The following is a 72,089-nucleotide window of genomic DNA, read 5'->3' as shown; positions in this document are numbered from 1 at the left end:
TTTGTTGAGGATGGAAATCCTCAAATATCCCATTGAAGTACACCTGTCTTGATCATGCCACACAGAGGAAGCCATGTGTAGAGGCACCTGGCTATACAACTTCAGTGTTACAAAGAGATTTGGCAGTAATTTTTCATCTCTGCCAATACAAGCTGCAAATGAGAGCTTCAGATCTTAGAGACCTGAAGAGAGTTTTCCTCATCCTTCCCCCTGCAAAGATTAGCAATACCTGTGAAGAGGACTAGGTGTGGTGGGACATGAGGAAGCTTCCTTATGGTACAGCTTGCTCAGGTAGCTCCTTCACCAGCTGGTTCAGTCATTTCACATTGTACCTGTGCAGAGACCTCTGCATTTCAGGCTTTGCTTGTCCCTGATGGGGACTGGGGGAGCAATTCTGAGGCTTGATGCAGCACTAACACCAAAGTGGGTTGCTCGGGACTATTTAGGAAACCAAAAGATAGTCTGTAGATAAAAACCATCAGTTTAGTCACCAGAACCACCTCTTTTGTTCACAATAGCTGCCACAAATTCCTCCTTCATTGCTGTCTACATGGTGTTTAAAATAGATTTAAGTATCCTTTCATAGAGCTCTCATTGCCTTTCCAGACAACTCACCTTGTTTCCTACCTTTGTTCCTAGGTGTTGAGAACATACATGTCAGTTGCCAATTTCTCTTTTTGCTCATTCACTGCCATTCTTCCTCATAGCAAAAATGTTCTTTATACCACTTTCTCGAACAGCTTTCTCTATCAAAGAACATGTTTGCTGATTCCTCTAGAATGCTCTCTTGTGGGCAATGCTATTCTTATGCTTATATTCTTAATTTCTTGCTCTATGTGCTGCTGTACTCTTAGACTGTCCTGGTGACAATGTCACTTGGGACTTCTAAAACTCAGCTCCAGCTGTAACTGCTTTCTGAGAAATCAAGTTCCAAGCACATTCATAAGCATATCCTAACTGTACATCCGAATTATGGGGTTATTTTCCCTATTGACCAACAATTCACATTTTAAGTACCTTGCTGAAGACTTTAGTTCTCATTTCACTTTCTGGCAGCAGCACTGCACGTGAGTGGCTGCCAGGTGAAATCTACACTGATAAAGAGGGGGTGCACACAGGCAGTATCAGAAGCCCGAGTCCTCTGAGCTTTCATAGGATCACAGTTCCATACAGGTGAGTTAAAGGTGCTAGTCCAATGAGACTCTCAACCCTGACATGAAATTTATCCATGGTGATAAGGGAAACTCTGTCATTTGGACTATGTTGGCACATTAAGCACTTTCTAAAGCTAAATGAATCCCTTTTCCCGTGTAGCTCCACTACGTCTGTGATTCTGTTCTGGCCAGCTGCTTGTGCTTATTGTCATGCAGTCTGTCCTATTTATGCTTCACTGTGCTCTGTTCTGTGTAGGAGATTATTTCTCTTCCATGTTAAAGAGTTTTTGACTCTTGAGTTCTCAGTAATATGTTGGTTCCTGACACACACACACACACACACACACACACACACACACACACACACACACACACACAAAATCCCAATAAAAATGCAAACCCAATTCCTTCTATGACAAATACCAAAATTAATATGAAAGGAGCTTTATTTTTGTTGGAAAATGTAGAGGGATGTAATACAGCAGATTAGGTGGTGACATGTGAAACAAATGGCTTAATTAATGGCTCATCATTCCAGGGATTTTGTCAGCAGACATAGTTATTTTCTGAGGCATTTATTAAGGAATTTGCTGGTGTCATCCACAGGAACATCTTGAACAACAAACTTTCTATTTTTGGACTGAATTCTCATAGAGATACCAAATGGAGATATCTAGACTTATCAGAAATAACTTTCAGAGGAGTGTAAATGCAGCACTAAAAATCAGGCAATTTCTTTGTGGACCACAAGATGAAATAAGGCCCTTAAGGTACATGAAATCTGGAGAAGAGAGTTCCCATTTTGCCTTTCCCTGCAGAAGGAACTGTGGTCATGCTCAAGTGTTCTTCAGCATGTGAGGATTTTAGGGCATATTCTCTCTATTCCTGTTCTATTAACAAGAACCTCCTGCCTCTGAGCACTGTCCAGTCTTGGTGAAAGAATTTGAGAATGTATAGGGTTCTTAATGAAGAGGAGCTTAATACAGAGTTAACAGGCCATTTCTTGGATTTCCAGTAATACCCAGCTTCAACTATATTTTAAGGATAAATGTTACTGAATCCTTTTAGCCTTGTTTAATAACCCAGACAAAACCAATGAAGTCTGAGTATTTCCTACCACAAAAACTTCCTATTCCTACTCCTTATAAGGACAGAGGATGCAAAGGAGTGAAGAGGGATAGAGTTTCTTCAGTTTGCTGGAGCTTAAACATGCAATTCAATTTCTCTTGTGAAATTAAAGGCAACTAGGTGCATCAGCATTTTTAAAAACCTTTCTGTGGCCCTGAATATCAAGATCACGCAGGTATGTAATTCCATCTGAAGTCAATGGGAGCTGAGCATCAGTCTGAAGACCTAAACCTTAAGGGGAATTTTCAAAGGTGCCTAAGGTAGCAATTTCCTGCATATAACCTAACTGATTTCCACAGAAGAGAACACAGGGTTTGCCATTTAGTGTTATGAAACATGGTGGTTGATTCATGTGTTACAGACTGAAGACATCTATTAAACCTCTGTTCTCAGACTGTTTCTCCACCTGGTTATCAAAGTGCCTAATTCAGTGCTCAAAATTCTTCCCTGCAGTTACCAAACATGCTTGTATCTGTGTGTGAAAGTAGGAAATAGGAGGGACCTATCAAAAGTTATTCCAGGCATTGCCATTCCAACTACAAAAAGCTGGTAGCAATGTCGGTCATGAGGTTATTCAGCATCTGGATTTTTTTTCAAGCACTGGGATTCTAAAAGTCTTTAATCAACAGTGAACTCAGAAAACCTATTTCTGACATGAATTCTAACACAGAGAGATGAAAACTGGTTCAACAGCAACCTTAAATAAAGAAACATGACTAAACAGGAGTACATTCTTACTAGCAACTAGTTGTCTGTCCTACAGAAAGCAGAACATGCTAATATATGTAACCATAAAGACAGACTCCAAAATATTTAAGTTCATGAGCAGAGGTGTTGACAGTTAAATTGAACTTCTGGCAGGCAGTTGCAGCTTGTGAGGGAGCAAACAGCAACTCTCCAGCTTTCAAAACATTTACCAAAGATAATAATTACAAAGCCACATAGTTTCAGAATGACTTTCATTTGTCAGGACAGTTAACAGCAGTGAGAAGCAAAGCCAAGAGAAAAGCCAAATGCTAGCAGGAAAATACTGACAAATCACTTGATGTAAAATTGAGCCTTCTAGTATGAGAGGAGAGCACAGGACCTGCCATCTAGTCCCAGCAGGCCCACACTGAATCTGTTGCAGTTGTCTGACCTGGGAAGGAAGCAGGCTGCACTGGGATTTTACCCAAGAGTGTGGTGCAGCCCTGAGGCAGGACATCCAGTCTGACAGTGTTTCTTACCCTCCTCATCCCCTTCCAAACCCGAGTGGGTATGGGTGGGATTGCATCATGACCCAGCCAACAGACTGAGAACTCGTGCTTCATGATGACAGGGAAGAGTGGAGAGAGGAAGGAGGTTTCTAGGAGTAGACACCAGGGATAACCACCCCTGTGGGAAGGAAAGCACCTTGGATATAATGCTCCTCTGCTTGACAGGAGCAGGAAGTGTACCACTCAGTGGATTTGTTCTACCTCATGCTTTGGCATCTATTTCCAACTTCCTTCTCCGGATGCCTTCCCTCTGCCCTCTCCGGCCATCCCTCTAGTCTTATTTCTTCTATTTTGTGGCAAAAGTGGCTGCTGGGAGCCATCTATCCAGAGCAAGTGCACCTCTTAACTAGCCTTTTGTCTGGTTCTCCTTACAGCCACTGCAGCCTGCTGAATTCAACATAGGCTCAACAAGCCACCCAGCCCTGCAGGCATGTTCGCAACAACAGAACTTGTGATACCAGCTCTGGGCGATGCAAATTTGGGATGTTGGTTCATTTGTAAGTGTTTTGCAAAAAGTGATGCCTACCATCCCTATTAATTTCTGTGCAAAATAAACATTAGAACTAAATGGTGGAGGAGACAGGTAAACTGACTTAGGTAAATAACCTCTGGCAACCTAAACTGGTTTCAGATACAATTTAGGTTGCCTGAGTTCTGTTTTTTAGGTTTTTTTCTTTTAAAATCAACTAACCCTGAGCAGTGTTAATGCTCTTCTGCTTTCTATCTTGGAACAGATCCAGAAACAGGAAAATACATTGCAGAAGGGCTGTTCACAGAGGAGATCTGAGAGTACAGAAAAAGGAGAAAGAAATTTTGTGAGTGAATCTGTTCCTATCAATTTTCTGTCCTGATTATGCAGATTAAGAATGTTCCAGTAAGCCTGTATTATTTGCAGTCCAGAAAGAAGTCAGCCAGGATGCAGACACCCTTGAGCTCTGTCTATCCACATATAAACAGCACAGGCTACCCATAAGATATTACTCTTGGGAGCAACTCACAGCTATGGCAGCTGCCACCAACTACAGTAGCTGCTCAGCTGGAGAGACTGTGATAACATTGACCACTCTAATAGCAAAGGATATCATGCATTTGTTGCCTAATATGCAACTCAGAAAAGAGAAAAATCTGGTCTTGCAGTGAAGTGACTTTGGTGCATCTCAGCAGAGAGAGTGAAGACAAAACTCCCACCAGGTGATCTAGTCCAATGCTTCCCACATAGATGAGCTTCAAACAGAGATTTCTGAGCATTGACAAATTGTAGTAACTTGTATAACAACACAGTGTTACCATGATTTGGCAATAACAGCAGAAAGATGCTGAGGTGTTATCATAGTACTTTCCTTTTCACACCTCAGTAAGTAGATGAAAGGAATATTTAACCATCCAATCTCCATATTGTTATTCCTTTCTAATGCTTCTGGAAGTGATTCTGCAGATAGATTATACCAGTATTGTGCGGGAGTGAGGTAGAAACTCTTCTTGTAATTGTCTGTCCTTACAAAAAAAAAAACGCAAACCAAACCCAACAAAACCCAAACCCCAAAAATGTTTTAGCTTGCAGGGAGTACCTACCTTCAGAGCAAGTATGAATAAAGTTGGAAGCTTGGTTAATTGAACAAATGTTAAGAACATAAAGCAATTACAAATCTTTTAACTCAGCCTTTTTGTGTTGAAAGCATTGTGGCATCTACAGAATTGTTAATTATGGACTTCTGTGAGTACAATGCAATATGTGCTGCTTCTGCTGTGTCTCCTGTGAAATGCCATCCTGAGTGCCTGTAGGCACATGGAACGACACACCGAATACATTTAGATCAACTCTCCTAGCGTAGTTCTTAAACTTGAGATATTTTCTAAGGCAACACTTAGGAGTCCTGTAGATCTCATGTTATCCACAGAAGGCCACAGTTATGAACACTGAAATCTATCTTTAAGAAAGAAAAAGAGGAAATTCCATTTCTTCCCCAGTCATGGATTCCTGAATGTGTACTGAGGCCCCTGATGGTTCTGGGGTTTGTCAAGGGTGATGGTGACAATGATGACAATTCTCTGGAAAATAAATCATTCACTCATAATGGAGGCTGTTCTTTCAGACTCATATTTTTTATGGCAGAAGAGTGGATAAAATTCATCAACATCCCTCGCCCATATCAGCAAAATGAGTATTTTTTTTTTACCTATCATTGACCAGATGAGTTTGGATCAAAGTACAAAGACCTCCACTGAAAAACACTTTTTCAGAGTTTACTGCATTTAACAATTACTTCAGTTTTACTTTGTGTAGACCTTTAGCAAACAGACGGGAACATATCTGCACAAAAAATATGGGGAATCAAACTCTACACACCAAGAAATCTATGCTTAGCACAGCATGGAAAGATGCATTTTAAATACTTACTCAGGCACATCTTCCACATATTCATATAATTTTCTGTATCATTCTATCTGTTCCCACAGCAACTGCTCTCCCTCCTTAACCAACCTTTCCAAACTCTTGTCTTTGGGGCTAATCCCACTGTCTTCACTCATCCAGACAATAATAACCCAGCACTGCATGATCAACCATCTCCAGTCTCACTCACAAGACCCTGTGGCTTTCTCCCCCACACTAGGAAACTACAGGGTTTAGGGCAGTCAAGTGGCCATTCAGGCAACTTCCATGCAGGCAGTAGCCAGGAAGCCAAGCCTCCTTCTGTTCCTGTGCTGGGAAAACCAATGTCAGATGAGTTCCACAGGGCACATTTGAGTTTCATCTGAGCTTCCCTTCATGGGTTTGTTGTCTGCGTGACTGATGCGCCTGGTATCAGGGCAGCTTTGGAGCTGCCCCTAGCACACAGTGGGGATCCACCCTCAGGGCTTGGTGATCCTTCTCTTCTAATTATTTCTAGAGAATTACACAGATGAATTGTACAGGCGTGATAAGACTGACCATGGATATAAGGAGTACTTACAAGTGTCATGGGGAAGCTGTGGGAAACTACATTCTGCTCAAAATATATGCTGCAGGAATGGATCCTTTCCTTGAAGCGATCTGAAAATACTCCCTGTCACTATAATCTGGTTGTGTAAACCCTCTGCATATGTGATTAGAGGACTGTGTAGATGGAAGGCTCAGGACTGGGGTTGCCAAGGTCATAGGGTGATTAGAATATATGAACTATGAGTTCTATTTTTGTACCACATCACTGTAACAATCATTAAAAATTATTTGCTCCTTTCTTTCCTTTTCTCCCTTAATTCTCACATCATCCTGGTGTCTTCATACGTGAAGGCTGCAATAGTTTTTCTTTTCAACTTCATGTCATGATGACATCAGGATTGGGACTCCAGGCTCACATTGAAATAATTGATGCTATTTGCATTTATTATTGTAACAGCTTCATAACAAGATCTCTGTAGACTTGCACTGAAATTGTTTTCCCACTGAAGTCTTACAACACAGCAGCAATATAATGACATTTTAATGGGATCCCTATAGACTTGCCGTGAAATTGTCAAGAGAAAATAGTGGTGATGTTAATTGAATTGGGAACTAACATTGTTTAAATCAAATACGAGAAGTAATTGCTTCGTTAGAAGAATCACATAAATTTAGGTGCTGATCCTGTGAAGATATATGCATGTGCATAATTTTGCTCACTGAACCAATCCCCTTGAAATCTACTTCTCCTGAGAATAAAGTTAGGACCTAGAAGAGACCAATTTATTATATCTTATGTCTTCATAAACAAAATGGTTAATCCAAAGGCAACAATCAAAGTGCCTTAACTGTGACATTTCCTATGCATGTCTGTGCAGATGCTAAGCAGAAGTTACCTGAAAAGCTTGGCACTTGACATCATGTGTCCTCTAAATGTGCATAAATAGAGTAACAGTTGCTTAGCTGGTAAAGCCCTTGGGTAAAACCATATTTATAATGAAGCTACTAGGAATTGTGTCTCTGACTGTAGCAGAGCTGGCTTACCATTCCCAGTATCATTTTCCTGTGGATCCTAAAACTTAAACACACACCTGCTTTGGAGGCTAAAGTCACTGAGAGGAAGACTGTTCTTTTGAATCCATGAGTTTTTCTGAGATATAAGAATGCGTTTGAGTGAAGATTTTCTCTTTTATTTCTGGTGTAATGAGAAAGAGAAAATGGCTTAAAAAATGAACTCTGCAATTCTTATGTCATCATCTGAGTGTCAGGCTTTGGACTGCAGGTACTTCAAATTTCAAGAGACTGCTGCAGTGGGCAATGCCACCTGACTGTGGAAGACAGGATGAATGTTCTGGGCTTGTCCCTTACTTACAGCAATATACATAAGAATTATGTTAACATCTACTGACAGTTTTTCAGTTGGTCATATAGTAGTCATGGCATAGGCAAAAATAAGCCCACCTGATTAGGACAACCTAAAACTGTTATGTCCAACATACTGAGTTCTATCTAGAAATAAAGTGATTTTTATAGCAGATCTTTCTGAGTGCAGTTCCTCATAAGCAGAGCCATGTGCCAGGAGGAGGTAAGAAGAGCAATATACAAACCATTAGCAATGATAAATTATTCCCCTTCTCTCAAGAGAAGCCTAGAATCATTGATCTGTCATGGAATCCATGCAGATCTACTTCTCAGATGAACAAAAGGCTGAACAATAGAGTCCTGATAGGTGGCCTGATAACTCAGGAAATTAGTGCAGGGCTGCTGGATGAGCTCTGAGCTAGGGGTTCAACCTGCCTTCATGGCATGAAATCAGATCAGAACTTTCATTATCAATTTCAGCAGAAGCAGGAGAAGTTCTTGCATCTGGTAAAACCAAAACTAGGGACTGAGTTTTTCAGGAAACAAAACAGGGAGGACAAAACATAAAATATAATTATATCTGTGTTTGAATTCACCTCAAATATTGCATGCATTTCTGGTGTTTCATACAAAAAAAAAAAGATAGAGAGGGTAAAAAGTTTGATAAAAAGTAGGAAATAATTTCTGTTTAAGGAGAAATTAAAAATACCATTAGTTTACACTAAGGACTGTAAAAGGATGGAGGGCATAAAGAAGGTAGAAGGTACATAAATATAAGACCAAGTGAAGGAAGCCCTTTTTTTCTCACAACATGAAACTAAGTTGAGGAACTCATTGATGCAGGATATGGTAGATGGCAAAACCCTAAAGAGTCTGAATAGGATGATATGCCCTCATGTAGGATATGCCCTCCTACACTGGTAGGTTTTAAAAATTATGCAACTCTGAGCTCATAAATTCCCCCATCCTGAGCTGGGTAGATAAACAAGGCAGAGGGGCAATATGTGCTTGCTCTTATTACTACCCTCTGAAGTATTGATTGGAGTTCCTGTCATGGGATCTAACTAGATGCACTTGGCTGTGGTGGGACTAAGTGCAGCTGAAGTACTCCAGTGTTGTGATATAAATCAGCAGTCTCTCAGCATTGGACAAGTTGTCTCCTTGTCAAACCACTCCTGCATCCAGTGCCTCTCTGCCTGTCAATTCTGCCTGAATAATGAGGATTTCAGAAAGCAGAAAGTGTGACTGACATCAGGCTGACACCTATGTACTCTTCCCATGGTCTGGGTACACCCTGATGTGGTAGAGAGGTGCTCCCTATGATGTTTGCTTTGTGCCCAAAGAGAGAGGTTCAAGCAGAAGATTTGTCAGTCTATTATTACTCTTTCCCAGTCACTATGTCTTTTGCAGACTAGATGTTTAAGTACCCAGTGCCAGAGCTTACCTAACAGATTCTGAATTGTCATTTTAATTTTCAGAAATCATATAATATTATTTAGAAGAACTATTTGCTTTTTGGCTTTGTTTTACCACTAGGAACAAAACCAGACAGTAAAGCCAGCCATGGCTCCCCACAGACCACTCCTGAAATGTCTAATGATGAGCACATCTGACTAGCTCAGCTGTGCTGGAACTCCTGGCCAAAGAGCTCTATTTATTATAGGGTGTGATTGTCAAGTTACTTAGTCCAGTGGCTCCACTGCTGCAGTGTGGAAAAACTGGGTGGTCCTTGAGGCCATTGTGAGTGCTCTGCACCTGGGGCTGCAGAAAGTATTAAGAAGTAAAGCATACACAGGGCTGGCTTGATAGACTGTGACCAGTTGGTCCAAAGTTGTGGGAACCACTGAATGAGCTGTAATCCTTAAGGGGCCAGAGTCCATTCTCATGTATTCAGAAAGAGACCCATAATTATAACAGCTGAAACCAGATCAGGCACCAGAGCTGGACAAGGGACAAAACATTAAGTTGTTTCATTTCATTCTGACCTCTTTTTATGGCAATAACTGCTAAAAGGAAAACAAGTGTTTGTAGAGATCTGCTTTGTTCTGCCTTTACGTGTGGAGCACACAAGGGGCCTTTTCATGCAGAAAAACGCATAAATCACTCCCCTAGTTTTACGTATGGGAATGCGGCATTTTCATATTAGAGAAATACAGCCAGTAACGAGATGCACAGACATCTGACAAAGAAGAATAAGGATTTTAGAAAAATAAAGAAGATGTGATTTAGACATTAGCCAAAATGAAGCAGGAAGCTCATGAGGAAATGTGATTACAGGAATTATGTAGAGAAATCATTGTGTGTATGTATACAGGGCCAGATTCTCAGCTGCTCTAAGTAGATATACCTTACTCACTTTCAGAGAAAAGACTACAAGAAGTCAGTTCTGTAATTGTCTTGGGATCATTTAATTACTGGCTGTTTCTATGCCTCTATTTCCCCTTTTCTTGTGTGCAGCTTTACTCATCATAAAATTTTTGTATTGCTTTTTACAGTTTCAATTGGATCAGCTGACCATCAGACACCCCTGGGTGATGCAGAAACACTGATGCTGATGCAGAAAGATAGGGGGAACACCTGGAAACAGTGAGAGAGAAGGTGGAAGCAGACCACAGCTAAGCCAATAATATAAGAGCCTTCCAAGATTCAACAGTTGGAGAAACAGTGCTTTGCATATAACAGTTCAAGCAAGAATACAACCACAGGAAAAGATCAAAACAAATTATCTTAAGGTACAACCAAAGTAGTATGATAAGGTCACATCATATTTGTATCACCCTAATTAGGAGAACTAGATGTTTGGTTGTAATCAGACATCAGCTACGTCAGATATTGTAGGACTTCAGTGAATGACAGCAGAGCAAATCTTCATGTATATGAATTTTATTCCAAATACTTTGAAAGCAGTTTTGTTATAGTTGATCAAAACAAAAAACTTAAATTAACAGAAGTAAGCTGTGCTTGATTCAAAGGGGGATTAAAGGTTTTTTTCGGGATCAGTGAAATACCAGTATGTTAGAAAGAAAAATATTTGTAATAAGCTTTCAGTTTGTTGAAACAAATACTATAAACTGTGATTGTATAGTAAGAAAGTATATATAATGTGATGTTGTAGAAAAATGGCTTTAAACCCAGCTCATGTTTCACTAAACAATTGCTAGAAATGCTAGGCTTGCTGGAAATCATTTCAGCTTAACTAATCAATGAGGAAGCTAAGAAATTGCAAATTTTTGGTAGATTACAGCCACTGTGACTCTTTCACAGCACTCTTGTCTAGAGCCTGTAATCTTTGAATATTTCTTGGAAATGTTTTAGGAAGGAATTATAGTTTTATATAATATTTGTTGCTGACCTGAGTGCTTCAGTCTAGATCTGTGATAAAGTTGCTTAAAAACTACTGTACAACAAAACTGCCACTGTGACATCTTAGCTGAGGATTTATAAATAAGCATGCTACAAAATAATCACGTATCTTTTGTTAACAGGGTGTTGTTTTCCCTCACTAAGGCTCATACAACACCTTGGGCATAGAAATAAGAGAGAAGCATTTTCAAAAAAGGGTGGTAGATTCATCCTATATAGTGAACTCTTTACGAGTGCCAAATTTTCATATGGACATTTTCATCACAGAATCTGTTTGGAAAAACTCTTCAGTAGCATTTGTGAATGCCCTTTCTCCAAAGGGCTAAGCCTCTAGATCCTGTCTTGCTACACTTTTTTTACTAGCTGATAGCATGTCTGAGTTGCAATATGTTATCTGCTCATATCTACACAGTTAAGACTCATGAAGTAACTACATTAGACAGTTACGGTTTGCCTCTGCCAAAGACCTGAAGTGGTACTTTGATTATTTCCTTTAGGTAGGCTATAGCCCTTATTTCCTCAAGTAGAACAATCTACTCACTGTGTCTATCCTGTAAACATTTTGGCTGGTCCTTCAGTGTTCTAGCTCTCCCAGATGTGTAAAACACCCCAGAAGAAAAATTTTTGTGTAAATAATGTGTAGGCACCCTTTGAAGAGGAGTACAAAGGGAGCTTCCAGATTTCTCTGGAAGGCTCTGATACTAACATGGTGAGGGAGCAGAGCAGTGTAGACTCATCTCCTGGTAGTTTATTTTGTTGTGCTGCAAAAAGAGACCAGTGTATGAGAACATAGATCATGTAACTGTCCATGTCACTGAACCTCTAAGTGAACTGCATAGCTGCAGCGGCTATGTGTGTGTGCTCTGTGTGTCAGCTGTGCAGTCCTGCAAATATCTCAAAGATCATATTGCTCCCAAAACCTAACTTCCTATCTGTATACTTGCTCTATGGACACAGATGCTTTTAAATTCTTTCTGCCCTCTGGAGAAGTACCAGGTACTCTTTGGGGAATGCTAACTATCTTTGTCTCTCCAGTGTCTATCACTTAATATTTTCCAAAGGCCTTGGAGGTGATCAGACCGATCACCACTCAGTCTGCAGGATGAACTGTGCTGCAAATTAGGCCATATTTAACTATTCCTCAGGGAAGAACAGGCTATCACTTCCAAGAGAAAGGATTTGAGTTTTATATGAATTGCTCATCAACCTTACCTGCTCCTGAGAATAAGCTGTGTAAATGGGATGCTTATCTGATTGGAAGTCCTGTAGGGACACCACTTGGAAGGCTGTTTAAAGATACTCAGAATGGTTGTTGTGTAAAATGAAGAAAGTGAGGAAGAAAGCCATGGTCTGGCCTTAATACTTTTGGAAGAGGGTCATACTTGACTGTAAAGAGTTGAATAGAAAATCTTGTAGCCTGAGTGAGCCCTAAAATAAAACAGGCATATTCCACATGCACAGAGGAGAAGCGAAAAGCATTGTTCTATAAAGGATGATTTGCATTCAGATTCAATTACTATTCCAACCAGTATGTGGCATCCCACCTCATAATGGCAGTCCTAAAGATTTAAAAGAAGTTTACCATCAAGTAATCCACCAAAGCTTTCATGCAAACCTGTATTTGATTCAGATTACTCATGCTGTGGTAGTTTGAACATGCATCCTTCTGTATATGGGCTTGACCAAAACTGGCAGGCAAAACACAAAGAGCAGTGTCAATTAAACTCTATGGGTGAAGAGAAATGTATGAAACATAAATGAAAAGTATGTCAAAGATTCTTGCCATCTATTGTTTGATGTGGTGGTTGATGTGTAGTTCAGATGGATGCTTCACCCATGAAATGATCCTGTAATCAGATGCAGGAAATGCATCATTTTCAGACCTTGTGTCTGCTCTCCCTCAGGATAAAGCACTGTGGGAAAGCATGGTTTAAATAACAATGGATGACACTTGCTGAAGCCAAACCTTGCTATTTGTAGCCTTCTCCATTCATAGGAAAGGAAAATCTCTGCAGGTGCCACAGGCTGATACTTCGGTGAAGTAAACGCTGTGATTTTAATGCAATCTACAGAAATGTTTACTCACCATACCCACAGCTCGGTTTGGCTAAAAGCTGTTACTCAGTTTTTTCTTACAGTTACCTGGTGTGATGGAAAAAAGTTGACATCTGAGCACTTTTAAATGTGTTTTCAAATCATCTTTCAGCATGTAAGTAGGGAGCTACTGATTCACTGGGCTTGAAACCAAGTGCATAGTACTACACTTGTTGTAGAGGTAAATCACTGTTCTCCAACAGATATCAGGGGGCTGTGACACTCTAGGGACACTCACTCTGGCATTTCATACAACAAAAAATAACACTCATGCATTTTCCTGAGTAGGGGAGTAAGTGTTGCAGACTTTAATACATGGAAAAGATCTGTGCATAAATACACATTTGCATGTTTATATATATGTGTGCATACAGATACATTTTCCTACTATGAAAACAACTGACTGCTTTAATAAACTGTTTCATTCTGAGATCATAATCACTCTTGCATGCACATGTGCACACACACAAAGGGATGGAGACAACTGGATCTCTAAATAGAAACGTACACATTCTGGCTGTTTTTGGCTTTGCTTTTCTCTCCAAGCCTCCCAGGCAAATGGCAGCAAGGCTCTGACTCTTTCCAAGTGATCCTCCTGAGGCTTGTTTGCCTGAGTTCAGGCCTCTCGCAGGGAGCACACTGAGCTGAGCTACCTAAAAATCTACCCTGCATCCCTTCTGGCATCTGTGCTGGGTATATGAGCAAGATTGTGTTACCTCCTTGAGGTAGACTTAAGAGTTATGTCATGTATTTAAGGCATATCAATAGTGCATGTGAGGTGTGCACACTCCTGCAAGCAAAAGGATTGCATTGTGACATGAAAAGTGATAGGAAGCACCAGCCTCAGGTTTCCTCAGCCCCAGTGAGCAGTTTAACAAGGCTTCATGATGCTTGTCTCCTCTCCTGCCATGCCCGTAGGACATGCTGTGTGTCTTTATTCCTTGTGCATACTATATCGCCTCATCTGTAATTATAAATATATGTTTAGTGTCACTTCAAAGCCTCCCCTTGACAGGGGTGTTCCCTTTCCAGGGATTTTGAATCTCTGACATTCTTTCTTCAGAAAGTCTGGAGCAGGGTGTGATAGCCTCCTGCTGACAGTTACCTGTGTTCAAAAGGACTGTCAGAGAAAGCCCATTGCAACGCAGGGAGAAAATTGACTTTGTGTCACCCATTGAACACGGATTGGCTTCTATAAAAAGAAGCCATTTTCTATGCTTGGCTGTTTTTAACCTGAAAGGTATTTGTTGATGGGTATGGAGAGTGGATTTGTAAGACATGAAAAGGTTAGCCCAAGTTTAGACTTTCCATCAGGTATATTTGATGAACAAAAAACCCTCCTCCTGGCTGTGCTTGTTCATTACATATATTTTATACAGTACAGACATGGAAGTTGGAACTTGGCTAACCCATTTATTCCTTTTGTGGCATTTTCCTATAAACTGGTCCCTTTTTTTTCCCAGAAGTATCCATCTGTCAGTTTATTACATTATTATATTACAGTACCATCTAGAGGTCCCAAATGGGATCAGGGCTTTGCATGATAGGTGTAGCATGCAGTTGTCATCTGGGAGAAAAAGTATACAACCTGATTAGAGAAAAAAAATTACTGTTCCTATTTTGTAAATGATGTAACTAACCCTATTGTACAAGTTTTGCATACAGTAAGATACATACAGGAAGTCAACAAATATAGACCTGCCAGGTCTCTCATTTTGAATTTGACTGTATTGTTTTTAAAAACAACCCACTGCATGGGAATCTACTAGATTTCTGTCTGTCTGGCAGCTATTGAGAACTCCCAGACAAAAACACTGTGGTGCAGATCAGCACCTCTCAGACACATCCAGTTACTTCCTTTGGACTGGCCAAGAGGTACAGAAACCAGAGACAGAGCTGGGACATGAAGAAGGTCTGCTGGGTGTTAATCACAAGGCTCTCCTGATGCCTTACTGTTCATTGGTCATGAAAATGAGAAAAACATTGACTGGTAAAATTTCATCCTCTTTTAAAGGGGTTCATATTTCTGAAAGACTTTTCATCACATAGGATTTATGTAGATATTTCTGAGAGGGTAAGTTCCCAGACCTTTAGCCCCTGACTTAAAGAGAGTCTTTTTATAGACTTCCTATGAAAATCTCACAGAGTAGTGTCATTGAAGGCAATAGTATTACAAACCAAAATTCATGACAAATTTGGACCATGATTTTGAATTACTGTATGGAGCTAGAATCCATAAGCAATTTGAAATATCTTTACTCAGACTAGTTGAGCATTATCCTCCCAGAAGGCAGCAAGGCAGTAGTTGATCCTGGTGAATGTAAATGAATAGAATAATTTTGTAGAAATTAACAGATCTAAATGACCTAATTTGGGTACAACATTTAACTACAAGCCTCTTTAGCTATAGGAAGAAGACCTGGTGCATCTAAATGAGTCAGATAGACCAAATATTTAGTTAATAAATGAAGGCAGGGGTCTCTGAATGGCAATCCAGAAAGCTGGTGTGTGGTGGGGGAACTGTGAAGAGCCAAATTACAAAATATGCTAGATGAATGACATCAGACTATCTGAAAACTTTTCCTGCTTTAGGACAGCAGATGCTTTCTTTCACCTGGAAATTAGCATGCCTTGCTGAGAGTATGGGGGAAGAGTGATGTCAGCACAAAAATACCAAAAATAGTTAAAAGAAGTAGAGAAATAATTAAATCTTATTGTTAGGGCATGTGATAGAAAGCAAAACATCCCTAGGATATTACCAATTTGAAGAGTCAAGACTGTACACCCCAGAATCTACCTCCAGTCTGGCAGGCATTCATACCAATGCCACATTCCTCCCTTTTGCTTCTGAGAGGTTAGCATGCTGCATGGCTGGGAATGCAAAGTCACATAGCCAGGAAGGATGGCAAGAGCAAGGACAGTCCTGTACTAAAGGCAGAATGCTCTGCTGGGACGGCAGAGCACCAGCCTACCCTTCACTCCTTCCTATCCCTTTCTTGCTTGCTTTTCTTTCTTTCTGTTAGCATATACAGAGTCTGACAGGATGCTTTGATGCACAGCATGCAAGTGACCTGAAGGTAACATTGCAACACTTTGTCTTACCCGGTATTACCTGAATTGAGCAAGAACTGTGAATATTCAGCTCTTCTGCTACCAGATGTTTGCACAGTCAAACTTCCTGAACAATATCTTGACCAAGGTAAAGTATTTTCTGGAGTCCTTTTGTAAATGAGAGTGTCTGGTAACCTGGAATTTACTAAATTGGTTACATTTAATTTCATTTCTGTATATCTACTAATAAGGTGCCCAAGACCTCTTATGTATTTTTGATCAGCTGCCATTTGTCTCTTAAGGATGCTAAGTCAAACTTTGAACAGGAAGAGGAAATCTGTTCCTTCTGCTATTGCACATCAGGGTATTTGGGGCCATCTGCTAAGAGTCATTATATTGACATATATTTAAGGAATGTTGCATAGCTACATGGCTACTCTTTCCTCTGGACTGGAGCGAGCTCAGAGAGCATGGAATGAGGAGCACAGGGAATGCCAGCATGAGAGATGAGAAAGGACAACAGGTCCTCCATGCTGGACCCAGTTCTGATCTCATAAGATATGTGCAAAACTTCTGTGAGCTTTGTTGCTAAAAGGTTGTTTTTCTAAAGAAGTCTGGGGAGAAAGAGTGCTGAGGTGAAATCTCATAGTACTCTGATAATAAAGGCTTCAGAAATGAAACTATGAACCAAAAAGTATTAGATGCTATGATTAAATTTTTATAGGAAATGAGACTGATCTGGAGGAAAGTAATCCCTTACAGTTCCTATGGCTCAACACCACAGATCCTGTATTTTGATATATCTATCTTTAATGAAAGAAGAGTGGCACTGAGCACCCATGACCTTGGTGATTCTGGAGCTAAGGTCCTAAGAGCTCTGGATAACTTGGCTACAGTGCAGTCAGCTCTATTCAAATTGCCTGTAAGAGCAAATTCTGGTAGCTGGCTCTGTGCCATTGTACCTGTCCCAGCGGAGGCTAAATATTGTGTTGTATGACTGACCTACATATCATTACAGAAGAGAAATGTTCCCTGCTGCAGTTTCTGCCAAGTGCTATAGAGCTCTGATTGGACAGATGAATGATGGCAAATGCGCTCCTAATAAAGCCAGTGCCATTAAGTTAGAAAATGAGGCTGCTGTCATGTGTGAGTGGTGGCAGAAGCATTTCTAGCTTAACAAGGTCTGACAAGACCTCCTCAACATGCTCAAATGAAATCAGTGTCAACACCTAATCAGTTAAGCAGGTAATGGATTATTTAAAAAAATTTAAACTGCAGCTGCATTAGCTCATTTAGAAAGAAGGAACACATGACTCCTACAGATAATGTAACATATTTTAACAGTTGTCACATTTTCCAGGTTCAAGGAGAAGCTGCTTTTATTGGAAGAGCTGAGATGTGTACAGCAGCATGGTGGCAGAATGTAGGGCACGTCATGAATCTATGGACAAAGGAATTTACAAGCTTTATCAGTCACTGTCTGGGTTTGCATAACAGGTCAACTCAATGAAATATACATGAACAGCATCTGTTTCTGCTTTTAAGATCGCAGTATGCAATGTGAACCACCACCCACTGGATAGAAACTGGGTGATAGAAAGAGAATCCAGCCCTTTAATGCGCAACCAAGAAAGTATTTGCTGTTACTGCTGGGAAGCTGGGGAAAGAAGCTGAAAAGAGTGTGGACAAATGGCCTGAACTTAAGTGTCTTTGGACTCTTAATGAGTTAACTAGAGAAGGTAGAATCATGGCTAACAATCTCAGAAAGACACTGGATAGTACTCCTACACATGTGTGGTTCCTACAACAGATTAGAATAAATCCCTTGCCTTGGGGTCTAGTCATTGCTTAGCCCCCAGAAGTGAGACAAGTATTTGCAAGGCACTGACACATGAGGGTTCTCACGCCTCTCTCTGCAGCACCTGCAATGTGTCAGTGTCTAGACCAGACCAGCGGACTTGGTGACTTAGACTAATACAGTGTGCCTAAGAAAAAAGTGCTTCAGAAAACAGACCTGGCAGTCACCAGCCAGATGAGCTGCTGATGCTTCTCACCTGAGAGAACTAGCAATGTTCTGCACAGAACTGCATTTGGTTCCTGATCCTCCCTTCACTCCATGTCCCAAGGCTGCCCCCGTCTTCCCTCTGCAGTTCCCATCACTGCAGTGCTGGCAACAGGTCTTTTTCCCCAGTGGTCCCCACCACCTCTGTCCCAACTATCTCATGTCTCATCACTGGATTAGAAAACTCTTGGCTGCACTCACACTCTGGTTTAAATGAGGAGCAGCTCCAAGGTAATTCAGTAGAAAACCACAAAACTGGAGGAGTTGAAATGAGAACAACTGAGGCCCTTTCATCTTTTTTTCTCGCTGCTGCTGCTGAGAGTTGGGAGTGTGAAATGTGCAAGCCTGAGGCCATCACAGGCAAGCTCCCCCACAGTTATTAATCTGATGTGTCTAAGTCATACAGTGTTCAGAACTTCCAAGTGTCATAAAATACCATTAAATATATAAAAGTTGGGGGTTATTAATAGAGTGGGAGAATGGGAATCACAACGTTTTTCTTCTCTAAAGTACCAGTAATAATCAATCAGTCCCCAGCCGTCTGTCTTATTAGCACCTCTACCAAATCAGTCAGAAACACCTCTCTTTCTCCCGCGGTGCCTAAAGCAGGGCCAGCCGCCCGCCGATGTTGCCGCCGCGGGCTGTGGCCGCGGGGCCGCCGCGGGAGCGCGGCTGCTGCGCCGCCGCTGGCCAGCAGGTGGCGCCGCGGGCTCGGCCTGCGCTGGCAGCGCTGCGGGAACGGACGGAGCATCACCGCGAACAAGCACCGACCCTGCGGTAAGGACAGTCACCCTGCTGCGGGGCAGCTCCACAACCGCAGGTTTCAAGGCTAAAATGGATTTGGAGGCTGATGGCTCTCGTTAGCATGCGTGGAGAAGCGGAGACATGGGCCAAAATCCAGCGTTAGGTGGCACAGGAGTCCCTGAGAGTGTGGTGTGGAAGTGGAAGTCAGACCAGCTGCACAAGACCCAAAGGGAAGATCCACTTAAGTGGGTATATTGACCAGTCTGACCTGCAATCGTGGGTATTGAACTGTTATATTTTATGGAAGCATGAGAAATTAAATGGTTTTGGGGCAGAGAGAGAGTGAAGGAAGTGCCACCTGGTAGGTGGTAGAAGAGATTAGTTCATGGTATAAGTGACGACCATTCTGTTGGAATATGAAGTTCAGAATTCATATCTCCACTGTGACATGCAGCTTGAACCAAATTAAAGGTTTGGTTTACTTTGCTTTTGATGCCTAGATTTCATAACTGTTGGGATCCATCCAAATCCTCAGCAGGTACCCTGCTTCTCATGGACACTTCTCCTGTCTTTCTAACCTATGATTCCTGATTACCTGAGAAGGAGTAGGTCTTCAGAGTGAGGAGCTGTACTGATCATACATCGAGCTCACCATTTCATGTGCTGTCCAAACTACCATGCCGACCACCTCATGCTTGCAGCTAGAAGAGGTGAACCCTGTGCTGTCTACTGTCTTTGCCTTCTTTATGTCATATTGCTAAATGGGGAACACTCCACTCATTACCAGCCTAGAAGATATGCTGTTCTAATTTTTTGATCTCCCCTCTTTCTCAAGAAGGTTATCACCTTTCCTTTTGTGGAATGATGACTGGAGGGCTTCTTACAGCCCACTCTAATGGGATGTTAAGAGCCACTTTGTCTTGAAATCAGTACATTAAGAGATAAACTGCCGATGTTGAAAGGAATAAGGTGAGATACTCACCAAAACCAAAACAAAAATATTTAATACAGATCTTGTCAAGAATTAGTTTCCTTTCTTTCCATGGGAAGCTGGCCTTTTTTGATTATGTAATTCTCTATTTTCATATGGAAAAATATTTTTGTTGTGAATTCCTCTTAGTTTTGACCAGAATAGTTGTCCACCTCTAAGTTGCCTTTCTGATTACATGCAACCTGCCATGGATTTGTATCCAACCAAAATCTTGGCCTAGAAGCTCCAAGGGTCTTCTCCCTAAGATGACATTAGTCATGTGAGGGAAAAATGCTGAATCCATCTAAGAAAAACAATGATCAGGAGTGGTCCATGGCAATACAATTCATTCAGCCAATTCTTCAAGCTCCTTGCTGGAGTTCAGACTGTTCTGGGGAAGGCAAGGGTGGTGGGGGGGAAGGGGGGGAAAGGGGAAAAAAAAAAGCAAAAATGGGAAAAAAAGAGAAAAAACAGCTGACTGAGAGTGCACTAAATTAATTATTTCATATGAGAATGTCCCCTCACTGCTATCATCCTTCCTGGACACTCCTCATACCCAGGGTTAAAAAATAGCCTTTATTTTATAACACATGTGCAATAAACACATCACTTCAAGGAAGAATTAGACCTATTTTACTTATGCAAACTGATTGCATCAGGGCTGTCAAGAAAGAATCCTGATGAGTAAAATTAGTAATTTATTTTCCTATGTAATCACAAAACTGGATGTTGAAAGAGGTATGTTAAATATATATGCATTTTATTAGATTGTTTCATAGGGAAAGCTTACCTGGAAATCAATTTTAAATTCCTGCGAGCATGCATGAAATTAGAAAGGTGCCTGAATGACTCTGAAAAAAAAAAAGCGTCGAGGTTAATTGTAATGTATCAAATCAGGAAAGAAATATTTATTGAGAGCAATATTTTACATAATTTTTGACATCTTCATTAATGTTCAGAAGAAATACAATATATATCACTGACACTTTCAAATGACACTGGGTTAGAAAATATTGTTGAATTTAGAATGAAGCAAAGAAATCCAAAGACATTAAAATATAGGTAGAAATTACGTTTGAGATTATGAATATTTGTTCAAATAAGACTTTCTTTGGTGAAAAAAACACAACATGAAGATGTCTATGGAAAGTAACTAATCGATAGTAAAACTGAGGCAAGTTAGTGAATGCCAGAGTAGATATCCTCCTTCACTACAATGCTGTGTCCAAGGTACGGTAACTGATCAACGTGTTTGTTTATGTCATAGAGTTGCAACAGCTCTCATGTGATCCCACTCCACTGCCATGTCATGTTAAATTTGGGACAGTGTTATTTGGACAGTAAGGACAAACTGGCAAAACTTTGGGGAAGATCAACAGAAGCAGTCTGAGATTTAACAGAAAAGAGATGGGTATGTATATGTAAAACACTGCATAAAACATAAGATGTATTTAAGGGGATTTATCCTTTGACAGGCACAAATCAGGATGTGTGTCTTCCCTATTAAAGGCAGAGAACTGTAATATATCATCCTGTGTGCATAGAACAGACACCTAGACAATTCTAAAGACAGTGTGAACAAGACTCACAATCCAAGTACTGGACACTATTTTTTCTATAGCTCTTTATAGGTGCCTCCTGTCCAATTTTGGAGGTGGACTGTTCTGTCAGTGATGACACTGAAAGGTAAAGTATAAATTTAAAACAGGGGACTTTAATCTGTGAACTCCATGCAACAAAATGAGAGTGGCAAAACAGTATTTCCCCTAAAGTTCATATTTATTTCCAGGAGAAATAAATCTATCAGTAGATAAAAGGAAATGAGCACCTATTAGAGACCATGTAGATCCCCTGCAAGATTTTGTCATCACAGAACCAGTAATTGACTGACAGTATTCTGCCAGTGAAACTCTGCCACAATCATCATTGCCTTGGTGATGTGATTGGGAATTCTGGGAGAATGGCTCTCATGAAATGTTTACCGTACACTATGTTATGTCCTATCAGATCACAAAACCTGAACTATCACTGTATGTTGATAGAGAATGCTGATGGTAGTGAAGGGTAAAACACAGGTTTATGGCTTTGCAATGTGAGAAAACAAAGCAGTGTAATCAATAGCAGCATTCTTCAGAGGTCACAGTAGTGCCAGTCTCAATGGAGAAAGCTACACTTCACAGGCAAAGGAGGATAGACTTTGTGCAGGACATGATAAAATGTGGCAGTGACAGTTCCACCTGTGTTTCTCAGATACTCAGGAAATTTATAAGGCTCTTTTTACCAAGAGTTTTGATTTACAAATGAGTCTCAAAAGGTGTTTGAGTTAACACTGGGCTGTCAGTAGTTTAGATTTCCACACTTGTTACCCAGTTTCCTGGGCCAGATTACTCAGCTGTAAGATGCTTATGCTGCTTTTACTTACAGGTTCTTGTAGCTGTACCAGTATCCTCAAGCATATAGGCCATGCTGGGTGTTCCTTGTGCTGATATTCACTTTGTAATGGACAGTCAAATTAGCATACTCATCTGTTTTGAGGTATTGAGTGTAGGTTCCAAGTAATACATTGTCCCTTTATCCTTTCTTAAAAAAAAAAAAAGCAAAAAGAAAAAAAAAAGCATTGTCATTTAGATCCCTGATTGGCAAATCCACCACTTCAGCACAACCACAGATGAAAAGCAACATTGCCTTCCTCCCACTATTTAAATTGGATGAAACTTACTTGTTTGTAAATGACAGAGGAAAATTGATGAAATATCAATGTCACTGATCTGCTTATATGTCAAGCAGTGATTTTGTTTCTGGTTTAATATTACCAGAGACTAGACACAGTTGCCACAAAGTTAAAAGTCAAGATTAATTGCTACTATGTCGTAAATAAATGCCAGGTGCTATCATCTCTATCTGGCTTCTGTCCTCACTGCGTCCCCTCTAGCCTTCCCCAACCAGTACTTCTATACCAGCTGGAGATGGCAGTGCTGGTGGTTTACACCTAAATGGGAAGCATTGGGACCAGCAATCACAGGTTTCCAAGTCTATATTTAGGAAATATAGACAAATGTTGTCCAAACTCTTCCAACCTACCCAGCTTTATTCACTCCTTGAAGAGTAGGGATTGGCAAGAAATGAAGAATCATACTTATGCCAATGTCTCTTCTGGATACACACAAACACAACCAGATTTTGTGGATGAAATGTCAGTGAGTGCTGGTGGCAGTGGATCCATGGTCTGGCATTGGTGGATAAAACCCAGCCACTCATTTGGACCTTCATGTTGCCTCATTTCAGCTCCTCACTGGGCTCTGCTTGCACACTCAAGTCTGCTCCGCCAGTTGCTGGGTCACTAACTGTGCTGCAGTGCTGACTCACTGACACAATTTCATTTCTGCATGACATAACAGAACAGGCCTTGGAGATTCCTTTATAATGCCACAGATAGACATAAACAGATGGTCCAAACAGATGTAATCAAACACAGATGTGATCTGAAGATTCCCAGGCGGGCTCTGGGGTCCAGCCAAACTACGTAGTGCAGATTGACAGCAAGCCTGAAATGCATCAAGGGGCTCACCTTTCTCTCCTGCTGATGCTAGCTAAGAAGAGGGAGATAGGTATGGCAGATACAAACTTGCACCAGCTGCTGGAGGGCACCCAAGGGTGGCCAAGCTGCAGGAAGGGCCCAATCATCCTCCATGGAGTGCCAATCCCTGCCTGGTGCTGGGTGCAAGGCTGCAGGCATTGTTGTCCTTGGAGGCTCTTGTAGTAGATGATTCAGTCAAAGTCAGCTATTTTTGTTGCCAGAATCTACCCAAACAGCCTGCTCTTCCAAAGAGACTGAGTCCAAAGAGACTCTGACCTTTTCCTTTCAGTGGGTGGTGAACGGCAAGGGATGACTTTTCTATAAGTAGGGGAGGGCCTTAAAGCTTATCCTGGGGTATATTCATTGAAAGGATGTTGAGAAGATTGCAGAGTGAGGAAAGTAGAGTAGTTAGTGCCAGAAATGAAGAATGAGGAGAGTGGGACTTTCTTTTTGTGTCATCCCTGCATCTGGTTCTGCTGTTGGTGTTCCACTGATTCCCTGCATTTCCTTCTCACAAAAAAGGATATATTTGCTGGAGAATTATGGGGAAGACAGGTCAGAAGGTGAACAGTGAGAAAAACAATGTTTTTTCATATGATGGTACCACCTACAGCAAGTCACAAACTGGAGGTGAGAACTTGGTCAGGGCAGGGACAGCTGAACATATTTCAAGGAAATTTTTACTAAAGAATTTCTTCATCTAGGATCCTAGAATATGGTGGTGGAAAAAATCCTCGAGACCCAGTTATCTAAGCAAATGCAATGTGCATTTCTATGAGAGAGTATTAATCACTTCTTAAATTGACTCATGCTATGGGCTTGATCCAAAGTCCATGGAAAAACTCTGACTGACTTCACAGCTCCTTGGGGTGTAGGTGGGAACTTTGCCACTGTCTTCAAAAAGAACAGGGCCAAGCTTTAGCTCTTGGCTGAAAAACAAATCAAGGAAAAGACACAAATCCTTTTCAAAAGCTTTAGAAATAATTTATTATTTGAACTTCTGGAGCGGTACTGTTATTGATAACATAAAACACTCTTGAACCTATGTTTTAAAGCATATTGTACCTAAATAGAAATTGTACACATATCTGCTTACATGTCTGCTGTACATAAATCACTTAATAGGAAAAGTAATCATAAAGATTGAAAGTAACATGTTAAATAGCACTTTTTATTCCTTCAGTATTAAAATCAACTGCTTTCTGGTTAGTGCAGATGATCACTTTTCAGAACAGCTGTTTTATTTAGCTTTTCTTACAGAAATGAGCTGAGTGTCAGTAACTACAATTTCATCAGACCAGGCAAGTGGAGATTTTTTCAAAAGCCTATACTAATAAATTTTAAGACAATATGAAGAGTATTAATAGGAAACATAAAATATCTGTTTGTCAAAATCCATATTGCCTGCAGAAAAAGAAATTAGAATTTTGACAACTTCTCTAAGTAAAAACATCTTAGGATATTGAAATGGTTGAAAAGTTTTGGAAAGGCCTTTTGGAATGGAGTAGTCATTTAAATTCAGATTTAGATTAATATGCAGTATATGCATACAGTAATATTTTTAGAAAGAGGCTGAGACTGCGTTCACAATTATGTGAACAAATAAAAAATAGATTGAGATTCGCAACATTTTCTGAGATTTTTTTCTATGCCCCGTTTCTTTGACTTCTTTTAGGTTTCCCATCTCTATAAATAGGTGACACCAAAATAAACTCTCTTTGACCCGAGCTGCCCTTGTCACCAAAACTGTCCTCGGGAAGAACTGACTTTCACCGGCTCCACATTCATCTAGGGTTGATTTGAGTATATGATTTGCGTCCAAGAATGCCCTGTAAATATAAACAACTATTACGACTCGAGTACATTTAATGACAAAAATGTGCTAGGGCCGTGCTGATGATACTCGCCCTTGAATTACATTCCTTATAAGGGCGATGCTGCTGGACCCGGCCGGGCGGCCCAGCCGAGAGGCGTCCCCTCCCGCACTACCCTCACCACCTTCTCATCTCTGTCCCGAGTAAAGTAACATAAAGCAAAAGCGTATGCCCCTTACCCGCCGAGGTGTACCTATCACAGTCCCCGCAGCGAAGCTCACCGACAATGCCTCACGGTCGGTAGCACGAAACATCGGGAAACGTGAAAGCAAACCTACCTCTTCACCTCAAACTCTTGCTCTTCCGAGCGACGAAGAGGATGATTTAAAAATAAATAAATAAATAAACCCAAACAAACAAAAAACCAAAACAAAAAACCCTCCAGCCCCACGCCACCGCGGGACCGAGAAGGGCAGCTCCGTCGGGACCCTGGCACTCGCCAGGCGGCGGTGGAAGACGGGAATACTCGGGGATAGCCCCCACGGGTGTGTGTGGAGCGGCCACGCGTGTGCTGACGACTCGTCCTTTTCCTTCCCTCGCCCAGCTCTCAGGGCAGAGTGAGGTGCGGGGGTGTGCTCCCCGGGGCTTTTGGTGTTTGCGGCCGTGGCTCCACTTGGCAGACCGCCCCCGAGGCCCGAGCGGGGGCACGGAGGGGCTGGAGAAGGCCCTCCCGCTCTGCTCCCGGGGGCCGCTGCAAGGGAAGCACCTGCCTCGCCGAGGAACTGCTTTTAATTAGGCGCGGTAATGACCTTCTCCTCGGTCGCGGGTGGCGAGTCAAGTGCTTTTACACTCCCGGACGTCATCCTGCCTTAATTGACGGCTTAGCCAGAGATGCTGGATCCCTGTTAAAGCTGCGACAACAGGAGGCTTAAAAAAGCCCCCGGAGCTCTGGCCGTGGAGTCGCCCCTTCCGCGTCAGCGACACCCGCGGGTCCCACCGGCAGCGGGCTGCGGCAGCGCGGGGCTACGGGCGGCCCCAGCGCCTCACGTCTTCCCCTACCATCCCGGTAACGCTCCTGTATCTCACACATCCCAAAACGGCAGAGGTTATATTCTCCTGTTTTCCCACGTCGAGGGAAAATATCTCTTTTCACGGCGTTAATAGTTCCTTCCCCCGCCTTTGCATTTTCCCTGCTGGAAAAAGAAAAATCCCAGCGAGGCCCTTGGCAGACGGGTGGGTTACAAGACCACCGCTGTGGCTCTGGGCTGACGGTGCCCCCTTGGGGGAACCCTCCCGGTGCACCCGCCGATTCCCCCCGCCCCAGACCCGCCTCTGGGCCCAGGCACGTTAGCGTTCGCCAGGACACGAAGCACGGAGATACAGCTTGTCCCTGCTGCTTACACAGCAGACAAGCCGTTCCAGGAGGTGTCCAGGGCTTGAGGAATGAGGGAAGAACCTGCACCAAGGCGGGTTAAGCAGGGGCACAGCAGCTGCCGGGACCTGCACCCGCAAACATTAAAATGGCACACGGGGCTTTGCTGGGTCGATTTGCCCCTCTGAGGCGGCATCTTTAGAGAATTGCAAAGAAAATACTGTCCTCCAGTCACTGTAATCCACGGTTTTCATTTACTATTATTCAATCAGGATTTATCTCTGTTTTTTTAGGAGGCTACTTTTCCAGGACTGTTACTCGATACTGATCCATTAAATCATTCCAGCTGAGAGATTAAATGTATGATTTGCAACCAGATGGATTTCTTAAATGGTGTCTTCGCCTCCCTTCAGAGTATGAGCAGACCCGACGAGAAAACACTTTGCTTTGGCATGGAAACTAGCACATTTGCCCGAAAATTACCGCACCGAGTTCATTCAATGCCAACAGTATTCTCTTCCTTTCTCTTCACCGGATTAGATTTCCCTCAGCCATAAAATACCTCCAAAGGGGAGATACCATCGAAATGGCAGCGCATGCCAAGGGAGCGGGTAGGCAGCAGGCTTAAGCCTTCCTTCATACTAATACCGCAGACGCTCTCTGCGTCTCTCAGGGCTGCCCCGGCTCCAGAGAGCCCATATAAGCAGCGCCGAATCATGGGAGGGGGAGTCGGGGCGCTGACAGGCGCTTTCCGGGCGCTGGGAGTGCCCCGAAATGCAACCGTCGGGGCCAACCGCAGGGCAATTCATGGCCTCGAAGGGTGACAGGGTGAAAGGCAGGCTGGGAACTTGCGCCCCCGGACTTGAGCTCCTCGTTGTGCCCCAGTGGGGCAATGCAGAGGGAGAGGCTGGTTTCTGTGGCCACTTCCAAGCCGGCAGTAGTCGAGATAATAAACACACCCGATTTAGAGTAACTATGGGAGAGCAACTAGCCGCCCTCCACCTCCGGAGATCCTCGGCGGAGACGACATCTCGAAGACTGGCAGTAATAACCATCTCATCTCAAAGTAATACCGTGTAGGTGGTAAGTACAGTCACTTTGGCTGTGGCGGCCTCGCCCGAAAAAAAAAAAAAGCAAAACCAACCCCCCCCCCGAAAAACAAAACCTCTCTAAGCTAAAAAGGGTCTACGTTTTTTCCAAAACCACTCTGCAAAGCCACCGAACAGTGAGGGAGATGCAGCACCTATAGGTAAGGGAGAATGTATTGCCTGGGCACACTCAGCGAGACAGAGCCCAAATTCACATACACCCGCAGCATCAGAGCTTGGTGTCAGGCAGTGTCTCCGCTTCCCCTTGATTTCTGCTAAAAGCGCCAGTGAGGTGAGATCGTCCACCTTCGGCCCTCCTAATCCGGGAAAGAAGCGAGGTAAACTGCTCAGGGACGAAGCCAAATCCCATGCCGCTCTCTCCGCAACCACTCTTGGGGCGCCCGGCTCTGCGTCCCGCGCAGCACTGCCAACACCGCCCTGCCCCACGTCTGGTTTTGTTTGGTTCCGGAAGGTTTCCAAACAGTTCTGATTTTCCAGTTACTGATGTTTTTGTTGTATGTGCGCTCGGCATGCTCTTAAGAACGATGTCCCAAGCTGTTTCTTAGTTTTTCAATGTCCACTCCCTTCCCCAGCTCCAGCCGCGGCCTCGCTGGCTGCACGGTGCGTTGAGCTGTGAATCCTCGCCCCAAGCAGCTACTTGGCTCATGGGTACGGGGAGAAACCCACCCGTTCCTGGCTCCACAGCAGCTTGGGAGCCCCGTGCCCCTGCTCCAGCAGCCCCTGTGCCCAGGAGAGGTCTTGCCCTTGCTCCACTCCCCTGACTTTGTGGTGGGCGGCAGATAGTAGCGGGCCGGTAGGACAGTGCTGCAGGGCACAGGTTCCCCGCCTGCCGTGAGTGCCCCGACGGTGATAAACAGCCGGTTCCCGAAGTCGGGGCGGCTCCGGCTGCCGGCGCACAGACGACCCCCGACGGCCGCTTGGTTCTACGGCGCCGGAGTAAATGGACGAGGGGTCTCAGATCGGTCCCGCTCGGTTGTCGGGATAGGTCTCCCCCGGGGATGTCACTAGCTCAGTTTTCGGTAATGCTTTCTCCCATCACACAGCTCTCCGGTGACAACAGGGGGAACGATATTTAGCTTCTTTCCATCAAACGCATCCCACTAAACCGGCGGTGTCCAGTCACCTGCCACTCCCACGGCAGTACCGCCAGGTGTGCCGGCAGAGCTGTCTCACTGGTGGGTGACTGACTGGACGCTCACTCTCGCCACCTCCTTGCGAAGGGCTGCGCGTCCCCGCGAGGCGTGGGTTCGCCCGCTGCCGAGGTGGCCACTTCCCCACGGGCACCTGCACCGGGGTTTCCAAAACACCTGGAAAAAGCCAGGCCCTGCAGCAGAGGCAACAAATGCCCACCTTACGGATGAGGTGGGAAGGAAAGCAAAGGAAAGCGAGGAGCAGGACCAGGTGTCCTCTCGGAACCTGACTGTGCTATGTTCGGCTCCGTGGACAGGATGTTCGGGGTGTGTGTGAGACGATCGATGAAACCTTTACTGCTGAAGTGCTCTCTGATCAAGTTCTCTTCTCTATTCCCAGACCTCCAGCACAGCTACATCTAAACTCAAGGTTTGGAATGATGCAGTTGGGAGTACCTCTGCCCAGAACCAAACTCCTGCACGTCTAGAAATCGCTTTTCCAATATGATTCACTGGACTTTGTCCAACATTTTGTAGCAATCTATAGGGTATATAAAGTCCTGCTTTCTAACTCTTCACACACTGAGGTTTTTTCTTCCTCCTTGTTGCCAGCCAGTCTTGCCTGGGGTGACATCCAGGCGAGCTCCTGACAATTTTCAGACTCAGATGTCCGTCTCACATGGGTTAGTTCTAACTGCTGCCCTGGGTTTTCACGCTGCACTATTTTTGGAGAGCAGGGCAGCGCAAATGAATATTCCTGACGAAGGTAGCTTTCATCGGATTCTTTACAAAATCTACTCCCCCTTCCTCCCATCCATTCCCTGGGTACACACGCACCGTACTGAGTACTGCATTTTTCATGGCGGGACAGGCAAGTCTATAAAAGGCATGTTTGCTTTTCCTGTCTGTTTTAAATATGTATTTCCTGAAGGACTTCTCATCTAATGGGGTCATCAGAAGCACATGTGCGATTTTCATCCTTCCAAGTGATCTCTTCTCTCCTACCATCCTTTCCTTACCAGCAGTGTTTGCAGATACAACATTTTAGCAGTCCATCCACCTTAACTCCCTCTAAACAAGCCTCTCTGTCCCCGACTTTTGGTGGAGTCCAAATTTATTTCAGTGTGTCTGATTGTTTTTTGGTTTTGTTTTGTCTGAGGGCTTGAGGGGGTTGCTTTTTTAATGACTTTTTTATTTTTGTTTGTTGTTTTTTTTTTTTTTTTTTCATAAACTACACGGTTTTAAGGCTTGGGCTGGAGGTGCTCTGTCGACCAGCAAGCCTGACAACCCGCTCGGCAGACGCTGCCTCCTGATGCCCTGGGGTGCGGAGCGGGACCAGCTCTGCGACACAACGGGACTCCGGATAAAGGAGGATTTAATATTTAGAACTCGAGATTGAGAGTTCTTACTTAAACCCGGGAGGAAAAGTCGCTGATTAACAGCTCCTGCCTCCGGTTTATTTTACTGGGAAGGAGATGAACCTTCTTCCCGAGCAAGAAGCCACTTCCTCGATGCTTGGAGTGGAAGCTTTGAGCACTGCTCCACGCAGCAAAATGGGAAGAAGCTGATCCCGCACCCCAGCTCCGAGATTTATGTATCCTTTCCAAATCCCAGAGTTACTCTCCTTCAGACAAAACCCTCACCTTTTCCTTGTGTACTGAAGCACTGAAAGTTCCCTTCAGTTTATTTTCCTTGGCTGCCTTAGCAGCAGCATTTTGATCCACTAAGCAGCGGAAGTTAAAGAACTTTGCAGTAAGGGCCAATGCCCAGTGTTTTCATCACCACTCCCCTGCATTATTTGTCATGCTCAAGTGAGGGTTTGTTCAAGGCAAAAGCCTGCGCATACCGGGCTGCATTTGTTTCTCCTAAAGAAGGCAAGAGATTTTGTTTCCGGGTCTGGTAACAGGAGCCCCAGTGCCTTACACAAACATCGCTGAGCAGGCAGGAGCACTCCCAAGGCTTTTTGTTCCGGGGCTGCAGCAGCCCCCCTCAAGCACACATTGAGGCTTTAGTTAGGCCCAAACTGATGTGCTAGTTCCGTGGAGAAGAGGCAAATTAGCTTTATCCAGGGTAGCCCACAAAAAATATGCCAAGTGGGCAACTTCTCTGGTGTAGATCATGTCTAGTGCCTGAAAAATGGCTTATACTGTCCAAAGGAAAAAGCAGCCACACAACCTTGTAAATGAGACGTAACTGTGTTTCTCAGAGGGAGTCCTGTTTGCCCCTGAGAGCTTGCAAGGGCTCGTGGATGGAAGGCGTTTAACCAGCAAGCTCTAGCATACACTCCCCTACCCACAGAAAAGGCTCTTACTCCAACAAACTTGCATTCTGTATCCAGAAAAGCGTCAGAAACTCTGCCACATCTCCAGTAGCCTGTCGGGATGCTCTCCCATCGCGTCCATCAGTATTTCCCCGTCAGGTTGACGAGTTGCACCTTGTCAGGACAGACAAAAAGTTTTCTGTCTCAAATGAGCTATTTCTCTCATAACTCTCTTCACTGCATCACCGGGTCGGTGAACACTCATATAGTAAATACAGCAGAAAAAAAATCTGTACACGTAAATATTCAGCTCCCTGCTCGCTAAAGGAATTACTCCACTTACAAGTCTGAAGGCCGTAAATGCTGAATACATTATGTAATTTCGTAAGGTTTTAGCCTGAGGGCAAATACTGCTCCCATATATATATTGTATACACAAATATACATATATGTGAACGTGTACGTATGTCTAGGGATGTGATGTGTGTGTGTGTCTGTGTGTGTACACGAGAGAGACAGCCAACACCAAGTTGGACAGTTCTTCCCCAACTTGTGCAAACTATAGGGGCTTCACCATGCGGTTTGCCCGCCGCACCCTGGCCTCAGTCCGATGATAGTCAGGGGGATTTTCAAACCGAACCACCTTTTTATTCAAGCCCCCAAACCCATGAGGTTACCAGAAACAACTAACCCTGAGATGAGATATGCCCCATGTACCCTAATGCTAGTGAATCATAACTAATCTGTCTAAAACCAAGGATTAGTCACGTCAGTTTCGGCATATTCCTCTATCTGGAACTTTTTTTGTGCGTGGAAAATCGGAGGGATTTGGGCTAATTTACCAAACATCAGTACTAAGGCAAGTACGGTCCGATACAATGAGTCTGAACATGTACGGGTTTTGAGGCAGCATTACACACGTCCCATCACTGGGGCTTTGAGATGTATGCACCCTTTATGCCGGATTGACCTGTAGATTTTTTTCCTTACTGAATAATTGCTGTTTCTAGACGTCTTTAATTGGCTTCAGCAACTAGCTCTTTCTTAATTTCTCTGTGTATAAGTGATCCTCACTGAAATTTACATGATTTTTCACAGATCCCATTCCTTCATAGGGCCTTTCTCACTATGTCAGCCCTTCATTTGCTTTCCGCGATCGAATTCTCCTTCCTGTGTGCAATATGACCTTTTATTAACCACGTAAACCCCATCCTGTTTTCATATTGGCTTTTTAAATATTCTCCATCTTGGCTTCACTCTTTCTCATTTTTTCATTCTCCAGCAGGCAAAGACTTAAGGCTTTATTTCAGCTTTAGAGCCGTGTTTTATTAACCCAGACATTCTGTTATCCTTCCCAAACTAATTTCTGTCTATAAAAATACAAAATAGTTAACTAGCCAATTAATTCATTCTTTGCAATATTACACAGCTGTGTGTGTTATTTTACAGGGAGCAGAGATCTTCTGTAGCTCTAGGAAGCAGTGGTTCCTCTACTTGCAAAATATTTATTTTCAAAGAATTAAAATTCATAGCTAAAATTATTAGTTACCTCTCAACGGAAATAACAGGATCTGGTATTTAGACCCTAAAGCACGCAGGGCCACGCTGGTATGCTCCCACAGCACAGGCAGCAGCCACATCATCTCCACTGCTGAAAAAATCACCCCAAAGAGCAGGAACAGAGGAACCATAAATCTGAATATACCACATAGTCTCTGATATAACGCCATACCCCGCTGCACCAGCATAACGAGAACCCTGGATTTATAGCCGCTAGTAAGGGCGAGTTTTTTTTCTGGAGGCCGAATCTCCGCGTTACTGACATCCCTGCATTCCCTTCTCTAGACTTTTAACGGGACCTCGGAGAAACGTGCTTTTAGCGGACACCCACAAACGCACAGAGGCGCTAATCCAGCCCAGATTATGTCAAATTAGGACATTGCCCGCACAGTACTCCCACTGATTGAAATTTCAGCCAGCGTCTGAAACCCGGACACAATCTTTGCTGAACTACACATATTTCTATCCCGCTTGAAGCCATATCGTTTCCTCGGTTTATTTTTCACAAGAAAATAATTTTAAATAAGAAAAGGGAAAGAAAGAAAAAGGAAAGTATAAAATCCTTTGCAAACTCTGAGGAAGATTTTAAGTAGATGTTGCAACACATTCGGTTTATAGCAAAGAGATGGCAGCGACGGTGCAAACTTGCATTGAAATCACTCTGAGTTCTTATCTTTTAATGGGGCAAATTGGCAAGCAACTCGCCAGTCTCTTTTGCCACATGGTGCTTACAGAAAAGAAAATTTAAAAGAAAGAAAGAATAAGGAGAAGAATAGAGAAATCCCTTTCCCAGCATCACTCCTGCTGGCGCTTGGAAAGGCGTTTGCAGCATAGCAGTGCTGGACCGCGGAGCAGGGTCCGGTTTGCCCACCCACCCTTGAAGCGAGGTGGGGAGAGGGTGGAGCGGGGAGAGGCTTTCTGCCGGGGCCAGCTAACACCGGACGGAAAAGCTCGCAGGCTGCCAGGCCGTGCCCTCGGTGGAGAAGGTGGGCGACCTCTACCTTTCCCTTAAGGTCCGCACCACCCGTCCTTCCCGGTCTCTTCAGTTCCCCTCTCCCGCAGGACGACTTCACCTCCCACGGGGGCATGCCGCTTCCCCAAACCAACGTGCCCGGGAGCTGCTCCGCGTGTCACCCCAAATGGGGCAGGTTGCAGAGGTCTGAATGCCCAACATCGTCTCGCCCGGCATCTCTACCAGGACGCCCGTTCTGCTCTGCTCCGCTCATTGACTGAGCCCCAAAACACCCCGAGGGCGAGTAAAGTAACCATACGCCGACTTAGATTTCTAATTTTTATTATAAAATAAAAGCAGAAATATTTTCCAAAGAATGTATTCACATAATATAAACAAGAAACAAAACTAAGGTGAGTGTCTTGCGGTTGATACTGTCGTTTAGGTCTAAACTTGAGCAGCAATTCCTCTTTTCTTTTTAAAGCCAGCTCCTGCCCACGTTACACACCGAGGGAAGAATTCTGTCCCTGCTTTCCTCCGGGCCGAAGCCGGGCTATCACTTCCTTTTCCACCCAGCAAATGGCGAAAGCACCACATGGACAAGGCCAAAGAAGCTGTGTCTCTGCATAGCATCAGCTACAAGAAGATTACAGAGTCTGCCTAGAGCGCGTGTTGCTGCTATAACTTGACTACAACTTTTGTATTCTTAGTTGAAATTGTACATCGTACACCTGCCACAGATATATAACTACAATTAGAATAATGGGAGAAATGTGTAACGTCCAAACGGGCATGGCAACACTAGCCTTGCCTTCCACTTTCCTCTCCAGCCCCCTTTCTAAAAAAAAAAAATGCAATGTGCCTCTTCCCACACAGACCGGCCTGATCGAATGACACCACTGAGAGATTCGTGAAATTAAGGCTGGAAAGAGCTACTAAACCGACGCCCCTTACAGCCTGCAGTGAAAATCACAGCTCCTGTCCAGTACGCCTGAGACCACCTGTAAACAGCCCTTAAGGCTTTTCACAACATCACTGCCCACAGTTGAGTCCGCTGCCTTGCAAACCTGCAGCCAGCCTGCTGCCAAAGGGCACAACACATTCCCTAAGGTGTTTGTAATCGCTTTTAAAGTCCTTGGTAAGATTAAGGGGTGGGGGTGAAAAAGAAAGAAAAAAAAGAAAAAAATAGAGTAAAGGAGGGCTGGTGCGAAGGAGGGAGCGTGTACACTGTTTTAAGAGCCCAGATCGACCAGGTTAGATGACATGGGGTTGAGGATGGAGTCCTGCAAGCTGTGGTGGTGCATGGGATCGGCGCTGGGCACGGGGATGGCGCTGGGGCCCTGGGGGTGACCCAGGCCGTGCAGGGGCTGCAGCCCGGGATTGGAGCTGAGCAGCAGCGCGGGGCTGGAGGAGGTGTGATCCGGGGTCCCTGACGGCGTCTTCTCGTCCTCTGAGCTCCCCAAAACTGTCTTATTCCCGTTCATTGACGCCGAGAGCGGGTTGTGGCTGTTGGAGTTGGAATTCTCGTTGTTTTCCCTATAGGAAACACAAAAGAGGGAGGGAAATCACCGTGTGGCAGTCTCTCCGGGGCGCACACCGCGGGAGCGGGGGCGGTGGGGAGCTGGCTGCGGGGATCAGCAGAGTGGAGGGGAGTGCAAAAACAGTAGGTTTAAAAACTCTGCAAACCTCCAAGGTCTCTTCATCTGGCACTAAGGTCTAAGGTCCGCTGAGCTTGTAAACAGATTCTCCCACTAGCCCAGTGAAAAGTGTCACTTTGCCAAAACGCAATTTTCTAAGTCCAAAAGGTTTGCACAGCAGGAGGGGTGGCAGAAGGGAAGGGAGGAAGACATTCAGAAAATAAAAAAAGAAAAAACCCAGACTTTTTGACTTTAAAACTGCTCTAGAACCTGAAGAGAAATTCGGTCGCAATTTCTCCTGGGAAGGCCAAAGCCAGGCGAGTTGCAGGCAGGATGGCTCCGTGCAGCAGAACAGCCTCCAGGGCACACATCAGGAGGGAAAGTCTTTTGCTTAAGTAACTGGAAGTGGTTTTTTCGCGCCTCGCCCTGAGCTTTAAGCTCAAAACATAGCCCAATAAGGAAGATAAGGCAAGGGAACAGAATTAACTCGCTGAGTTCCCTGGCCCTCTCGGGAAATGCTCCGCACGCCCGCCCCTACAGCTCCGTCCCTACTCTGGCGGCCGTGGGCGCAGCCAGGATGGCCCCTTGCACGCCTCCGCGGCGCGGACAGTCGGCACCGCCGACAAAGGCTCCGAAAGGCAGGAGGTAATTTCGAAATTCATCACCGGGTAAATACCGAGAAATTGCTGGAGGCTGGCCAAGCCCTTGTAGATATATATTTATATATCTATTTTTCTGTTGGGTTTTTCTTCGAAATGAGAAGAGCAAGATGGGGTCGGGACGGCCCTCCCGTTAAGGCTTACGCGGCCTTTAGATGTAGCCCTCGTAGACATACTTCAGACACAGTCCTGCCTGAAATACTGAAGTCAATGTAAGTCTATTTAAAAGCTTTTGCGGAAGTTTTGAAACACGCCATTTGGCAGAGAGGCCCTATCCTGCAGGATTTGGTCGAGAGAAGTTAAACCCTTGCACTGACGGTTTTTCCTCACTGAGGACTGCAGGATGTGGCTGGAGACACTTAGTGCCAAAAAAATAAAAATAGACAAGAAAGCTCTGTTTGAACAAGTTTCCTTGAGTAAATGGCAATCCCATGAACGGTCTGTTTTCCAACGCCTGGAGTGTAATATTAGGTTGAGTGTATGTTTCAATGTCAAAAATCTTATTTGTCTCTGGAGACTTTTAAAATTTGATTCCTCAGGGGAAAAAAAAAGAAAAAAGAAAAAGACATGGAATAAGTGTAACTTTCATTTCCTTTGGCTATTTGAAGGTGATTCCCTGCTATCAGCAATAAAAAGGATCTCTAACATCTCGTAAAACCAACACTTGTGAGGATTTGAAGTAAAATTAAAGCGCTAGCACCACTTCGGGAAATGAATAGAGCAAATCTGTGCCCGACCCTGCCGGGCTGAACAGCTGCGCTGTCGCGGCGCTGCCCGTTTCCAACACACGGTAGGCAGAGAGTCTCGAAAGATGGAAGTTTCCTCCGAGGCACGGATCTACAGGAGATTTCTGGTCCGTTAATTAACCGCGCAGGTCATACGATAAGTTTCGTACAAACAGAGCAATTCAGTGAACTAGTGAATGCAGTTAGAGAACACTTTTTACTTCTTCGAACTTCCTAAGGCACAGGGACTGCTGCTGAGTTTTCAGTCATACAGAATAGTCGAGGATGTAGACATTAACCTCTGCGCGGCGATTCATGGCCCCTTCACTTCATTTAACGTGAAAAGCACAGTTGCAGAATCATGTTCGTCGTAAGCACATACACCTATTGACATGCGTTCATGAGCACCTTACTAAGTAGGGAATAAGAACTGCAATGTCATGAGCCAGGCAAGAAGTTGCTCTGCTCAATCCTTGACCCGCTGCGCTCCAGGAGACGACTGGAGAGCTCATATTTACTAACACCGTTCAGACCTACGCGTTCCTGACTGCCCCCCGACTTTCCCTTTCTGCACTGAGGTAACGCTCAAGGACACACTCTGAGCTGTGCGGGACGCGCAGCCCTTGCCCTTGGGCCCCGCCGCCGCCGACCTCTTCCGATGGGCCGTGGACCCGCACACGCACCTCCAGCTACGGTGCCCGGCTGGGCTCCACACCGGGTTGCGGCGTGGAGGAGACGGCCGCGCTGCTTAACCGGGAGCCGCCGCCGGCCATGGGAAGAGTCCCCGGCAGCAAGGACTCTCCTGGGGCCGCCGCGCTGGCTGTGAGGGGAGTGAGTGGGCTGTCGGCGGAGAAGGTGTATTGGCCGCCTTTCTCAGGTCTACTTTAGGCTGACGGACGCCCTCGCCGAGAGCCCAGCTCGTTCGCGTCTGGTTCTCTGGGCGCCCCTGCCACGGAGAGCACGTCCCCTCCCGGCGGGCCTCCCGCAGACAGGGTAGGGGCAGAGCGGGACGCGCGGGGCGAGCGGCAGGGTCGGGGAGCAGCGGGCACTGGGGAAGCCGTAGGGAGCCGTACCTTTCCTTGGCCTCGGCGGCGCGGTCCCGCTGCCGGCGGTTCTTGAACCAGTTGCTGACCTGTGTGGTGGTGAGACCGGTGGCCTCGGCCAGTTCCCGCTTCTCGCGTGGGGACGGATAGGGGTTGTGGGCGTACCACTCGCGGAGGACGCTGCGGCTCTTCTCCTTGAAGCAGTAGCTGGTTTCCTCGCCGTCCCAGATGGAGCGGGGCAGAGGGAACTTGCGGCGCACCCGGTACTTGCCCACCGCCCCTAGGGGTCGCCCCCGCAGCTTCTCCGCCTCGATGTAGTGCGCCTTCAGCCAGAGCTGCTGCAGCTTGGGGTGGTTATGCGCCGAGAATTGGTGACTCTCTAGGATCTTGTAGAGCTCGCGGAAGTTGCCCCGGTGGAAAGCCACCACCGCCTTGGCCTTCAGAACGCTCTCGTTCTTGTGGAGGTGCTCGCAGGCAGGGAGGGACCAGAGGAACCGCCCCAGTCGCTCGATGTTGCCGCCTTGCTGGAGCACCTCACAGACGCAGGCCACTTGCTCTTGAGTGAAGCCAAAAGTCGGGAGCATCGACATGGTGAGCCCTGCCCCGCCGCGCGCCCTATGGCCACATAGAGGGAAGCGGCGCGAGGCGGCAGGCAGCGCCCGGCATGCGGGGCCGGCCCCGGGGCGGCGGCGCCCGGCGGGGCCCGCTCGGGCGTCACGGCCGGGCGCGGGGGGCCGCGGCCATCGGCGGCGTCCGGCCCCGGGGCGGTCGCGGGAGCCGGGGAAAAAAGGCGAAGAGCGACGAAAAAAAGTCTCGAGAGCCTGAGCGCGGGCGGCTTTTCTCCCTGGCCGCCGCCTTCTTTTTGTAAGTCCAAGTTGCGAGAGTAACTTCGTGCCTCTTTTGTCTCCTATCTGCAGCGCTCGCAGCGGCCGCGACTCTCACACCCCCACCCCCCTCGGCCGCCGGTTTGGGATCTCCCTGCTTCCCCCCCACCCCCCACCGCCAGATCCCACATAATATAGTGGTAAAGCCCTACTCCCTCGCTCCTCTCCCTCTCGGAGTTTTCCCCCCTTTCTTTCTCTCTCTCTCTCTCTCTCTCCCTCTCTCTCCTTTTTTTTTTTTTTTAAATAATATTATTCTAAGCTGGCATGAAAAGTGATTATCCGCTCTGTGATTGGTCCGGTTATCTGACCCGGGGACTGCCAGGAGAAGACAATAGTTTTAGTCAAATTATTTGCCATGGTGACGCTGTCAATCAGGGGTAACCCGATCTGTTTTGAGGTGGCTCCCCGGCTGGGTTGACAGATTGCTCAGATCCACTCAGAGGCGGCCCTGAGAGCTGAGATATTAGCTAGCGAGAGAGAAATTTCCGCCGTGATTGACGCTGCAGGCGCCCGTCGGGGGAGAGGGGGAGCGCCGGAGCGCGGAGCCTGGGCCCCTGTTTCTCGCCGCAGGGCTCTGAGGCGCGGCGGGACGGAGCCGCCGCCCCGTCTGGATCCCGCAGTCCCGTCCCGACCCTGCCGCTCCTGACCGCGGGCTCTGCCGTCCCCGGCACCCGCGGCTGCGGGAGAGAGAAAAACCGGACTCTGGCCCTTGCAGAAAAATTTCTTTCTAAATGCGTTCGCTTAGCTCCCCTCCCCAGCGCCCAGTAACCACTGTCGGAGAGTTTTATAGGGAAGGGGCCTCTCATGTACAATGGAGACCCTGTTCGTGACCTGGGATCCCATTACAAGCTGCTCTTACCTGCCCAGGAGGAGAAGGCACGGTGATATGGGGCCGGAGAAGGATTGCTTCTCCATGAACCTCTGGCAGTTCCCTACCACTCTCCGGCGTGCAGGGCACTGGTATTTGTGATCACTGGACATTTATATGTACTTGATTTTCAAGAGGGTGTCGGAACGTTTCATTCAGGAGAGGAACACGTAGAAGTGTAAAAGTCAGAGGCACTTCGCTTGATTAAACGGACCCTTATCACCCACGCGTGCCCATTACACACCGTATCTTAAGTTTACTGACTCTGGGGGCAGGAACCCGTATCCTTTCCCGTCCCTTTCGGTCTACACAAATTGAAAAGGAGAGAGAGGTTGTGCAGCTGGAAGGTCAAGGGAGCGGATGCGATGAGCGGGTGAAGGGAGTAGCGGTGCCTCCTCGAGAGCGGCTCACGGGCTGCGCGGCTGGACGGGACGGCCGGGGCGGAGGCTGCCGCCGGGACTTGCCCAGGTGAGAGCACTCGGGAGGAGCCTCTCAGCCACAAACTCAAGGCAGTTTCCCTGGCCTGTAATGTTCCCCTTTTGCGGAGAAATAATAATTAATCCCACAAGCTCTTTCTACGCCATTTGCAGCCCTGACAGGAGAGGTCTCTGAATTGTGGGTTCCTGCCACAGTACCTTTTTAGCCGCCCCGGCGCGTCAGGGATTTAGCGAAGTCACAAGAGACCGGACTGCGGCTTCCCGTCTCGCAGCCTGAGCCTCCGCGGCCGATGGACGGAGCCTCTGTGCCAGCCCGAGCGGGCGCACCGGCCGTCCCGGGGGAAGGCGAGGCTGGGGCGGCGGCGCGCAGCCCGGCAGCTCCCGGCGGCGGCGACTCCCGGCGAGGAGCCACGCCAGGGCTGCGGCCAGGGGAAATGTGGAGAAGGAGGGAGGCAGGAGGCGGAGGAGGAAGAGGGAGGGGTAGGGGGGCAGCGGATCAGCCTGCGTCCAACTTCCAGCATGTCCGGACGCCCGTGCTTATCGACGGGGTATGTCTGTACTTTCCCGAGTGCATTCCACTGGGAAAGCTGTGTGTCCTCCTACCTGTCCATCCGGGCTTTTCCCGAGTGCTGTCATAAGAAAACAGTGACAAGCGGGAGGTTCCCTCCCTGGATCACCCAGGGACCCAAAATAAAGGCTTATTTTTCAGGGCGAGAAAGAAACAGCTCAAATTCGTTTAAAACAAAATCGGGAACCTTCGTGATGGGTCCGTAAAGCCCCTTTGCATGAATTTCCCTTCGTCCCTTTTACAAAATGAACTCTCGACTGTTTAGTGCCTCTATTCCAACTGATCTCTGCAGGATTCAAACTGTACTTTGTAAACGAAAGCATCCCGATTCCAGAGGTTCCTAGACAACCTAAGCGGCTGGATAGTTCGCAGCCGTAGCGCACAGTGACGGGACAGGACAACTGAGCCTCTTAAAATGTTACTCTGAGCAGAAACGGGAGAGAAACACAAATCCCTTCTCCAACCCCGACCTCTGCGTACACACACCGTGTGACTTCTGCTCCTTCCCGCATGGAGTGAGACCGTGAAAATAGAGAAAAGTGCTAGAGAGGTCTGAGTTGTGTCTCCCGCCTCCCTGTGACCATGCTCGGTCGCCTCAAGCTTATTAGGGATATACCTGACTTCTCTTTCTCTCTTCCATCTCACAACCACAGTGGTTGAATCTGAACAGGAGCAACTGTTCGCCCTAGCTGGAAGGAGGTGTCAAAACCTGTTGCGTGGATTTAGATCTGAGAGTCTTCTTATCACCCTAAAATGTGAGTACAGGATATACACGCCAGCTCCTGTGTAGGCGCTTTCACTTTAGACTGCCTTAGCCAGTCTGCAGCTTGCATGTAACGTAAGTTCACTTCCCAGAGAGCTGGGCAGAGGCAGGGCTACCCCCTTCCCGGGCACCCTGTATCAGCTTGCATCCTAGAGCAATTGCAAATTAGTGACATCTGGATCCAAATTCGGTATAACTGCTTTTTACTTTCTGGAAAGAAAAAATTTTCCTATACATGGAAGTATACAGAGCAGAGACTATCTGCAAAGCCGCGGCACGGGACGAATCACATTGTAGAGCCTGGCGAGGGAAACAGGCGACGAGGAGAGGAGCACTTTTTGATCTTCGCCAAGAAGCTCGTTCACTGCCGTTACATTTCAGAGAAGGAGGCACGAATCGCCTACTCACGTTTGCCCGTGGTCCGGTGGGGTCGTTTCACCTGGCTGTTGCCGGCTCTCTCCTGTTTAGCTGCCGTGGAAAGTTTTATCTGAGACGACTCAAGCTTGTGGCTGGTCCCGGCTGTCACTTTGCCGAGGGCCCACTGGGTAGGAGCTTCACTCCTCCGAGCAGTCACTGCCGCACACGCAGGAGCCTGAGAGACCCTCAGTGTCAACATTATCGTGAAATATGAATGAATTAAAAAGACCTTTTTATTGCAATTTTTCTTTTATTAAGCGGGACACAGACTGTCTGAGGAATGGGCTGAAGGCGGCTGTGCCTTTGCAGAGGAGCCTTTCCTTGCACGTAACTGCTTCGTGTCCACAAGTGAGTGCCAAGGTAGCGCTGCAGTTATCTGGAAATCACCTTCTCGGCTGTGTCTCCACCGTTTTCTCGGAGATAGCAGCCTGTACGGGGGGTTCCAGGCCCGCATTGTTGCTGTTAAAGACACCATTAAAGACAGGAGCCGATTCACCCAAACTCCTGCCCTGCACCTTTCCGACTGCCCTCACGACTACTGCCTCTGCAGAGCCCCTTACTCTTTTTACCGAGCCGCTCAGCCCCTCGGTCCGTTAGGGACAAGCCCATCACCCGCTCTCCCAGGGCTGTGGACAGGTGCGCTCCTGCCGGTCGCCGTCGGCTCCCCGCGTGGGCAGGGCAGGGAGAGCCTCCGACAGCGCGCTTATCGGCAGGGATAGCGAACAAATGATAAACCCCGCCACCTTCACGTGCCAGAAAGAAACACATTTTCCTCGCAGATGGCGAGGACTGCAGCGAGAGCAACCAAAATGACAGACAGTTCCAAGTTTTCGTTTTTGTTTTTGTTTGTTTGTCTGTTTTTAATGTTTTTCTTTCCTTTTTGGCGGGGCTGCAAAATGCTTTCCCCTTAAAACCGGTGGGATTTACCGAGACTGAAGGCCTGCCGCAATTAAGCTGCTACTCCCGCTAGGTTGGTGGGGTTTATTAATGAATCATAGCGACCTTTGCCAGGATACCAGCCCTACGTGCCCCACACCCCTCATCCCAGGGGCTCGGCGAATTTCCCCGACTACGGCTCCTTCAGGCGACCAAAACTCGCCCGGGATTCCCGAAGGCAGTTTTGTAACCCCGATACGCGGGTTGTTCCTCCCGTCCTCCCTTTATTTATTCGCTCTTTTATTTATTTTTTCTTTTTTAAAAAACAAAACAAAACAAAACAACCCTGAGTGTATCCCATCAGAGATGGCACTGAGATCCCGTCCCGAATGTAAAAGGGAAGCACGGCAGAGGATCACAGCACATAACTGAATTAAGACAAACAACAATTACTTGTTCCCTGATTAGGGGCGAAAGAAGTAATGCAAAGCGTTTGCTGCGCCCAATGACCCATTTCTCAAGGGGACTGGTCAAGGATTTCAGATATGTAGCGCGTAACTCGATTATGCTAACAAAATCCACTTGAAAGAGAACGTTGTTGGGCTGCGGGGCGGGGAGCGGGGTGCTGTGGATTGGGGAGACACGGCTGGGCACCGGCAGGAGCGGAGCCTCTGCCCCAGGAAGTTTCCCCGCTCTCTGCGCCGGCAGCTCAGCCTCTCCTCTCTATCAGGAAGCTGTTTCCCCGCCAGCTGGACCTGAGATGCTCGAATAACATCTTCGAAAGAAATGTATTAATTAGGAGATGGGGGTCTGATGCGACGTGACTGAGTTGGCCTTGGTGAACCTTTCTGCCCCCGCCTCTCGGCCGTCTCTCGGTGAAATGGGACTCCGGGGGCGGCACTGTCCCTAGCTCAAGGCTCTGTAACCTCCTGCGCTCCCCACGAAACAGGATAGCCCCCGCAACCGACTAATGTGGCCGGTCCTGATTATTTTTATATTACCCCTTCTCAATCTCGGGTGAGGGGCTGAGTTTTCACTCACTTCTGCTATCAGCACCTCTCCGGCCGTTCCTCTCCTTATCGATATTTATTTGGGGTATCCTTCCTCCACGACCCACAGCCAAGCTCAGATCCTGCAAAGGGCACAGCCGGCTGGGGGGCGGACCGGGGAGGGGAACGAGGGGGGCCCGGGCCGGTGCCCACGCAGTCCCCGCGCCGCTCCCGGCTGCCGGGACTGTCTCAGATGCTCTGTGGCAGAAGGGGTCTCTTTCAGCAGACAGTGTACAGCTTACAGACAAGACAACAACAACAAAAGGCACATATGGTTAAAATAAGGAAAGAGAGAGAGGTTTCTGCCTTAGGGGATTGGCAATAACTAGCCAGAAATGCAGGGTATTGAATCTAAACTTCTGGTGGGCTTCCGCGGGTTTGACAACTTAAATCACACTACAAGCATCAATTTGACAATATTTGTAAACTTCTTGTTTCCAGAGATCTTCTTGATCAGAGATAGATCAGGTTGGTAAGAGCTCCAGCCACGAAGGTCTTTTTTTTCCCCTCCTCCTTCCCCTCTTCCGAGTTGATGAATAGCGATCAGGTTTCTTTTAATGGCTGCCCCCTATTCTCACAGACTCCCACAACTAACCCAAGAGCCTGTTTCCTCGACCTCAGTTAATTCCGCTGATTATTCCAAGATGATGAGGAAAGCACGAAGATTGTTCACTGTTCCTACTGATTCAAGGCATTTCTGTTACCATCTCCATCCCTGGCTCACGGAGATTTGACCGTGGAGTATTTTTAGGATCAGGCTTCCCTCCTTTCCCTCAGCCTTCCCTCTCCAGGCAGCTGACAGCTTCGGGGGCTCGGCCGTAGTCCTGCCGCTCTGTGGGTGCACGATCCCCTCCGCGGGGGTGGGGAGTCGAGCACAGGCCCCCTCCACGCAGCGGCAGTGCCCGAGGGGTCTCGGGGCACCGCTCAAGTGGCGGCGGTGTAGGTGAGCCAGCGCTCCCGTGGGGCGCTTTTACTAAAGGGGAGCAAACCGCCGGCCGCCCCCTGCAGCTCGAGAGGGAATTTCGGTTCCCCCCTAGAAAGGAAAGCGACTCCTTCGGCCCCACGGACTGCAGGCGAGGATCCACTCCTAGAAACCTCACTAGAGGGCTCTAATACTCAGCTCCGATCGCTGCTGAGAGAAAACAAGACTCATCGTTCTTTAGTCTTCGAGATAGATTCAGCTTTGTAATGTCTCCCCCAGTCTGTCAAAGGTGATTCACATAGCTCATCACCATGACCAGAAATCCTTTGTTTTAGTGACAGCCACCAACTAGCCTGTCTACCTGCGAGTGAGCGGAACTGATGTCACCTTCCCAGTCCATAATGGTACAAGAGGATCTTGGGGGTCCCTTCCTTTTTTGTATCCATGGCAAGAGAAGGAAGTACAGTTCCTAGGACAACCGAAGGCCCCAGACACAAGTATCCTTGTCAAGATTTAGAGAGCAAGTATTATACATGGATATATAGATTTCCACCCCTTTTACTATAGAAAGAGCTTGTGTAAGTTCTTCTATGGTGTAGGCAGTGTCATCATCATCATCGTCATGGCCAGGCTTCGCGAACGAAGATTTGAGAAGGGCACTACCCACGCTTGCTGCAAGCGCTACAGGGCTTTGCAATGTGGGTGAACCCTTCAAGCCTGCGCAATGGATTTTTTAGGTGAGGCACAGCGTGTGCAGAACTGGCCCACCCTTTACTCCTAAGGTTCATCTGCCACGGCCTAGTGAGCTTGGATGGTGGCAGCGAATACCTCAGGACGTAGGTTTGGTTAGAGTATCCTTTTCTTAGATGGATGGCCTTACAGGGCTAAACGAGCTCCATCTGCCCGGGTTTGGGGTTGGAGTTGTCCTTCTCCTAGGATGGTTGCCAGACGGCTAGCGAGCCCATCCTGCCCATGGACCCACTTTGTCTGACCCTTCAGCTGAGACCTCTCTGGCATGGGAGTCCCTACTGGCAGCACCTCCAGCATAGCTCTCAACCTCATGAGGGCACGTAAGCTTCTCCCCCGTGACAAGGAGGTGTCCCCGGAGAAGTAGGCAGTGTAGTATGCCCATAAACAGCCATGGTTTAAATTCTGAAAGACTGAGGGAAGCTGAAATGTGATGTAGCATGAGTAAGTAACACACAGAGATACTAATGTCAAACAATGATAGATTTAACTGGAATTTGTTCTGGTTTGGGGATTTTTTTTTCCTTTTAATACTTGCTATGATTTGCCATTGGGAATAAATAAAAAGAAACAGTATCAATTAAAACTAAAGCAATTATTTGTTGTAAAGGAAACTTCATAACATTTCAGAATATATTCAGGTTGTTTTAACTCTCTATCTATATCTTTTCTAAAATAGATAAATTATCTTATTTGCAAAAATTAGGAAGTTCAATTTAGTTGTTTGTCATGTCTTGCAATTTCTGAGAAAATGTGCGCAGATCAAAACTACAGGTGAAGCTTTGTGGAAAGCTAGATAGTTTAGACAATTTAGCAACAGTTTAAACTGATTGACTTTCCTGCGGTAAACTTGTTATTTCAGAACTTGTGAAACAGTCTGTATTTTCCTCTGTGGATTGTTTCAACCTCCTTTCTCCTGAGTCAATTCTGTCTCTGTCCTTTGATGTCCTCTTTATTTCATAGGTTCTTGAATCAACTCAAATATGCTGGGGACATTTTACTTCACAGAGACAAACCTGGTATCCCTTTTAATTTCTTTTTTTTTTTTTACTTTGTTCCCCCCTCCCCCCCCCTCCATTAGTGTAATTCCCTTTGTACAGAAGGACTTCATTACTAGAGTAAGACTGACTTCGTTCCTTATTTAACATGTAGGAAAGGCCAATCCAGCAAACACGGAATTAGCTTCAGTCAGTGAAGTCACTTCAAGAGGCAAGATTGTACCATACTGGTTAAGAAACAATCTGCTGCTGGGGTACCATACTCACATCACATTTCCTCCAACAGCCTAGTCATGTGGTGAGGTGCACAAGGGCACATCATTTCCACTGGAAGTAGATACTAATGATGGTAAACACTGCTACTGTGTAGTGCAAGGAGGTGGCATGAGCTCAAGCATCCCTTTTGACTGCTATCATGCACCCAGGCACAACTTTGGCTGTACTAGATGACACCTGTTTTGACTCCCCCTGCCTTGCACTATTCTAGTCCTCCAACACTCTCCCAGGAACCATTCCATACTCTCAGTCCACTTCCTCATTCAGCTTCATGTTATGAAAATATTACTTGAACAATTTACGATGCATCCCTTATATTATCTTTGATACCCAGAACTAAAACCCCACAGGAAATAGTTATTTTTTTGAACTACAGAGGGACCAAAAGACCCAAAGACCTAGTGACAGATGCCACTTAGCCACAGGGTTCCCAGCTCTCTTTCATTTAGCAACAGGGACATAGTTCAAACATCTTTGTAAGATGGAACTTAACTTTGCACCGTCTTGAGACTCACTAATTCTTCCTTCTAACAGAGTTTAATCAGTGCTGAAGTAATTTTTAGTTGTTTCATTCTCACCATAAGCAGATGCAGAGGAAGCTGATACTAGACACAGGGCTGAAGACTTCATTGAGTGACAAGGATCTACAAAGCATGGGATTCTTGTGCAACTACCATTCAAATTTCCTATATCTGCTACCCACTACAGGCAGAAAACAAAAAGGAAATTAATCATTAAAGTATGTGAATGCACACAACATGCAAGAATTTACATGTGTATTTATTTATGTCTAGCTGTTTTAATTAATATTTGTTTAATTTTAATTAATGGAAAACAAGATTGCAACTTCTTTAAATCCAGACATTTACCCTTTCTTAAACAGGAAGACAACAACATTAGAGTGATAACCTAGTAAACATTATCTTAATTATGAGGCCTTTTTATTTCAATCACATATGAGCAGTGGTGGTAGAAAGGAACAGAACGTGAAATAAACTGAACAAAGTCTAGGAAGAATTTTACAGAACAAGAGGATTTTTTCTCTCTTTCTCTTTTTTTTCTGATCAAAATTGTGAAACAAATGCAATTGTGGGTGAGGTTGATGTGTTTATGTTTATTTTTAAGTGAAAGGAGGTTGGCAGCAACATTTGGCATGTGCTGAAGCTGTCTGGAGATTGGGCCTTACAGTCATCATAAACTAAGCTTCAGCCTCCAAGAAGAGAAGGAAGTAAGGAAGTATAATTGGGTGAGTTATGTGAGTTATGATGTGGAAGTTGCAGTGTGATGAGCATGCTTATTGCACATAAGGGAAGGAAATGAGTGGTATGAATACATCAAGGAGAGGGACATGCCTGAGGATGGTTCTCTTAATCCACCAAACTGTTCTTTGAGACATTGGAATACAGAGGACAGAGGTGGGGCCATTAGTTTAAAGGATCAGGGTAAAAGGAATGAATGAAATTGTAAAACAGAAGAACCAAGAATGGTCCCAGAAACAGCCCAGAGAAGGGTGTAGGTATAACAAATGATCCAGGGATTGCTGAAGGCTAGTTCAGGGTGACTGCAGCAATCTCTGGTGTTAAAAATGATGAAGCCTTCATCTATGTCAGAGAGTACTGAAGAGTTGGGACGGTATGAATTTCGTTGGTAAGAAATCTTTCTTCCCCACAGTTCCAGAACAAATAGGGATGCCATGCCATGGGGGAAGGTTTCAGCTTGGGAAAGTTCTAGGAGACAGTGTGCCTGTGGTCACTTCAAAATCCTCTGTGGCCTGGGGCCACAGACAGTGGAGTAAGGAACCAGAAGCTCTTTTTGTTTTCACACACTCCTTTTCAAATACAATAGCTGTATTCTTTTTCTCCAGCTCCAGAAGGTTCAGAAAATCCCTACTGGGTAAATAAGCTGTGGCCAACTGCAAGGTGGAAGGGTGCAATATAAATCTAAAGCACGTTGATTACATTCAGGTAATTAGATGGCTTGTTGTTTGCCTGACATTAGTGGCTGATTTTGTTTCAGCCTCACATGACAAAAATCTTTATGTAGATGAGTGATATATCTCTGACAGAATTTTGAGAACATCTATGGAGCCTTTTCCTATTGTGTTAAGATACTTTGTATTTACCATGATTAATTATACAATATATTTAACCTTGTAACATGTGTCCAGAGACTTGCTAGTCCCCTGTCTTAGCTGTGCAATGGGGGAAATACCCTGAACACAGAGAAAATAATGGAGTGAATCCTGATAGGTCTGTGAGCTCTGGATCAGGATTCTGAGGCAGTTGAAAGAGTAGTGGGGAAAGAGGATTTGCCATGAAATAAGAAGCAGAAGGTGGCTTATGAAAGTAAAACTTTGCAATGATATTGATGGACTTCCCTCAGGCATCTTTCAGTTAGGCATCTGGCACACAGAGTGGCAGACCATCTAGGACAGCACAGATCTTGGCAATATTATGGGACTAGTATTTTCACAAGGAGGAGCTGTTCCTGAACAATGCATAAACCTTTTTTCTTCAGTTTCATGCAGGCATTTTAGGAAGACAAGTCCCACCATTATTAATTATGATTCACTTAAATTGATTCTATTCCTTGGGGACAAGAAGATGAATTTTTATGTCTTTGGTTACATCTCTTAGAGTACATTAAAAGCAGCAAAGAAGTGAAAGATCTTGTTCCTGGTGTGTGTTTCCTCTGTGGTAGTCTTTCAAGATTCCAAAGGTATGGTTGATATTATGTCACCTTCAAAACTTAAGCAGATGCATGTCTTCTTCTTCTGTGAAGTGTTATTTGATCTCTGGAGACCCATAATATGATCTTCACTCAATCAGTTTGAGTATAAAGGGAACTTTTCTAGGTATTATAGAAGCAGTAAAGTTTAAATGATCATTATATGTAGAATTTGATGAAGCAGACACGTTTCCTGCCATACATTAAATAAACAACTAGTTACTGTATACTTTGTGGTGATGCAGATTGATAATTTGCTGTTGCATAATATGATGTCGTGTGAAAACTTGAGCTTTTTACTTATATAGTTTCCAATAAATAATATTTTTTCCCACATCTGAAAATTCACAGGCAAATATGCAACCAATCAAACCTTGCACAAATGTTAACACCCATATGTGTGTTTCTGTAGGGAATTAATGTATAGCTAGCAGAACTCTTGGATAGAGAAGTCCTGTAAAAATACAGATGCACACATAATTTAAATATGTGTAACTAGTTTGCCAAGAATGTATAGCTTTATGAAATCTGCATTAGATACAGAACTCTCAATATTTTCTTCTAAAAACTTTTGGCTAGCCTAAAAAGGGAGAAGGTAGATTACTGTAATAATCAGCAGAACCTTACTGTTTCAAGTACAATGAACCAAAAGAAGCACATGGCCTTACTTGCAAGGGTCAACCTTTACCCTTCAAACTCCCAACAGAAGCTAGAACTTAATTAATCTTATCTGTTAATGATAAACTCTATAATAAACCCATGCTATTAAGCAATAATGATCAAGAGTAAGTTTGCATGTTGGGTAGAACTTTTTGAGTAAGACTGTTCAATATTTGCTGTGTTAAAATCCAGCAGTACTTGATTTGACCATTTGGATTGTCAACTTAGATTCATAACAGAGATGGGAAAGAGTACAAATAGAGAGCAAACACCTATACCTGAGAAGACCTGTGTCTTGTTTAGCTTAATACGCTGTATATCCTCAGTAAGTTAGGACGGGCTATTTTAAAATTAGAGAGCTATAGGAGGTCAAAATTAAATAAACCTCAGAAGAGAAACCCAGGGTATGATTACCTGAACTGATGTCTCTTTTGAGAAAGGCTGAACAACCTTGCCCGTGAAATCCCCCTTTCCTGGCCTCACTCCAACACTTTCATGGGCAGGTAGCCATTGACCTATCACAGTACTTTCTGTGTATCTTTTGATGTCTGTTCAACCCCAGAAACAAAAAGGGAAAGTTTCCAAGTCCATTTGCTATTATGTAACTCCCCGCTTCAGTCACACAAGAAAAGGCCTTGCCTCTTTAACCTGGGCAGTGGACCCATGGGTTTTCTCTTCATATGTAACCTCTAAAACTGAACTGTGGACTTGAGAGGAAATAAGCTTAATATGCCATGTGCTTCCCATTTGTTGAAGGTATCGATGCTGAAACTCTGTTAGCATGCTAAAATGTGAACATTTTTACAGTGTAGCAGGTTATGGAAGTTGCTCTTGATAAATTGCAGTAATGGCATTTTACACGCTATGTGCTTCTTTCTGTGAATGACAGATCACACTGCTATGTTTCTAAAGAAGCTCCTGACAAGGGTGATTCAGTGCACAAAGAAAGTGAAACATGTCTAATTCAGTGTTTCTCCATTCCCCAGTACACTTACATGGTACTGTGATCTTGTCCTTTCTGATACACCAGAACAAGAAAGTATGGTTCAGTGTAAGTTAGACATTTCCTCATGATATCAGAGCCTCTGCTGATGTAAACTTAAAAAAAACCAAGTATGGACATGGTTACATCTCCTTCACTCTTGACTGATTTTAAAGCTATATGAAGAAGTTCAACAGATTCTTTTCCTCTTAGCTGGACAGTAGGAAAAGGAACTGGCAGACAGGCTAGAGGCAGATGATGTGGCTTGTTGGATAGTAGGCATTATAGATGAACCAGTCCGTCTCAGTAATTACCAGATGTCTTTGTGTTGAAAGTAGAGAGTAACCAGGTAAAAATAAATGACACACTTTCTGTATTCTGAAAGTACTTCTTGCAAGAAGACAGTTCACAACCTTTTCTGGTAGTACTCTTCCAGGCATAGAAACCACTACTGGTTTTATATATTTGATGAAACCAGTGGAAAAAAATTTCAAAGATATATAATTGTTTGTGATTGACTAAATACCTAAAACATGTATCATTATCCACTTAGTGCTCTCTAAAACCAGCACATAGACCCAGTTATAAATACCAGAAACACTGTGCCTGATTTAGAAATCTGCAGAATAACCCAAACATTTCTCAAATGCACAGTTTTAACTTTGCTCTGATCTGTTTTGTGGTTAGTTCTTCAGCCTTCAAGGTGGATGCATGAGTTTCCATTTCAAGTTTTATTTTAATGACTTCACTTAAGAAGCAGGAGAAAAGGAAAGCTATATGAATTAAACATTACATAGGATTTGGCAAAGCACTTTCAGGAATTCCATGAGGAAGAGTACAAAAACCCCCAGACCCTACACAGTTGAACAGAGTTAGTAGCAACAATGAATAATGTTGTTACCATTTAAAAGTACGCACTTTTCAGTCAGTCTTGGCTGGTGAAATGCAGAAGCTTAATGTGGATTACAGTTTTAAAATCTCTCAACATCAAAAAATAGAAGAATTGTAGTGTGTTTTTATTTCAGAGTACTTTGCATGCAATCTCAAGATAAATGGGAGATACTGATTGTGTTTGTACCCGTGCCAGACGTTGTCGTTAGATATTGCTGTTTTGTTTCATCAGCCAGATGAACTTACCCAGGGAGATTGATCAAATACCTACATTTAAAAGAACACACTGTCAAATTAGTGGATAGAAAGAGCACATTATGAGAGAGAAATTAACTGATGAAAGATTTAAAGACTGACTCACTTGTGTTTTGTTTCATTAAATGTGGGGTAGCCCATTTTCATTTTCCATTTAGCATGAACATTCTTGTACTCCATTACAATATCAGCCTTATAAGAAACTAGCTGGCTTAGGATACATGTGAGCCTTCTTGGAGCTTCCCATCTTACAGATTCTAGATTACATTAAAATGTGGAACTTGGAATAGGTGATCTCACTGGCCTTCCTGGAAATATTCCCATGTACTCCGGTAGGTCTGATGGCTACAAAGTTGCCTGGTGCACTGCAGGAGCCTTCCCAGGAGGCAGGCTGGTGGCTGCTTCTCCAAAGGGAAGGGCTTGGGACAGCAAGGGAGTGCATCCACCCCTCTAAGGGACACAGAATATATTCTGAAGGAGAAAACACAAAAATCTCTAGGAAAACTATTCAGAGATGGTCTTTGCCCTCCTCCCTTTTAGATGCTCTTGGAAGATAATCTTGATTTTTGCACTTAGGGTCAGGGGAGCAGCTTTTGGTGGTAATGAAGGGGTGAGGATGGAGCTGGAGAGTGTGCACACATGAATTAGGGGAGATCCAGAGGAGCAGAAAAAAAAGAAGAAAATGGATTATAAAAAGATTCAGAAGCTACAACTGAGAGTATTTTATTTTTGTTTTGGTAACACTGGGTAATTTCATTTACCTTGGCTAAAAGCCGTTGCTCTTCAGAAGAGCTTGTCAAAGATTTTTTTTATAAAAATGTGAACAAAACACACTCTAGAGATCTTGCTTGGAGTCTTTTAAGTTTTTGTCTTAGTGGTAATTTCTTGCTGTCTTATTTATTATACTGAAAGCATTCATAGACAGAAAATACTTCTGTTTTCTGATTGATACCTCTATGACACCTGCCTATTTTTCTCTGTTTTTTTAATCTGTATGTACATACAGAACCCAGTGGATCCTGGAGCCTGTTCCCATCCTGCACAGCAAAATTAGACTATTGCTGGTCCAGACAAGAACTCAGACACCTCTATTCATTTTTATCTCTTTGGCAGATGCTGTAAGACACTTTCTTGATGTTGCATCTGGCTGTAACTGAGGTCTTTCCCTGTGTGTGCTTGCCTGCTTGCTACCCTCTAAATGTCAAAACACTACTAATTTGCTGCAATATCACGGTCCAAGAGAGAACAGGTCACTAAGTGCTTTGCTTGCATACTGAGGCTATGCTGACTTTCGAGCACCACACCTTAGGTATCTGGGAGGTATGCACACAGGCATGGAAAGGCTTCACAGCAGGCTTTCACATGATAGAAACCCAGTGTTACTAGTTCTGTATTTAACCTTATTAGCCTTCATGGTCTGTTGTATATTGGAGCACTAGTGTGTGCTCCTTGCTGTGAGGGATCCTGACAAATGGGCCACTTACTGTACAGAGGAGAGGCATCCCAAGTCTTGGTAGTTGGTAGCACCCAGACAGCTGCCATTCCAAAGCCAGATTTCATGGCTCAAACTCACACAGCACAGAGAAAGTACCCTGTATAAATTGTCAGCTTTGAAACCAAATACTTTCACACCTAGTCTGCACTGTAAATCAAGCTTTGGTGCTACTTTCTATCCAGTTCCATTACACAAGTAGTCTGATTTAGTTTTATGGCAGAGATGTATTTTGGCTATAATGGTATTTTTCACAAAGTAGTGGATAAAAATGAATATTATATTTTTGAAATGAAAGGCTATAAGATGGTATCAGACAGGCACAAGGAGTGTAGGTGAAGTTCCAAACCCCTGTCTGGCTGTCGCAGTACCTGGGCTTGGTGCCTGAATTCTCTCATGCTCAGATCTACAGCAGCACCACAAGATATCAGAACTCCCAATGAATGCATTCACTCCTCCTATTCAAAAAGACATTTCCAACAATGCGTGTGAAATTTTGCCCTATGTCTTCTGGAAGTGAATAGAGCCAGCCCCCAAAACTACTGCACCATCCTTGTTACCCAGAAATATTAATTCATCATTAAAATTATTAAACAGTAAGTGGCTGAGATACATTATTACAAACATGAAGTATTTCCTTTGATTGTTTAAAAATATCTGTTTTAATTCAAGCCACTATTTTTTCCTATTACCTATTTAGTGCTCCATCTTACCACATGTAAAAAGGTTTTTAAAGGTGTCAAAGTGACTTGTCACAGGTTTGGAATGAGAACTAAATTAAATGTCCATACTGTAGCATACTTATATAAATAATGAGATATTCCAGTATAAACCATTCATTTGGCAGTCATTTCTACATCAGCAAGTACTAAGTGCTATAGAATTCCTGCCTAGCTTTGACATATGCAGAGAAAATCAGGAAGGAAAATGCATGTGGTGTATTTAGAATTTTATGGAGAAAGACAGCCCCTTGTAGTCTGTTGCCATGAAGATATTTCTAACTTTTTTGGAAATAGTGTGAGAGGTTTGACAAAATACCCTGGATTCACAGCATAATGCTGCAACATTCGTCTCCCACTGAACTACAAAACTTTTTATCCAAGATGGATAAAAAAGACATTAATGAACACCAAGAATTACTTATTCTGGGTGATATAGTGTCGTTGCTTTCAAGAAAAAAAACATTAAATGAAAATTCTTTGTCAAATCAAAATGTTTCCTATTGAATGTTTCTCTGCATTTGCTTATTGCGTATTGTATTATATTACTACATTGCCAGATCTAGCATTTCTCATCCAAATAAAGTTTCAAAGTGCTAGCAAGGCTTGTGGGCTGCAGTGCAAACCATGTTAGGAATAATGTATGTCCAGAAACACAGCAGTAACAAAGCCTCTTTTGCTGGGATTCTGGAAATAGTTAGCACCGGAGGACCCTTTTGTCTTGCATCAACTTCACAAACTTACATTGGACCAGCCTAACAATAATCAAAAACTGATAAGAGATACTTAGTTCCAAGCTGTCTTTCCAACTGCCTAGCTGCTTTAAGCCAGTTTTTAGGCTAGAAGTCTTTCTCACTCAAAGATCCATGCACACGTACTTTGACTGCTGACTGGCAAACAAACCTTAAACTCTAGGTGAATTTTATCTTCAGACAAAAGGCATACACTATCTGTTAAAACAGCATTCTGATTTGCTGGTAGCAGATTCTGCACCTATCGAAGAGCATGCCCCAGACCCTCAGGCTGACAGAGGTGGGGACTCTGGCCCAAAGCAACCACAGACCTTTCTCATCAGTAAAGACACTCTTCAGGTTTAAATCTGGCACATACTTGCTGGGTCGTAGAGATATTTTTTTCTGGCACCAGACACAGCGTAGATGTCTATCTGTCTTTATATTTGTGTATGATTCATCTCCAAAAACTGTAACTAATATCTTGAATAATCTCTGAAATATCTCTGGATTAAGAAATAAGGAAAGACCCATTCCACTATTTGTCTATGCCTCAGCGAATTAAAAGATTGAAATAATTTGTCACTTGGAATCCAAGTTCATAAATATTGCTATTAACTTGTTATTCAGAGATTGCTTCATATAAATGCAGAGGTGTTTCTAATTAGTTCACAGGTGCATTTCAGTTCACTTCAAACCCATGGTTAGTTACATGAAACCACAAGCTTCCAGCTAATAATTTGATCTAGAATCAATCTTCATTTAATCATGTAAAACAAGATTGTTTTAAGTCTTTATTGCAACTGATACCTGACCAGGAAGCACAAGCCTTCTACCGCACTCTTTGCAACTGTGTCCTCAGCCAATCATGAAGAGAAAAAAGTCTTTCTGTGGTGTTATCCAGGGAGTAGCAGACTCCTTGCAAGGGTAGTGGTGTGCACCTACAGCATATGATGGCACCAGGCACCCCACTGACTCAAGAGCAAATAAATAGGAATTCCACTAGTTCTTAGTTGGACTTATGAGGTGCACAGAGATAGAAACTTAGTTTCTTTAATTCTCTTTGGCATCCTAAACACACCCTTGCAATTACATTGCAGGAATTTTTTTCATCTATCTGCAAGGGGTAATTTGCTGACAGTTCATTGCTTACTTGGCCATGGGGTTTTATAAAGTTCTTTAATTAAATGCCTAATTTTGTAAAGATTATAGACCTTTATAAAACAACAAATTTGCTGTGAACTTTTTGCTTAAAATCCTCTCTGACAGGCAATCTTACTAAGTATTTGCTGATCTCAACTCTGTTCCTATGGCTTAAGAATATGTATCAATAACTCAAGGGTGCAAATGTGTCAAGGGGTGCAATTATCCTCAAAACAAACATTGAGGGAAAAAAAGACATAAAATAAATCTTACAAAAACAGAGTTAAGCCACTTCAATTTACCTTGTCCAATAGTGACTCCATTTCATCATCATGTCTTTATGAGTGCACAGCAGAGTCTTTCTTTTTCTTTCTTTCTTTCTTTCTTTCTTTCTTTCTTTCTTTCTTTCTTTCTTTCTTTCTTTCTTTCTTTCTTTCTTTCTTTCTTTCTTTCTTTCTTTCTTTCTTTCTTTCTTTCTTTCTTTCTTTCTTTCTTTCTTTCTTTCTTTCTTTCTTTCTTTCTTTCTTTCTTTCTTTCTTTCTTTCTTTCTTTCTTTCTTTCTTTCTTTCTTTCTTTCTTTCTTTCTTTCTTTCTTTCTTTCTCTCTCTCTCTCTCTCTCTTTCTCTCTCTCTCTTTCTCTCTCTCTCTTTCTCTCTCTCTCTCTTTCTCTCTCTCTCTCTTTCTTTCTTTCTCTCTCTCTCTTTCTTTCTCTGTCCTCTCCTCTCCTCTCCTCTCCTCTCCTCTCCTCTCCTCTCCTCTCCTCTCCTCTCCTCTCCTCTCCTCTCCTCTCCTCTCCTCTCCTCTCCTCTCCTCTCCTCCTTAACAGTGTTATGACTCAGGGTGGAATTAAAACACAACTAGAGCCATCTTGCACAACCAGGTTTTAAGCACATTTGTCACAGAATAGAGTACATCTCACAGCCTCATGAAAAAACTACTCTGAGCTCCTGCTGCCCACTCTGTCATGAACTGCATAAATACACCAAGTGGGACAGCTGTGGAAAGAGATTTCAGTGGCTACCAAAGCACTTAGGACCTTTTCTTCACCATCAATTCCTCTGAACATTGGCAAGGAGGTTCCTGTTTCAGAGATTGTTGTGGTAAAGAGATGAATGGGAGTAAGCTGATTATGTATTGGCTATTGATTCCAGCACTACAGAGAGGTAAAAGTCAAATAAAATTCATTATTTTATTACCTTGTCATAGTCTTTTTAACATATTACACTCTGAAGATTTTTGAAAGTCCCAAAGCAATATTTTGATATGTTAATTTGAAAAAAAAGCATAGTAAGAGAGTTCATGTAAAGCTAATATTTTCTTGTGTTAGCGTTTCTATTTTTACATTTCCCCCAACATTTTATTTCTCCATTAATTTTAATTAGATTCTCACTGGATTTCAAGTACAGTAAAAGTACAGAAATGGGAAAGGTTCCTTGCCAAGTCTGACCAAGATGTCACAGAGATACGTAGTCCCACATTCTCCCACTCTTCAAGCCTAAGGTTTATACTTTCAGTCCAACACATATCCCTTCCCCATCCACCAGATTAAATACTGATGGAATCTGTAGTGTGTTGACAAGTTCTTGTATTAATAAGATAGATGTTTATCAAACAGCAACACAGAGACCCAAATTTCCCCTTGTATCTTGATGTATTGCATTGTGCCATGTAAGAAATATTGTTGGTGTCAGATTCTCGCTGCCAGGAGAATGACAGAAAGGGGCACTAATTCAGCATCATTGGCACCTGGAAGAGGCTAGTGAAGGGAGCAGTGCCCCCCAAACCAATGAGTACAGACTCCTAAGCCAAAGTGGCTTCCTACTACCTTGGGCAAACCTGTCAGCTGGGGAAGCTCTGAGGTGGCTCTTCTAGTATTGTGGTCAGATTGGAAAGAGTGAAGGTGGGTGATATTTTATTACCTGTGCTCCAAGGACTTGGCTTTGATCTAAGCAGGGTCATGCTGATCAACATGGATGAGCCCTTCATGCATTTGTTGTTCTCACCATAACTAGGACAAACCATTGGCCATGTCCAAATGGAAAATGCATGAGGCATTTTTAACAGAGATACAGTTTCTATCAGACATGCAGTAAGAGTGGATCCTTGAAATTCTACATTTGTACTGATTATGCATTCTTCTTCATGAAGTGTTGTAAGGAGATATTTTTTTGCTGTAGCTCAAATGAAGGCCACATTGGATTGTTATTTTAAAGGGACGAGGCATACACCTTTTTTGACTGAACTTATGGGGAAGTGGAACAATGTGATGTTTACCATATAGAAATCCAAGCTTACACAATTTCTCACTACTCAAAAGTCCTAGAACAGGATCCAGATGATGTGGGCTCATGAGAAAGAGAGACCAAGCCATGGTTACAGTCAGGATGTGCTCTAAGATCACTTCTACTCACACAAATATTTACTTTCAAGACACACAGAGATATACATTCTCTAAGACATTGCATTCCCTTCCAGTATTTGTAATCACCTGATTAGTGTTTGGTTGATATGATAGTTGCCTGAAGTATAGGTCACAATGAGTTATCACACTTTTCTGGCAGCACTGAGTGGAAGGATAAAGCTGCAAGAGAAATGTACTATAGTCCTCGGTTGCATGAACTTGGAATGGCAGATAAGAAGCAGACCATTATTTCCATCTGCAGAAGGCAGCCACCTTATATCTCTATGATCTGTAGTGTAGATAAAGGCAAAGCAAACCTCTTGCCTTACAGAAACCCTTCTGTCCCCTTGGTTCTGAGCATAAGCTTCCCTGGCAGTGTAACAGGCATAACAGTGAAAAAGTACTTTTATTACTGCCTCCCAAAGAGAATATGCATTGAATCATATACTTCATTTTCAGCTTGTGCTTGAACTTCTATAACTTCTTAATTTTGGATGTTAATAAAAATGCTTTGTGAGATCAAGCCAGTAATTCATAAGCATATTTATAGCTATTATTTCCCAATTCACTCAATTTCCAACTAATTCTTGCTGGCAAACAGAGGCATGGGGTTTTCTGTCAGTGCTAGGTTGCCACAACAATGAAGGTCTCCTTTCACTCTCTTTCCAACAAGATTGGATTAACTATGCTACTGTTTATTTTGATCTACCTGCAAAGTATATGGCAATGCAGAAATAGGAAAAATTAGTCTAATGTGAATATGTGGACAACAGACAATGCTAGAACAAATATCATCCCTGAACAGGAAACAGTTCCCATTCAATTTCATTTCAGGACACTAGTGTTTAAGATGCACCTCCCAGACAAAGCAAACATCAGTTTTTCATTCAAGTTGGTAATTTTGTAACAAAATTACTTGAGAACATTTATGAGAAAATAGTTTTATTGAAAAGTAAATTACACCTTTTTTTTTTTTTGCCTTTCTTTTCTTTCCTGGACCTTTCCCCCTGCCCCAGGGGACAGATTTACCCAACAAGAACACTGAGGGGAAGCGGAAAAGCGTACGTTCCAAAAGGTAAGTAAGAAAAGCTGAAGACATAGTACACCTTTTGAACCTAAGGATCTTATTTTAGGATTAGGATTCCAAAACAGTGTGCAGCTAGTACTTATGTGAAGAACATAACAGAGCTAGAAATGGCAGGCAACAGCAAGACAAGGCAAAGAAATGTTTCTTTCTGATCCTTCTTTTCAATTTGATGTTGCATGTGAAGAAATACTGAAGAGTGCCAATGATGGAGGGAAAGAAGGTGATCTTCCAAGCTGGGAAGCCAACTGTCTTCTCACTCTTCCCTGTCTTCCTTCCTTCACTATTATAACCCATCAGGAAAGCTCTGGATATGTGTTTGGACACTTTGACCAAAAGTCTGTCTTCATGTATGGATGCCCTTCAATTTCAATGACACTTAACTATGGATGCACACAAGGAATTGAGGTAAGAAATGTCAGGAAAGAGAAGTTTCTGCTACCATTCCTTTCAGATGGAACAGTGATAATTTTAGATAACCATTAAATCTGTTTTTCTGCAGATTGTATCAGTAGCATTCTCAGAAAGTGGGACTGAGATCAGAAATGAGATTCAGGATGTGTACTGCATAAGGAACACGATTACCTTTTTCCTATAAAATCCAACCTCACACACAAAAAAACCTGAACACAGCTGACAAAATCATAGTAAGAATTCAAGTCAAATTTTAAGAGCAACCACTGGACTTCGAATGGTTTGGAGTGGAGCTGGGAGCAGTATTTCATCCTCAGTTCTTATGGTCATGGTGGATCAAATCAAAAGTCTGTTTCATATTTTCTTTGAATTATGAGTTCAAATTCCAGATCATTGCTTTGCTGTTCAGTGGATATATGTTCATTGGCATTAGTATTTCTGAATGGATTTACTCAGCCACTGTGGAATACAGATCCTGCAGTTTACTTCAAGATAAGCATGAGCAGGGTTGGAGTAAACATTTTGGATATTTTCCAAGAGAAAAGGCTTGCTTGTGGAAACTGAATGTTCTGTAGAGAAGCTGTGAATTTGATGAGTCTGTTGAAACCAGTCCAGCAGGCATCTGACCAAATCTATCTCTTTTTTGGTCAGTTCATCTATCTTTTCCTGCCCAGGCTCTACCAACCTGCATGGGCTCACAGAGAAGAACTGGGAAAAAGTGAAGCCGCTTTGGGTTTCTGGAGAGCATATTTTGGACTGTAGCTCCAGAAACCTTTACACTGACAATACTTGACTGTCCCTCGGGTGGTGAAGTACTGCAGGATTTTTGGGTACACTTTTAACAAGAAACATGAAAATTTCCTCTTAAAATATCTCTGTTCTCCCTCGAGAGGAAATTGATGTGTAATTTTGTGTCATCTTGCCAATCCATCACAGCTCTGCCTCAGTGATCACTCAGGGATGCAGAAACTGTTTCCAGGTTGCTGGTGTCTGTGACTGTGCCACCAGGATCAAACTCACTGAAGAAGGTGAATTCAACCTGTGCTCAAGCTTCCCACAACACCCTAAACAGAGCTGTTCAGGTCCTTGGGCTGGGGCCAATGCTCTCCTGATTTATCCTAAAACCAAAGAGGTTCCAAATGCATTGCCATGGACTTTTTTATGCACCAGAGAGAACTTCTCAGCCCAGGCCATCAAGTATGTTACAGACCTTCAAACAGCCAATAGATGGAAATGAACACTGGTAGTTACTGAGACTTACTAGATATGACCTCATTACCTAGAAATGGAAGGCTTTCTATATAAACCATTTACTCAAGTAAAATTATGCCACAAGAAGGAATATGTATACTTTTCACCATCTCTATTTATTAAAACCATTGCTAATGTGTTCCTTGATAACTTGATTTATGAAGTTTGTGACAAATTGCTTGCTTAATTGAAATATGTCAGGTTTCTAAACACTGAAGTTAATTATCCCTCCTTTTCTAGTGGAAGGCTGACCTTTAATTGTACAATATTAATCCACATATTGTATGAATTATGTGAAATATCCATTTTGTATGTAGAGGGAGACATGCATGTGTTATTGGAGTGGAGTACAGTTACATAATTATTTTTAATTTAGGATATCAGTTTAATTAAATACTTGCAGAAAGCAAGCTTTTTCAGGAAATCTGCAATTACAATCAATTTGAATGTACAGCTACATTAATATGGTGACAAGCCCAATAATAAAAACGAACTAAGTAATTATGGGCAGGTGCTGAACAGATGTGTAAATAGAAGGTCTCTGCATGGAACATTGTTATATATCATTTTGAAAAGCAAAAGAAACCTGTTATCCATAGCCATTCATATATGCAGTTAGAATCAGTCACAAAAAAGTTAGTTCTTTCAATTTTGATAAATCATTTAAAAATGTGTATGACACTTATGCTTTCATTTTCTGTTTCTGGAAAGAAAGTCAAGTTGATTGAAGACTGCTGCTCTACTGTACTCAAAGACTCTGCCACGCTATTGAAATATATTCTTCTTTCAACACATTTATGATGAGTGGCTTTTGAGTTTGGAATGGTTTAACAGTCAAAACAATTCACATTCCATATTACAAGTTGAGATTTATTTAAAGAAGGGGGAAGGCTAAAACTAGTTTAGAGTTGTTTGCTCAAGTTATCAGATTGCCAAAAGCCCAGTTTAACCTTCAAATAGTTGGAAAACAATGACATTGCATTACTACTGTGAATTGCTTTTAGATAGATTTACAGTGAGGTTTTTTCCCTGTGGTTGTTGGGGGTTTTTTTTGTGTGTGTGTGTTGGTTTTAGTGTGTTTTTTCTTTTTTTTTGAAACCAATATATTGAAATATACTTTTTCAAGTCTTCTATTTTTTTTTGTGATGTGTTAGAAACAATCATATCTGTGATGTAAGCCATTAAGCTAAACTGGAATAGTTGATATAGCAATCACATAGAAAATTAGAGGAAAAACTGGTGTCTAAGGAAAGATGAATGTGAGTCATCCTCTTGTACGGAGTGAGATCCTCTAAGCTGTCTATGGAAGATCACAATGTCTGAAGTACCCATGTCTACACAAGGTGTATGTCTAAACTAGTCTCTTTCAGCAAGTTAGATGCTTTATTCCAGTGTGCAGAGTTCCACTTTCCTCTCCCCAATGTTTAGAGCTCTGAAATGGGTCCCAGTAGCTAAGCCAGACATTTCTCAAGTGATACAGGAAGAGCAGTAAACTACTTTTTCTCATTCTCAGGACTAGTCGCTCCAGCTGTTGGCACTATGGAAAGCTGTGAGAGGCAGCTGGAGCTGCGCGCCATTCTCTTCTTTATCCCACCATGTGCAGGACCATCATCTTATCTGGAAAGGGAACAAGAATTGTCATGTTTGGAGAGAGATTAATAATGAAGCAGTGTTAGTGCTGTTGCAATAAAAACTGTCTGGACAGATTTCACTCATCTATTTCTTTGAAAACAGACTTCAAAAGTACAAACTTGTATTTCAAATGTGCCACGAAATATTTCAGGGTGGAGAGCATGAAGGAGTGGTCACACTCAGTCTTGTGTCCTGCAGACCTATGCCTCTCAATGATTCCTGCGGATCACATAAATGGCAGTGACTTCTATACTGTGTGATCTAGAACTCTTCCATACTATCACAAGGCAATACTCAGCCTGTAGACAGAACTACAGCAGAAAGATGACACCATTAGGTGTAAACTTTTCCCTCAACTTGAAACTCAAAGACACACCAAGCATTTTCTGTAGAAAGTGAAAAATGAAACAGTAATTCCTAGGAAGAATGAACAAATCCAAAGCAGTGGGGAGGACAAGACAGTCTCTGTTTTGCAATAGAAATCCTCAGGATGCTTACTGACACCACATGTCTTCCTTGCTACAGGAGCATGGCTGCAATGGCAGACAGGCTCTCTATGCTCATCATACCTCAGCTACTGGACAGGAGAGGTTTATTTTAATGCTGGACTTTCTTTTTCCAATTAAAAAGTTGGAACACATATTTTGTCTTTGTCAGGGGAGCATCTAGTAGTCAGACTTTAAAGAGGAGTTGTGAGTAAGTGATAGGTGCAGTATGTGGCCCATTATGGTGTCTGGATTTTCTTTTTTTTTTATTTATGGAGCATAGTAAGGCAGGACATAAAACAAACCGTACATATTTTGGTGTGGAAAGATTTTGCTTGCCATTTCAAAAACAAAGGGGTTTGAATTCCCTGCATTGGCGTAGTTAGGCACTCCTATATCTGCTTGCATTCCCTTTCAAATAACCTCCAAGTTCATCCATGCTTTGTGTTTGAAGAGGCAAAGAGGGAGATTTCAGATGAATTTAGGGAAGATACACACCACAGGTGCAGGGAAACACAAGGCAGCTCACACCCAAGGGCAGTGCAGAGATAGTCCTATTAAGCCACATGAGTTAGCACCAGCACCAGAAGCAAGATTCCTGGTTCAGTGCCATGCTGAGACAGCTTGGCACTATTCCTCTCCAACTGCACCAGCAACTGTGCATGACTCCACAGCACACTCCATTAGTGTTAGGGCAGGAATCTTTGCAACACAGTCCTTACCACAGAGACAGACATACCTGTAACAGTAGGTGTTTAGGTTGCTTTGGTCCCTCTGAAAATACTTCAAGTGACCAGGGTACTTGTGGCACCAGTCCCCTCCTCGGAGAACCCAGTGCCTTCATCTGTGTTTCAGTTGTGTGGGAATTGTTTGAGCTCACTACTGTCACCACAGCTGCTAAAGGAAAATATTTAGTCAAAGGTGAGGGTAAGCACACATTATAGACGTAAGCAAATGGATGTCAAGCTGCTGCCCAACAGCTTCCATAGATATGTGACATCTTATATTATCCAAAGCACTTGGAATTTTTCAGATAACAAAAGCTAATGAAGGCAGCTAGTATAGCTTTATGTTGCACTTGCTTCCTAATAAAGTTGCCAATCCAGTGCTTTGAATTCTGTGCCAACAGCTTTGACACAAGCAAAACAGCAAGCTGTGCTTTTAACAGATGCAAATGCTTTGGTTGCAGTGAGGGCTGCTTTTTCAAAACCATTATCACATATGGGGGATTGCAGATGTATACTTCTTCAAAAGTGACAAGACTCAGACAATTGGAATAGTTTTTCATAGCACTGGCAAACTTTTAAGGGGCAAAACCAACTGGCATCATCTAGCAACACTTTTACTGTCTTGCAAGTGTTTGTATTGAACAGACACACAACATGTGCTTGGCACTGTTGAAAATGTCCTGCATTGCAGCCAAAGTGTTCCAGAAGCAATAAGTCATGCTGCTGAATTTCAGGGAATTTGCAGTGCTTTCACTGATGACTTCAGAATGAAGACAAACACAACAGCATTGTCCATTAAATTACTGATTAAATATTCTTGATTTGAGAACAGTTCATAATCTAGTTTTAGCCTTTCTTACTCTATCTTTCCATGGCTTATCTTAGGGCACAGGTACTGAAATAGTGTGAAATTTCTTGCTTCACTTGAACAAGGTTGTCACAATATCCTAAGAATTGGATATCATGTTTGTTTCTTCTATTATCAATTTTAGCATGGAAAATTCTTTGTCTGTGATAAATATAACCTAGAGATACTGGAATATGTAAGACTGTCTTCCACCAGAAGACCCCATCAGATTTTATTTTTTTCCCATTAAAAAAGTACATTGTTAATTCTAAAGCTTAGTTTCACATGGACAGGATCTGGTAAATCTTGACACCATGTACTATTTGTCAAAGAAAGAAATAGTCCAGACTTCAGAAAGCTGTGACGCTGCACGTGTGTGCTTTGGGCTTTAAATGGCACGTGTAGTCCAATACAAGTGAAGGCTGGTCTGAGGAATCATTGAGGTTCTGCTTTGAGTCATCTGCTGAACAGGAACAGGTCCTAGCATAATTCCTTACTTAAACAAATTCATTATCAAAGAAAAGTATGATCAGATTTACAAAAACAATGTCAAAAATTCTGTTTTTTTTGTTAGCTGGGAAAAATAATATCCATCACCTTTCTGACGTTTTGTTACAAATGAAAAAAACCCCATGTTTTGCAAAACGAAACCTTATTTTAAGGTAAAGCATCTCAAGTTGTTCTATTTTCAATTTCTCAATTTTTTCTTTTTTTTTTTTTCCATGAGCTTTTCCATCTTTTATGCAGTAAAAACAATGGAATTAAGTTAGCACAGATTCTCCAGAACATGCATTTTAGTAGGAAAAGAAGAAGAGGTCCAGGAAAATTTTACTCTACTAATATGAAAAGCCATGTCATAGAGTAAAAAGTCTGAATCTTCAGGTAGAGGGATTCCATCTCTGTTTGCCCTTTGCAGAGTAAAAACCAAGGAATTGTGCTCTCATCAGCTCCTGCTCCCCTAATTTCTCTCTCTCACTCTCATTTCTTTCATTCTTCTTTTCCTCTTTCTATCAATGGTTTTCTTCACATTTGAACTATCATGTCTAAATGTGTGACTTGCAGATTAATACATAAAAAATTAAAAATATTCCACATGATCAAATTCTCAGGACACTACCAGTTTCTTAGTGACAGTCCTGGCACAAGTCACAAGCAAAGTGTGGAAATAGTTCCCTCTCCTTTTATGCTTAAAAGAAATTTACAACAGTTGGTGTGCACATACAAAGGGAAAAGTAACTCTGACAGAGATGGAGAATTTGTCTCAAGAAAAAAACAACATCCTTTCTGGCTTTCTTTGTGCCTTGTACTTTTATGCTGTCCATTTAATAGAAGCAGAACCTTTACAATGTTCTCTTATTCAATCAAATCCCCAGGTAATTTAATGGATTCATTTGAAGTAATGAAGCAATTTTCTTACTTCTGTCATTTTTCTTACTGCAAAGACCAATGACTAATCCACTATCATAATCTAGAGCAGTATCATACAGGCAGCTGCTATAATGCATTCTGACATTGGGCCAGAGTATCATTCCTCCCAAGTTGCACCTTATGTCACTTCTGTATCAGGTGGGTCATCTCTGGGGAGGAGACAGCATGTTGAATGTAGGTGGCAGGCAGGAGGTTGGCTCAGGAACCCCTGTGCTCATCTTCTGTCAGCAGATCCTATCTGTAAGTTCAGACAAACCAGGACAGCCTCACATTTTAAGCCACACAGAACCTAATGTGGGCTTGTAATTAAGGAATTCACATTTGACTTAAAGGTGTCCTATCATGTCTTAGTTGAAGAAAAAGAAAAAGACTCTGTTTTACAATTCCTATTTTCAGTCAACATGGTGCCTTTCCTCTGACAAATGCAAGGATATGTAGGAAGATTCTGATTACAGGTTTATTTATACTACATTTCCTCATATACATCCATTTGTCCTGACTGCAGAGATACTTCTTTCTTGCTTATGTCCATAAATGACATCACTTATTCAAATAGGCCACTTTAGATTTTAATATAAGGTAAAATTTGTAGTGCTTAAGATAGTGGATACCTAAGATACTCAGAATATCCCCCCTAGATATATCTCCTACTAAGGCTCTCACTGCCAGGGTTCCAGAGGCTCTTGCTCCCAAACTTTCTCCTAGGGCATTTAGCTATAAGCAAAGACAAGCCACTAAACCAACGTGTGAACCTCTAAAGTGTTCATTATGTATCATAACACAGAGATATCCAGCTGACAAAAGACATTAGTCAAGGCTTTCAAACTCCAGAGGATACATGAAGTCCATTATTAGATTGATTCCATCATTAGCCCAACATCTGGCCATCAGCTTCTCTCATGATAGTACTGTAGTTGGGATGCTACCTCAACTTGCATTTTCACAAGCTACACTGTTCAGTGATTTATATCAGTCTACTTTTAATCACATTGTGCCAAAATTAACCAGCTGTAATTACCACCCAGGGCAGGCTGTCTTCTGGAAAGGTGATAAATGAAATTAGCTATGAGGCCAGCATGCAGCTGCATGGCTATGAAGTGGAAGAGAGATTTGTGCACTAGCTTGGCCTCTCTCCCTTTATGTAAGTGAAACAGCATGGCACTGATGGGGAGAAAGGGAGACTAAAGTATCTGTGATTTCATCCTTTACCCCTTTCTCCCCTCCATTTTAATTCCAAATATTTTTCAGCTGCAGAGAAATAAAATGCTCTTTATTTTTGTTTCATTTCTCAAGTATTGTATTTACAAGATCAATTAAAAAATTTAACTTCAAATCTCAAAGTACTTCCCCTCTCTTTCTCCCATAATTTCAGTTTGTCAGCAGAAATGCACGCATAAACCCATCATTTTCACGTATGTGCATACCGCATCCAAACCACACTGCACTCTGCAATGTGCTGAGAGCTTTTGCATAGCTGGAGGGAGCAGAAAAATGGCATCTGAAAGGTGGGAAACCTTCAGAGCATACCATTTCCCTTTTTGTGTTTCAGATCCAGCACTGATTGAAGTCAGAAAGTGTTTTTCTAGCAGCTTGAGTAGGGTTTGGAACAGGCTCTAATGATGGAGCTAGCAGAAGATACTTGGTTATGATGTCAGCTTCATAGCACTTGCCAATAATTTTTTAACTAGGAAATATTAGCAAATGCGATAACACAGTGAAATGTGGTGACAATAGGAATACTGTTCATATCTTGTTCATTCAAGTTATTACACAAAGTAGAAAATACAATTAAAACCATATGGTGATCTTTAAAGTGTCTGGCTTTGTTTAAAACTACTCCTTTTTTGCAAGATCAAATGTAAAACAAAGTCTTTACAAATAATTTTGTTTATCAGACAATGGTGGTACAAAGACTGCTGTAATCACAAGGGGGAGTGGGAGCCTGGCATTTGTTCTGCTGCTGCAGAAGTGAAGAAAGAGAAAGGGATTGGGGTGGGGAAAAGGACAGAAGGAGAGCTTAATCCCCCCCCTCCCCTCCCCCTTCAGCACTGTTTCTGCATAAAGAAGTCATAGGAGTGGACTCTTGGAGGTCTCCCCTGTAGGGAAAGAAAAAGGTTATCACACAGTTAGTTGACTTCAGATCTAAAAAGAAAACTGCCACATGAGCCCAGCCTTGAAATACAACCAGCGTAGCCAGTAATCAGTAACAGCTTTTGCCTTCAGTGGAAGATACAAGAAACCCACAGCACGTTCTCAGAAATAGTTTTGATGCATGCCTTGCTATGAAGCTGTTCAAAGAGAAACATAGGGCCCAAAACTGTTACAGCTATATTCTGTACACTACAGAGCTAGATCCTATAATCCTATTGATATATCTTCTTTTTTTCTTATGGTCAAAGGTTTACCAGATAAAGACTGATTTATTGTTTATACTTTTATAATTACCTCATGGAATATAAGCCCTTAGATCTAACAAACACCTCCTTTTGTAACATCACACTTATTCGGTCCTCTTTCTCTTTTCCTGTCTGCTCACATCTTTGCTTCTTGTATCACCATCCTTTGATGTTCAAGCCACTGTCATAATTAACATATGCCAACTGGTCCCCATCCCTATCCTGCTCCCCCATGAGCAGGAAGGCAAGGAAGCGTTGCCCACTCACCGTGCTTAGCCCACTTGTGCCTTTTTTGCTTGATGTGCAGAAGAGGAGTGAGTGGAAACCAGCTGCGGGTTCTGCTTGTACATGTTCATGGATGAATGGGAATAATTAGTAAAGGTCAGATGGAATGAAGAATCCCAAACAAATCAAATGTATCCTGACAAAGTGCATACTAACAACAGGCCAGACAACAAAAAACACTCTCTAAAAAGCTGTGTCTGCAATCTTTCTTGAGCCATTTATTACTCTTCAGTATGCATCAACAGTAAAAGAGCCTGCTGAGGTTGATGCTATTAATATGCCTGCTATCTTGGACATATCCTTTAGGGTCATTAGCTAAGGCAGCTTTAGCTGTTGTTCTGTGAAGACTAAACAATGAAACTGAAGGAGCTTCCTCTTCTAGGTAGGCGGATGGACTCAATGCAGTGACTTTTGGCAGATAAATGTGTAAGTTGAAGCTCTGCTGAAGCAGAATTGAAAAGTAATCTACAAAATAAAGAGAAAATTTCATTTAGGCCTAAAACAGCAATGAGGAAACTGTAGATAGTATGACTTAATGCTTGTCAAAAATGTGATTAATAATTTTGTACATATGACATTGGACCTGGTTTAGAAAATTATCCTATAAGCGAAGACTTCAGAACCATACATGGGAAAAAGGTCCATCTCTGAAGCTCAGCACCACTGGGAATAGGCATAGCAGGCGAATTTTCAAGGACACTCAGCACCAGATTAGCTCTGGTTCCTTGGTGCAATTCCTGCTGACTGACTTCAGCTGGAGTAGAAATAGACCAATGCACATCAATTTTTAGAAGACTTCAGGCATACTCAAAGAGTCATTCTGGTTTTACCCAGTGGGAACCGTCAAAGAGACAAATACTGCATGGGAGCCAAGCACAGCAATTCCAGGCAAGAACGGGCTGTCATATAGAAATTAAGAGGTGGACTTTTAAGCCTGAAGCAACTGAGGTGTCTTTATTACTAGGCAGCTTATGTAGTGGTGGCTCAGGAGACACCCAGCTGCAGGGTGGGTGAGGTTTTTCAGACTAACAGGTTGCTGAAACATAATATATGAGTCTCTATTTCAAACAACAGCAAAACTTTGGCTTAAATTAGCCAATAAAGATGGCATACACAGAGACAATCACTGAAGTTTTCCTGAAGTGCTTTCTCTAAATCTAGTCCATCGTGAAAGATAGTGTACACACAATTACAGAAGATTTCCTGACCCAGAAAGCAGTTTATGTTTGACACACATTTGAAAAACATCTTGTACGAACCCATCAAATCCCTTTTCAATATAGATCTTAATTCCAAGGGCATGGGCTGGAGTCCTTGTGCCACATGAAAATCATATTTTACCACAAGCAAGCATGACTTTACTCTGCTAGCATTGCATTTGGACAAAATTTTGTGCTTATATCACTGAATCATGGAAAGGTTAAGGTTGGAAGGTACTACTGGAGGTCATCTGGTCCAACCTCCCTGCTCAAACAGGGTCCCCCAGAGCATGTCACTCTGGATTGAGTTCAGACAGTTTTTTAATATCTCCAGTGAGGGATATTCCATAACCTCCCTGGGAAGCCTGTTCCAGTGCTTGGTCACCCACACAGTAAAGAAGTTCTTCCTTATGTTCAGGTGGAACTTCTTGTGCCTCAGTTTCTGCCTGTTGCCTCTTGTCCTATTGCTCAGCAACATTGAGACGAGCCTGGCTCCATCCTCCCGGCATCACCTTGCTTCAGGTGTTTATGGATATTGATGAAGTTCCTTCTCAGTCACCTCTTCTCCAGGCTAAACAGGCCCAGCTTCTTCAACCTTCCTCATGAGTAAGAGAAATAATGTGAAGGGGAAAGCATGTCACAATTTAGTCAGTTTCTTCCAATAAGATTATCTTTCATGGTTAACCAATCCATATCCGGAAGTCCTTGTTTCCTGACACTATTCTAATATTTTTCAGTTAGAAGGCTTAAAATATTTATACAAAGTCCTCAACTTTATTATTGTAGGCTCAGCTATCAAGTGAGAAGCCTTCTTTTCCATAGAAAAGTTCAGCTAATTATTACACACTGGCCATCTACCACAGAGTTTACCTGGGAGGCTCAAAAACTGGTGCAAGTCGATACAGAGAAACTAGATGTAAATTAACTAAAAATTCTCCAAGTTCTGGCACAGCTCTTCATTTAGACTAAATTTTTCAGCTGAGAATTGCTCCCAGATAAAAAAATACAGGCTTTGGAACAAGCACAGCAAAAGTATTACTAGCAGAGAGATAATATCTAAATCAATGATGAATGCCCAGCATATATGGCCACCTTATAGTTAAAATATGAAAGAAGGGTTTTTATTAGTTTTACAGTTCTGAGTAATATTTTCAAGTAATGCCAAATGTGTTGCAGATGTTGATAGGAACAACTGCTGACTACAGCGTGCTCCAACACAGAGATGAACCAAACAGTTTGGAGAAATCCAGATCAGAACTTTGCAGCCAGCCTCCCTGTAAACTTAATGAAAAACAGCAAAACATTGTAATTAATACCCAGCCAGTCTAAAATCCTACATCCAATCCAAGGTTTTGGGGAAATTACTAACTTTGCTGACTGCTTCTTGTGAAAGGCTGGATCAATGTTCTGCATCTCAAAGCAACACATCTTAATGAAAGTCATGGAACCTCATACAGAACAGGGAATCTTGTTAAAGCACTAGCAGAGTAACCAATGTGACCTAATAGATGTTATGTATTGCATTTAAGGGAGGTCCTGCTTATCAAACTTGATCTTCTTTTATGGTGAGGTAACCCGACTAGTTGATCAAG

General features: G+C 43.4%; 1 protein-coding gene across 1 annotated transcript; it reads right to left on the bottom strand.

Annotated features, from left to right (window-relative positions):
* Window positions 1-34,209: 34,209 nt before the first annotated feature.
* SIX2 (SIX homeobox 2) lies at window positions 34,210-38,863 on the bottom strand. The gene is made up of 2 exons (XM_071548038.1): window positions 37,973-38,863; window positions 34,210-35,414 (listed from the first exon to the last, which is right to left on the bottom strand). The coding sequence occupies exons 1-2, from the start codon at window positions 38,530-38,532 to the stop codon at window positions 35,111-35,113; spliced, it is 864 nt and encodes a 287-aa protein (XP_071404139.1). The 5' UTR covers window positions 38,533-38,863; the 3' UTR covers window positions 34,210-35,110.
* Between the last annotated feature and the right edge of the window lie 33,226 nt (window positions 38,864-72,089).

Source organism: Pithys albifrons, chromosome 2 (assembly GCF_047495875.1).
Source record: "Pithys albifrons albifrons isolate INPA30051 chromosome 2, PitAlb_v1, whole genome shotgun sequence".
Classification (NCBI taxonomy): Eukaryota; Metazoa; Chordata; class Aves; order Passeriformes; family Thamnophilidae; genus Pithys; species Pithys albifrons.
This window is presented reverse-complemented; position numbering and strand designations above follow the sequence as displayed.

Bases quoted from the DNA above. Each gene is read 5' to 3' on its own strand.
- SIX2 (XM_071548038.1), bottom strand. From the start codon at position 38,532: ATGTCGATGCTCCCGACTTTTGGCTTCACTCAAGAGCAAGTGGCCTGC. The intron at 35,415-37,972 runs GTACGGCTCCCT...TGTTTCCTATAG, and splicing joins GCCGCCGAGGCCAAGGAAAG to GGAAAACAACGAGAATTCCA.